General features: G+C 43.6%; 2 protein-coding genes across 3 annotated transcripts; one reads left to right on the top strand and one right to left on the bottom strand.

Moving 5' to 3' along the window:
* Positions 1-39,475: 39,475 nt before the first annotated feature.
* On the bottom strand, positions 39,476-55,989 carry MRPL46 (mitochondrial ribosomal protein L46). Of its 2 annotated transcripts, XR_004431844.1 has the most exons (5): positions 55,560-55,989; positions 54,025-54,211; positions 53,140-53,313; positions 48,145-48,473; positions 39,476-43,051 (listed from the first exon to the last, which is right to left on the bottom strand). XR_004431844.1 is itself a non-coding variant. In XM_033189100.1 (4 exons), the coding sequence occupies exons 1-4, from the start codon at positions 55,893-55,895 to the stop codon at positions 48,223-48,225; spliced, it is 948 nt and encodes a 315-aa protein (XP_033044991.1). In that variant the 5' UTR covers positions 55,896-55,989; the 3' UTR covers positions 48,092-48,222. The 2 variants fall into 2 exon arrangements, 1 of the variants encoding a protein (XP_033044991.1); XM_033189100.1 differs by lacking the exon at positions 39,476-43,051 and having other exon boundaries at positions 48,092-48,473.
* Positions 55,990-56,037: 48 nt separating this feature from the next.
* Positions 56,038-66,650, top strand: MRPS11 (mitochondrial ribosomal protein S11). Its single transcript, XM_033189101.1, has 6 exons — positions 56,038-56,188; positions 56,317-56,433; positions 61,058-61,156; positions 63,526-63,655; positions 65,378-65,443; positions 66,254-66,650. Exons 1-6 carry the CDS (start codon positions 56,124-56,126, stop codon positions 66,359-66,361), a joined length of 585 nt encoding a protein of 194 aa, XP_033044992.1. The 5' UTR covers positions 56,038-56,123; the 3' UTR covers positions 66,362-66,650.
* Positions 66,651-72,089: the final 5,439 nt, after the last annotated feature.

Raw genomic sequence — 72,089 nt, 5'->3', positions numbered from 1 at the left:
TCTATTCAGTTCATTAGGAATTCTAGATTCTTTTTTTTTTTTTTTTAGACGGAGACTTGCTCTGTTACCCAGACTGGAGTGCAGTGGCGTGATCTTGCCTCACTGCAACCTCTACCTCCTGGGTTCACGTGATTCTTCTGACTCAGCTGCCCAAGTGGCTAGGACTATAGGTGTGTGCCACCACGCCCAGCTAATTTTTGTATTTTTTTAGTAGAGATGGGGTTTCTCTGTATTTTGGCCAGGCTGGTCTTGAATTCCTGACCTCAGGTGATCGGCCTGCCTCGGCTTCCTAAAGTGCTGGGATTACAAGTGTGAGCCACCACAACCAGCCAGGAATCCTGTATTCTGATTTAGCTCTACTCCCATACATTGCTTCAACTGGGAATGCCTTCAAGAAAACGTCAGACAAATGTGGGTTTTGCCTAGGGTATTTGCCTTATTTCATGGGTAGTAGCCCCTGGTTTTTCTCACTCTACTGTGCCTTCAAATAATTATTTTCAGTATTTTGCCAAGAATTTAATATTGTCAGTGGGAAAGTTTATCTGGCATAAAGTCCTCTGCCTTTACCTGAAGACAGAATTCTCTTGAAATATTTTTATTATACAAATCGAGCATCATCCTAGTCAGTGGTCCATATATCTCACCACTCGAAACCCAGCTTTCCAGATTTCTGTCATTTATTTGCTGTACAAAGTGAAGTTAAATCCTTCCAGGTGAATCTATTTTGGTTCAAATTAACCAGAGCAAGTTCTGTTGTTTACAATCAAGGGCTATGACTAATACCTAGGGCTTATGCTGACCTAGATGCTGCTTAAATCCTGACTACATGAATAGCTTCCAAGACCTCTCCACAATCACTGGCCATCCATGGCTTTCTGGGAAAATATCCCAGGTCACTGCCACCTTTAATATATATTTTTTAAATTAGCATCTTGCCTTTAAATATTTTACTTTCATGATGATTATATTTCTGAGCATGGCTAACTATATTCCTTCTTGATACCATTAGTCATTTTACCCCTGGTTTAGATACAGCTTCACTAGCCCCTTTACTGTGCACCCTTATTGGACAGAATTCCTCTCCTTTGCATCAGTTCTGAGGGTCTATAACATCATCACCAAACCATCTGCCTCACTCTCCACCCCCATATACACCATGCACATGCCCATGCCCACACACAGACACACACGTCTTCCATAGCCAATAAAGGCAGAAGTTCCAAACTTTCACACCCTTTCCTCCCAATGACAGGCAGAGAAGAACTCCAGACAATTGATAGAGGAGAAAAAGAGATGTATATTTGGAAAATGGTTTATGACACCAGAGGCAGAAGTCAGGAAACAGGGACACTTATGAAAGCAGGGAAGCTGATCTGGGGAATTTCAACAAGTCCTCATGAGTTCATGTGGTTGTGCATAGTCCGATCATTTTCAGAATTCCAAACAAAATGCCACACTTATTAATGAGTATGTTATTGACCCTTTAGTTTACTCAGTGATGACCAAATTCATAAAACATTCATACTCTATTATGCAAGATTTCCTCTGTCTCTTTGAGGTGGATCTTTCTCTCCTGGGAGTGGCTAAGAATGGAAAATTGGCAAAGTTTCTTTCCAGCTGAGTTTCTGGATGACTCTTTCTGCTAAAAAGAAGGGATAAAAAGAAGAATGGGGCCTGGTGCAGTGGCTCATGCCTGTAATCCCAGCACTTTAGGAGGCCGAGGTGGGTGGATCACCTGAGGTCAGAAGTTCGAGACCAGCTTGACCAACATGGAGAAATCTCATCTCTACCAAAAATACAAAATTAGCTGGGCATGGTGGCAGGCGTCTATAATCCCAACTACTTGGGAGGCTCAGGCAGAAGAATCACTTGAACCCTGGAGACAGAGGTGGTGGTGAGCCGAGATCGCACCATTGCACTCCAGCCTGGACAACAAGAGCGAAACTCTGTCTCAAAAAAAGAAGAAAAAGAAGAATAATGGGTTTTGATAGTAGAAAGATGCAAAGTTAAGTCTCCACTGAGCTACCTACTAGTTTCATGGCCTTGGGAAAGTCCATCTTGAGTAATAATAACTAACACATACAGAATATCAAGAGCTGTATACTACTCGAATGCTTTAAAAGCTTTATTTTATTTCATCCTTATAACTACTTATTGATAAGTACTTATTTAGGTAAATACTATGGTTATTTTTCTTTCACAGATGAGAAAACAACATTGCAACAACATGTTCTCTGAGCCCTATTGAAATAGATAGCTTTTAGTCGTGGTGTTTGATCCCTGGTTTGATGAATGATGTGCTTCAGGTGGAAGCAGCAACAGGGTTTCAGCTATAAGTCTCATTGTATGGTTGGACATATCTCCTACCTGTGTCAATTCTGGCGTTGTGGCTTTCAAACTTGGGTCCTGGAACTTCTAGAAATTCTGTAAGTTTGTTACCATACTGTATTCATTTTCTATTGCTGTATAAAACATTGCCACAAACTTAGCAGCTTAAAACAACACACAGTTATGATCTCACACATTCCATGGATCAAGAGTTCAGCACACTTGAGCTACTTCCTCTGATTATGGTCTCATTGAAATGAAGACATCACCTACCTGTATCCTCATCAAGGACTTGGCTAGGGAAAGACCCACTTTCAAGGTCTCTCAGGTTGTTGGCAGAATTAGTTTCCTTGTGGCCTTGTGACTAAGATCCTCATTTTCTTAACTATCACCCAGGGACCCCAACCAGTTCCTAGAGACCACCTTTAGGTTTCTGCCACATAGCCCTTTCTGCAATATGACAGATTGTTCCTTTAAGGACCACAGAAGAGCATCTGCTATTTCTTCTTGTATCTTTTAAGGCATAGTGTGATTAGGTCAGACCCACCTGGAATAATCTCACTTTTGATTAATCAAAGTAAATTGATTAGGGATCTTAATTACTACAAAATTCCTATTTCCATATCATGTAACATAACCAAAGGATATTCGGTCATATTCAAAGTTCTGTCCACACTCCAAGAGAGGGATTAGACAAGGCATATATACGATGGGAGAAGAATCTGGGGAGCCATTTTAGAATTCTGACTTCCACATATACCATTTTAACTCCGTTTCTGCTTAAATTTGGCAAAATGGATTCTGTTGTCTGCAATTGAACCCTGAGCAAAAATAGCAGATGATACAAGGAACAACAGATCTTTGTGGAAATGAGACCCCAGGACTGATAGGCTGTCTAACCTGACAGGGCGAGGATCCAGTTTTCAATAAAGAAAGTGATATTGCTACTCTAAAACACCTAGTGACAAATTTGTTTCTTAAATAACCTCTGTCTACCAGAAATGAAGAACATAGAATGAAGACTTTGGTAGTAAGAGCGGCAGCTATTGTAGAACATTATCAAAGGCCTGAGGAATACAAGGACTGGGAAGTAAACTACTGATTTATAACTGCACTAGTAAGCTTAGAAGATAAAAACGAAAGGCTGGGGTTTTAAGTTTTCAGCTCAAAGTATGGTTAGAAAACCAAGGAGTTTCTACAACTACTGAGAAAGAATGAAATCTCTTATCTCCAGCAGGGCTGATATAACTAAAATCAGACTCAGAATCTGGTGGTTTGTCAAATGACATTAGTATTTGAACCCAAAGCCCTATTGTGTCTTTTGAAAGGACAGTTGTTAGGAAAACAAAGACCCAAAGAACTGGAATAATGATATTTTGGAAAATCCAGATGGCCCTTAGGACCCTAATCTCCAAAACCCACTGAGCTTCCTCTTTCTCTGTGTTATGAAGCTGGTTCTACCCTGTGTAAATACTCTGTAATTACTTTACCTGAGATAGTTACATTTTAAGGATTCTCTTTAGGACCTATGTCTATCCTCTCATTGCCTCCAGACCTATCATAAGGGTCAAATCAGAGTATTCTCTAGGAGGCCAATTACAAAGTTATGCTTGGCAGAAGATGGCCAATACATCAAAAGAAATGCAGGACTTTACCATGTACATTGTGAAAAATATGGGGAGGGAATTCTGTTTCCAGGTAAGATGATGTAAGCACACTGTATTCTGTATCTCCCAGTGAATATACATATGAAACCTGGACTGAGTGCAGGGAGGTATTTGGGGTCTCTGAAAAGTAAACAGTAGGCTGGGTGCAGTGGCTCATGCTTTGTCATCCCAGCACTTGGGGAGGCTGAGGCAGGAGGATCATGTGAGGTCAAGAGTTCAAGACCAGCCTGGGCAAAAAAGTGAGACCCCCGTCTCTACAAAAAGAATGTAAAACAATAATTAGCTGGGCATAGTGGCCCATGACTTGAGCTCTAGCTACTTAGGAAACTGAGGTTGGAGGATTGCTTGAGCCCAGGAGTTCAAGGCTGCGGTAAGCTGTGATCACACTACTGCACTTCAGCCTGGGCAACAGAGCAGGACCCTGTCTCTGAAAAAAAAATAAATAAATAAAAAATAAAAATAAAATAAAAAGTAGAAGGTGGGAAATTGGACTAGAACTCAAAGAACCACTGAACTGATGGTGAATATTCTCATTTTTCTCTGATATCCCCCAGCCTAGACTCAAGAGAGTCAGAATCCTAAAAGTAGATTCCAGGCATGGACAGAGAGCTCTCAAGGAGGAGCCCTCTGGCTCTGGCTCAAGGAGCGAGAGAGAGAACTTCTAATGCTCAGAGAAAGTAGAAAAATTCTCCAGTTTTTCTTTCCTGTATTTCCCTCTTCTAACCATTCTCTCAGGCTCCAACTTCCAGGCAATTTCATAAGGATAGAACAGGAAGTGATAGCAGGGTTTCTTCAGACCCTTAAACTTTGAGGAAGGGTATCTTCATCTCCAATTTGAGAAGTCATAAACCCAAGAGAGTGAGGCAAGCCCTGAAGGTTGTTTGTCTCTCTTTTTCCTTCCATGGCTTGGTTCCAGATGTAAGTATAGTTGCAGGAAGTACAAGACAGAGTGAGGGTGTCTGTGGCCTCAGTTTTCTGGATAGAGGACCAAAAGGAGAAATACCAGGGACCTGGAAAATCCCATAAAAATTATAGAGAGGGAAGAGCCCAGAAAAGTAATCCTATAAAGTTGTTTATAAACTATGGGCTCACCCTTGAGCTCATGTGTAGATCTGACGCTAAACAGCATACCAAAAACTGAGTCACAAGAGAGACCACTGCCCAGACCCCAGACTGGCCACTGGGTGACACACAAGTGAAACAGAATCAATGAACGCTACAAAGACTTTGAAAGCCCAACTGGCATTGAAACTACAACTCACAGAAGGTTAGTTGGAAGTTGCAGCCTGAACCCAACTAGGTCAATTTCCTGCTAAAATTATCAACGTTCTCCACAGGATTTAAATAAGACCCAGAGTCTCCCAACATAATATTTAAAATATTCAGAATAAAATTCGAAATTACTCAGCATAAGAAGAAGCAAAAAAAATCCCAATTCACATGGGAAAAGACAATCAACAGATGCCAATGTGGAGATGTCTCACGGATGTTGGAAATATCAAGGACTTTACAGCAGTTATTACAGAAATGTTTAAGAAGTAAGGATTTGCCAAAGTAAAAAGATAGGAAGCCTCAGCCAAGAAATAGAAAACATAAAAAGGAGCCAGATAAAAAAATTTAAAACTGAAAAACACAATTATACAAATTAAAACTTCACTGGATGGCTCAATAGCAGAATTGAATATAGAGGAGTTTATATATAAACTTACCTATATGGATGTTTGGAGATCCAACAAGATAAAGCTATTGACTTACACTTTAATATAATTCTGATCAAAATCTTAGCAGAAACTTTTATAGATGTAGACAAACTAATTCTAAAATTGATATGGAAGGCAAAAGAATTAGAACAATCAAAACAATTTTATAAAGAATAAAGTCGTGGGAATTACAATAATCAATTTGAAGACTTACTATAAAGCTACAGTAATCAAGACAGTATAGTATTGGTGAAGGCACAGGCTGATAGGTCAATGGGACAAAATAAAGACTAGAAGAATCAGCAGGCATATAGGGAAAGCTGATTTTTGACAAAGGTGCAGATCCAACTTTAATGCGAAAGGATTTCTTTCAACAAATTGTGTTAGAACCGGATATCCATGTGAAAATAAAATTAATTTCATTCTAAACCTCACAGCTTATGTTTTTTAACTTAAAATAGATCAGAGATTTAAATGTAAAACGTAACACTATAAAACTTTTAGAAGAAAACGTAAGAAAAAATCTTTGTGACCTAGGTTAGCAAAAAGTTTTTAGACATGACACCAAAAGCACAATCCTTAAAAAATAAAATAAAATAAAAAGTTGAGTTTATCTACATTACAACCTTTTGCTCTGTGAGAGGTATTGTTAAGAAAATGAAAAAACAAGATACAGATTGGAAGAAAATACATTCAAGTCACATATCTGACAAAGAACTTCTATCTAGAATATATTTTTCTTAACTCTGAAAAACTCAACAGTAAGAAAACAGACAACCCAACTTCAAAAATCACAAAATACTTAGACAAAGAGGATATGTAAGTGGCAAATTCACACTTGAAAAGAAAGTGGCAAATTCACACTTGAAAAGATGTACATCACTACCTATTAAGAAAGCACAAATTAAAATCAGGACATGATACCACTATATACTTATTAGAATGGCTAACATAATATAGAAAACTGACAGTATCAAATGCTGACAAGAATGGCGAGCAACTGAAACTCTCATACATCGTTAGTGGGAATGCAAAATAATAAATTCACTTTGGGAAACAGTTTGATAGTTTCTCATAAAGCTAAACATACACCTACGGTATGGCCCAGCAATCCCGCTCCAAGTATTGCAATAAATCCCACTCTCTAAAGAAACGAAAACTTACATTCACACAAAAACCTGTAGATGAATGTTTATATATGAGTTCTATTCATAATCACCTAAATTGAGAAACAACCAAATGTCCTTCAAAGAGGAACTGGGTGAACAAATTGTTGTACAACCATTCAATGGAATATTCAGCAATAAAAAGGAAAGGATTACTGATACACACCAATATATATGCATGAATCTCAAATGCACTGTGCTGAACGAAAGAAGCCGGTCTCAAAAGGCTGCATACTACACGATTCCATTAATATGATATTCTCAAAATAGAAAAGCTATAGTGATAGGGAATAGACCAATGTTTTCTGAAGGTTAGGAGTAGGACATGGGTGTAAATACAAAGAGATAGGTCAAGAGAGTATTTGGGGTGATGGAATTATTCTGTATACTGATTGCGGTGGTAATTACACAAATCTGTATGTGTGTTAAAACTCACAGAATTAAACACCCCAAAAAAGTCCATTTTTCTAGTATATTAACTTAAAAATTAAAACAATATTTATAAGGAACTTGTGTGGGAATGCAGTCTCATAGGCCTGGAACAGGGAGAAAAGAATATAATTTTAAATCAGGTTTCATTTTCAATGTGTGAACACCTACCAGAGATTCTAGGTTCAAACTACTGACTCAAGCAACTGTGAAGTGTTCTATTTATTTACTTGGTTGGTGGATTGAAAACTAGAGTCAACAGTAACCTATATGAAGTTAAAATGCCAGAAAGAAGTTGGTACAATATAGAGGAAAGAATTAAGCTGAAGAGAGAATTTAAGAGCAGATTTATCATGTGTTCACAACCCCACCCCAAAAACAACCCCTGAGAAGTTCAGAAGACAGTCTCTTCACCATAAGATTGAGAAATACACAGATAACAGAAGCACCAGCATACTTTAAAATCACATTCATAGCTAAATACTATAAGCAGAGTACAAGGGTAGAAGATGCTGCCATTGTAATGAGCTCCTAGATTTAAGTGACTGATGGAAACTCAGAATGACAAAGGTCTAGTGGATGTACTCAACTACCAGAGAAGATGTGGTTACCATAACAGGTAGCAGGGCCAGAATAACAAACAGAATGATCTTACCTATATGGATCTTTGGAGATAATGAAGCTTCTATGACTGAATAAATGTGCTACCCACTAAGGTTCTACATGATGTGCCTGTCAAAAAAAAAGTGCTAGACTTGGTAAGCAGAAGGTTGATCTGAACCACCATTATAGAGACTCACTACCTGTCACTCAATTCCCAGACAAGAATCAGTTTAAAAAGTCAGAGCTTTTTCATTGGAGATGGGGTACTCTTGAAAAATAATTATGTAACAACATCACAAGCATGTACTATAAATCTTTCACCTGACTGTTACCAAAGGCACATGCAAATACTTTTCAGAATAATTGTACCTGGGGAAAAAAAGGAATACCTAGAATTTGGGGGGATTACTTGACCCTGACTCTGAGCTAACACTAATCCCTGGCAACATAGAACATCACTACGCTCTACTGCTAAGATAGAGGCATTTTGAAGCAAGGGTTAAATGAAGTTACCTATGAGTCTCACCATGTTTATTTCACCAGTTCCTGACTGTGTAGGTGAAGTGAGTAACACACAACCACGAAATCCCCATGCTTACTCACTCTATGACCCATTGAGTAAAAGCTATTTTGGAATAAAGATCAAGTGAAAGTCCTTAGAACTCTCTTTACTTAAAAAAAAAAAAAATGGCAAACATTCATTACTGCATTCGTGATGCCTTTGCAAGGATTAATGCCATTATCAAATATTTGAAAGGTGGAAGTCCCATTTAATTCTCTTATTTGCCCTTTGTAGAAAATAGATAAATCTTAAACAGTAGGTTGTTATAAGTTTAATGACCCCCAAGTGAAGTTGCCATTCCAGATGTGTTATATTTACTGGGTAGCAATTAAGCATGACCCTGGCAAATAGTATTTGAGTCACTGATCTCAAATACATACTTTTCTCTATCTCAATAAACAAAGAATTCCAGAAGTCCTTTGCTTTTACCTGGCAGAGCAATATATCTTTACCTTCACTTTCTTATATCAGTGTTCTGCTGTGGACAGACCTATGCAGACTGATCCTCAAAGTCCAAGGAAGCTGAGAGGCTGAAGAAAGAGGCTGACAAATCTAGTTTCTTAGAAACAAACATTTAACAGGGACTTATTAACAGAAGCCATGTCTATGTCTCAGGCAGTAGGAAGACAAGATGGTGGATCCCTGCACCGTTATTCCCCAGACCCAGGGCTTATATACCACAGGGAAAGTGTGACTCTGAAGGGATGTGTAAGACAATTGAAGTGTCAAGGTTGTTTCGACCTAAGGGCAGGATTTATGGTAAGTAGGTGCTCTTGCACAAGGAACAATAGATAAACCAGAAATCTTAGAGGCTTTCCTGGAACTGGAGTTAATCAGATGCCAACATGGCAGATTAGTATCCAAGATGGAGTTGCTTTGGCCTCCACAATCAGGAATACATCAACTTCAGACTCTGCGCAACATTTAGTCCGCAGGGACTTTGATAATCACATCTTTCCATAGAATATCACATGGAACCACTACATTAATGACATCATACTGATAGCAGCTGGTGAACAGTACATACCAAGTTGTCTGGTTGGATTGGAGAAACACATGTTTACCAGGTTATAAGAGATAAATTTCATAAAAATTCAGGAATGTGCTACTTCATGAAGTGTCTGGGGTCCAAAGTTTGGCTTATATCATACCAAAATGAAAGTCACATTGTTGCACCTTGCTTGACAGTTTTTTGTTTTTTGTTTTGTTTTGTTTTTGAGACAGAGTTTCACTGTTGTTACCCAGGCTGGAGTGCAATGGCATGACCTCCGCTCACCACAACCTCCGCCTCCCAGGTTCAAGCCATTCTCCTGCCTCAGCCTCTCAAGTAGCTGGGATTACAGGCATGCACCACCATGCCCGACTGATTTTGTAATTTTACTAGAGATGGGGTTTCTCCACATTGGTCAGGCTGGTCTCAAACTCTCGACCCCAGGAGATCTGCCCACTTCAGGCTCCCAAAGTGCTGGGATTATAGGCGTGAGCCACCATGCCCGGCCAACAGTTCTCTTTAGATTTGGAAGCAACATGACACATTTGACTGAACTTCCAGGCTCATTTACCAAGTAACCCATAAGGCTGCCAGCTTTGTGTGAGACACAGAGCAAGAAAAGGCTCTGCAGTAGACTGTTGATGCTGAGACTAGGCCTTCATGACTTGGTAGATCTGTGCCTAACTGAAAGCCATGTAGAGCCTATGGCCAGCCCCAGTACAAGCACCACAGTTAGGGCCTCTGGGGCTTCCAAACAAATCAGTGCCCTTTAGGTAGGCAAACATACTCTTGAGAAACAGCTCCTGGCTTGTTACTGGCCCTGGAAGAAATGGAATGTCCAACCACAGTAAAACTAGTAGCCTTGCAATTGGCCTGCCCTTAGTAAATAGGGGACTGTCAACCACCATTAAGGTGTATCTGAGAGCACTTCATCATTACATGAAAGTGGTATGTAATGAATAAATTTAGCAGATCCAATAGATTGTAAAAATCGCATGGCTCACCTCCCAGGGTGTCTATTCTTTCCACATTTCTATCTATCTCTTCTTCAATTTATGCCTATATCCTGAAGAGGAATTCCACATGACCAGTTGACTAAAAAGGTAAAAACTAGCATCTGATTTTTTTAAAAAAAATTTTCTAGAGACGGGGTCTCACTATGTTGCCCAGGCTGGTCTTGAACTCCACAGTTCAAGCGATCCTCCTGCCTTGGCCTCCCAAAGTGCTACGGTTACAGGTGTAAGCCACCATGCCCTGCCAAGCACCTGATTTTTACATGGCTTTGCACAATATGGAAGCATCAGATTCAAATGGACTATAAGTCCACATAGAAGTAGTCCAATAGAACAGAGAATAAAAGAAATATCTCCCACTGGGAAGACTTTTCAGGGGATATCTCATGCTCCAATTTGTTTGGAAAGATAAACTCCCTGCAGTGTGAATCCTCCAGGACTCATAAGCAATGGCTAATGGTTTGATCAGACTTGGAGGTACCAAGATTGGCAGACTGTTGACAAGCAGTATTGGAGAGGAGGAAATATGATAAACCTCTCAGAATAAACAGTATGAGAATACTCCGTGTTTCCTGCAGAAAAGGAAGCTCACAATATTTGGGTGAATAAAATAAGCTGTCCTATGGGTGTCAGGGAGTCTTTCCTCAATCATCTCCATGTTTGCTCTAAGGGCTCTGAAAAACATGGCCATAGTGACAAAGCTGGACCTTATGCATGGACTCAACCACATGGACTTCCCATGACCAGGGTACTGCCACTGCTGAGCACATAACTTGCCAGTAGCAATGACCACTTGGGATGCCTGTACAAGAGATATATCTCTGAGAAAACAGCCTACTACTATTGAGTAGACCAATCGCATTGGAGTCAGTCCTTCCCCAATAGACACTTATCCTAGATACAGATTTTTCTTCTGTTGTGGGCTGAACTTTGTCTCCCCAAAATTTATTTGTTGAAGCCCTAAACCCCAGTACCTAGTACCTTAGAATGTTGGTAAAATTGGAGATACAGACTTTATTTTTTAATTTTATTTTAATTATTTTATTTTACTTTTTGAGATGGAGTTTCACTTTTGTCACCCAGGCTGGAGTGCAATGGCACCATCTCGGCTCCCTGCAACCTCTGCCTCCCAGGTTCAAGCAATTCTCCTGCCTCAGCCTCCCGAGTAGCTGGATTACAGGCACCCGCCACCACGCCCAGCTAATTTTTGTATTTTTAGTAGAGATGGGTTTTCGTCATGTTAGCCAGGCTGGTCTCACACTCCTGACCTCAGGCGATCTGCCTGCCTCCGCCTCCCAAAGTGCTGAGATTGCAGGCGTGAGCCACTGCATCCAGCCAGATATAGACTTTAAACAGGTCTATATCTCCAAAGCAAGTTAAAACGAGGCCATCAGGGTGGGTCCTAATCCGATCTGACTGGCGGTCTTAGAAGAAAAGGAAACTTGGACATATGGAGACATCAGAGAGGACAGGCCACGTGAGGACACGGTGAGAAGGTAACTGTCTGCAAGCCAAGCAGAGGCCTCAGAAGAAACGTACCTGCCAACACTGTCATCTTGGACTTCCAGTCTCCACAGCCATGAGAAAATAAACGTCTGATGTTTAAGCCACCCAGTCTGTAGGATTTTATTACGGCAATCTAAGGCAAACTAATACATCTTCCTCTCCCACCATATTTCTGAAAGTCACAGAATTCATGGACTTACTGAATGCCTTATTCAAAACATTGACATCTCTCACAACATTGCTTGTGACCAGGGAACAGATGTACAGGAAAAGAAGTATGGGGGTGGGCTGATGTGCATAACCTGAATTGGTCTTCCCATGTATTCCATCATCCAAAAGTCACTGGCCTGAGAGAACAGAGGAGTGACCCCTTGTCCAGTGTGAAGACAGGACCTGAATGAGGTGGAAGTGCTGCCCTACAAAATATAGCATATATCTTAAGTGAATGACTATTGTTTCACCCCCAAAAAATAAGAGGTAAAAATGAGAATATCTGGTGGCTCACGTCTGTAATCCTACCACTTTGGGAGGCTGAGGCAGGCGGATCACCTGAGGTCAGGAGTTCAAGACCAGCCTGGCCAACATGGTGAAACACTGTCTCTACTGAAAATACAAAAATTAGCCAGACATGGTGGCGTGTGCTTGTAATGCCAGCTACGGGGGAGGCTGAGGCAGGAGACTCTCTGGAACCCAGGAGGCAGAGGCTGTAGTGAACTGAGATAGTGCCGCTGGCACTTCAGCCTGGGCAACAGAGCAAGACTCCATTCCCCCCCCCCCAAAAAAAAGGAATATCTTCTCTCATAATGATACCTAATGAACAACTTGCTAAATTTTTGCTTTTTGTGACTTTTGGGCTCTGCTGGTTCAAAGCCTTTGAACCCATGGGAGGGACACTTTTACCAGAGGACACAATAATGGGGCCACTGAATTGGAACCTGAGACTCCCACCCGGACATTTGATATTTATCATCCCCTGTTGACAAAATGATCCAGATTATCCAAGTAGAATGCTGTCACACATGGGGGCAGAAAGGACCATTTCTGTAAACCAAGAGATTCTCTGGGGCACCTCTAAAACTGCCATGTCTGGTGATAAAAGTTAATAGAAGGGGCCGGGTAGGGTGGCTCACACCTGTATGAGAATACTCTGTGTTTCTCATACAGCACTTTGGGAGACTAAGGCAGGCAGATCATTTGAGGTGAGGAGTTCAAGACCAGCCTGGCCAACATAGTGAAACCCTGTCTCTATTAAAAATCCAAAAATTAGCTAGGCATGGTGGTGGATGCCTGTAATCCCAGCTACTCAGGAGGTTGAGGCACAAGAATAACTTGAACCCAGGAGGCGGAGGTTGCAGTGAATGGGAGGTTGCAGTGAGTCAAGATCACACTCTTGCACTCCAGCCTGGGTGACAGAGCAAGACTCAGTCTCCAAAAAAATTAAAAAAAAAAAAAAGAGTTAACAGAAGGTAACTGTCGATCCCATAACAGCAGAGCAATTAAGTATTCAGATCCCCCAGGAATAAAGTTTGGGTCATCCCTCTAGATAAAGAATCATGCGGCCGGGCGCGGTGGCTCAAGCCTGTAATCCCAGCACTTTGGGAGGCCGAGACGGGCGGATCACGAGGTCAGGAGATCGAGACCATCCTGGCTAACACGGTGAAACCCCGTCTCTACTAAAAAAAAATACAAAAAATTAGCCGGGCGAGGTGGTGGGCGCCTGTAGTCCCAGCTACTCGGGAGGCTGAGGCAGGAGAATGGCGTGAACCCGGGAGGCGGAGCTTGCAGTGAGCTGAGATCCGGCCACAGCACTCCAGCCTGGGCGGCAGAGCGAGACTCCGTCTCAAAAAAAAAAAAAAAAAAAAAAAAAAAGAATCATGCCCAGCTGGCTCACTTGCTGAAGACAAAGGGAAAACGAATGGGTAGGAGAAGGATATTATAAATAACAACTGCAGCCTCATGGCGAGTTGCAGAAAAATAAATTCTGCAGCATAGACATTTGCTATCCACATTTTCTTCTTCGTTTGCTGTGTCATGTGTGTATTTATGTCTATTTAATACATTTTACTATTATATTTCTCTCTGCTTTTCTGCACTATTTTATGTAGTCTGTGTGGGTGGTACTTAATCTTACAACCTAGTCCACAGACTACAGAATACCAATGATATTATGACTGAGCTAGAGGAGAAATGAATATCACCCAAAAAACCTGAACTTGGATCTGGATGCCACAGAAAAACAATGAAACTTGGAGTCCTTCCTTTGGGGAGTGCATTTTCTTTTAAATGAGAGTGATCACTGTATTCTCTCAGGCAAGCACAGGTTACTGTTACTATTATGGCTGGTAATACAAGCATTAAAATGGGGCAGACATATGTTGACATTATGCAGCAAAGGGGTGGACTGTAGTGACATCTCAAATTTTTTTAATACTTCCACAGTGTAAATCCTACCTTTCCAAGATACTATCTTAAAAAAAACTACATTTCTCAGCCTCCCTTTTCAGTAAGGTACAGACATAAAACTAGCTTCTTTCAATCAGAGACATCAGCATAAAACTTAGAAAGCAGAAGGGAGAATAGTGAGGTGAACAGTGAGACTAGTGGAATCACGCAAGTATGCGGTCTTAGGCAGTTCTGCGGGTTCTACAACAAAAGTTCGGTGCAGTGGAGGTCCAGTTTGTGTTTTCATAGGAGTTGAGCAGTATGTCACAGCATCTGCAGAATTTCCAGATGACAGAATAGTGGCATCAGAATTTTGCTATATCCATTTCCGTTTCTAAACCTAGCTTTTCTCTGCACTGGATTCCTTCTCAAGTAGGTTCTTTCCCTTGTAGTGGCCCCTGGGAGCTCCAAATCCAGTGGAAAGAGAGTTTCTCTTTCCAATCATCAAGAAAAAAAAAGTCCCTGGGCTGAATCTCATTCACCCAGTTTGGGTCACATATCCATCACTGAATCGATTGCTGTGGTCAATGAGATTGAATATGCCAGGCCCAGGTGATACGCACCCCCTGAACAGTTAGACCAGAATGAAGTCTGAAAGGGAGACTAGATCCGTTTCAAGTAGTTTATCACCCAAAAGCAACTGGCCTTACAGAATGGAGAAACGACCTGGTGAGGCTGAGGTTCTGCCCTACAAAATGTAGCATATGCTTCAAGCTAGTGACCCCTTACTTAAGGGTAGTCCTCAAGCTAAAATCAGGATGTTACCAAAGAAAAGGAGGAGGAATGATGGGCGAGTAGAAACAACAGCGGTCCACTACACAGCAAGTTCTGGCTCCTCCCCTGGGCTCTGGTAGAATGGTGACTAAGAAAGCCTGCAGCTGAGTCCCTGACTCTTCTTGCCTTGTGACCCCAGTGGCACTTTCACTTTGCTGAACTAAAATTCGGAAGGTCTGGTTTCCAGGTCCGATGTCTGTGAACCGGAGAATCTCCCTTAACTTTTTTGAACCTCCTTTAGGCCGTTCTTTGCCAAACGAAGAACCAATAAAGCCTGCCTTGTGAAAATTCAACAAGATAAAACTCATAAAACCACTTTGAAATCTGTAAAGTACTCCACAAATGTAATGGATCATCTTTATTGCTCCAAGGAAATCAGAGATGAACTGAGCCTAGCTCATCCTGGTTAGGAGGGGGAAATTATCCCATGGATGAAGGGCAAATATGGGAAACTGAGGTTGATGGATGGCCATAAGACAAGTGGAGTGAGAGTGGGGCCACTGTCAAATGCCCTTCACCACATAGATAAGACCAATCTACCTCTTTCTGGGCTATTGAGCTCATCCCCTCTTCCCTAGGTAAGAGTAAAAATAGCTGGTGAGCTGTGACCAAAGGCTTAAACTGTAAATATGTTTGACATAGGATTCCTCACTGAGAAAATTTCTTCTAGGAAAATAAATGGTTAGGAAAGCAAAGATTCCTGTGAAAGAAAATTTATTGCAGCAATTATTGGGATAACAAAAGTTTGAAAGTAGCTGCCCTGCAATAAGAAATTGATTATATAATTACACAAATTATGGTATTATCTCTTCAGTGGCATGCTAAGAGTAAAATGAGTAAAATGATGATACAGATATTATACAGAGGAAGAGCCAGGATATAATAAATGAAAAGAGCATGTACATTATGATCCTGTTTTTGTCAGTCAAACCTGTAGATGCATTTGTGTGCATAAGGAAAGGTTGAAAAGATACATAATAGTTACATCATGCATTCCTTTAACTTCTCTGAGTTAAACTGTGCACTCCCGAAAATGTGTGGGGTGGCAGGGGGCGGCGGCAGGAAGACAGAGAAAGAGAGAGAATAATTTGAATCATGCAGGAGATCTGACCTGACACTCACTGAACACATGAGTGAGATGAGGACACAAGAATGCTGAAATTTCAGTCCCTCGCGGTTCTGATTTGCCTTTCAGAATGTGAGCATCCTCCCATGCTGAGTACGATGCTAATGTTTCAAGATGTGTGTTTTTTAATACAACCTGTCCCCTAAATGTAAGCTAACTACATTTTCTAGGGCTCAACCGATGAAGCGGTGATCAAGTTCAAGCCCAGAGGAAAATGGCTGAGTTGTACGGATGGAAAGATGCCGCGTCCTCTCCTAATGCGGCCCCTTCCTGAGAAATTGTCCACTGTGGTTTTCCTCCTGTCTTTAGATCCTGACCCCCACCTGTGGTTCCCAAGAAGCTCCTTCCCAGCAAAATGTGTACAGTGGTGACCTCTGGATGAAGCTGTTTCTTTTCTCTTTAAGACAAGCTATAATCTTCTAATTACCTAAAATGAACATGTATTAGGTAATGTATTTTTAAGGACAGCTAAGACCTCCTGCTCTAGTGGGGACGTAATGGAGTACCCTCTAGAATGTTCCATTTAGTTATCCCAGCTTTGCCAACCCATAAGAGCAGCTTCCTGTGAAGACTGTGCAGAGCCCACTGTCCTTCCTCCATGGTTGGCAAGGCTGCCCTCTCCTCTTCTCTCAACCCTCATCACAGAGAATCTCCGTGGCTGATAGCATTAGGCCGGGCCGGGAAGCCCTGGATGGCTGCAGGCCCCAGGGTGCCAGGCAGCTCGGGGCCATCTCCACCCATCGCTCCCAGGCTCCATCAACCCTTGTTAGTGCTCATTACCAGCCCGAGCCCAGACAGGCTGCCTCCACGCTGGGTCCTTGATTTTTCTATTTCGAGAGGGTTATTCGGGCCAAATCTCCAAATCAAGTTATGCCCCTGATGTCTTAGATTTGCAGTGCCCTGACAGCATCTCCTCCCCTGTGGCCCACCCTCAGTCCCCACAAGCTACAGATGGTCCCTGGCAGCGTATAAACCTATCCTGATCCCCCTGCAGAGTGTAAACTCTCTCTCTTTCTCCCTCTTTCTCTCTCTCACACACAAACACAGAGACACACACACACATAAACACACACAAATCCTTATATACACACAAACACCTCCCTACAGCCCCACAAATGCACTCTATCACCCATACTCACTCAAATAAGCATCCATGAACACCCACACCCTGGGGTCCTCAAAAGTCATGAGAGACCCAGATCACTTACCGTTTTGAGGTTTCCAGCATGTTCAAGCATGACAGATTGCTACAACCGTGTTTCAAAATTTGTAGCTCTTTTAAATGTTTACATTTAACAAATTACCATCATATGTTTTAAATGCAAGATAATTGTGTTATCCACAAAATAATTACGGGATTTATGAAGAATTAATTCTTAGCAGCGGGCTTTGGGAATGCATTGTGCTTAGGGCTGGATGATGAATGTCCTCCCCTCACCATCTTGTCAGCTTATCTCTCGGACTGCATATGTAACCTCATTTGGGGACAATATCGAGAGCCCACATCTGAATCTTTCTGTGAGTGTGAGGCCCAGCCTGTGGCTCCTGTCAATCCCTGAATGCACACTCACCATGCACGCTCACCAACAAGGCCCTGAGCCCCCACACACTAACACCACATACCCACCCTACCTGCCAGAGTCCTGGGACTCACTGGTAACCTCGGTCACCCCTTGACAGTCATTGGAATGTATGAAAGCTGGGAGGGACCCTCTGTGCCATCTGATCCAGCCACTCTCAAGGCAGAGGCTTCTCCTACAATGCCCCTGCAATGGTTGACCACCTGGTCCAGGCTCAAGCCCTTTCAGATCCTTCCTGACTCAGCAGCATGGACTGGTCCTAATAGGAAGGAATGTGAAGTCAGCCATCCTAGAACTTCCACTTATTAGCATCCTCCTCCTCTTCTATAGAGTAACCCTAGGATTCAGGAAAAGTGCCATTCAGCCTGCTCTTCTCTGGAACAAAGGGCTTCTGTTCTGTCCACCTGTATCTGGAAAAGTATTGCCTATGTGTGCGCGCACACACACACACACACACACATGCACATGATTACTTGCTCACATACACATATACACTCACATGCTCATACCCACACATGTATGCACACACTTTAAAAGACTGTGCCTTTTAAGGTAAGACCCTGACCTTTAGAGGCAAACCACAGTCTGAAGCCCTCTTTCATTCCTTATTAGTGATGGCTTGGAAAAGTCATCTATCTTCTGAAAGCCTCAGTTTTCCCTGTATTTAAAGTGAATCCAAAAGACATCTGCCTCATAAATCATTGGTAGGATCTACCTGAGATCTTTGTAAGACCACCCAGCAAAGTATGCAGCACACAGTTTCCTTCCTATCTTCCTGTGCTTTTGGGAAATCCTTGGACTGACCATGCCCAGTCCACTCCCACGATGATGACCACCAACTCAAACATCCAAGCAGAAGATGAGGGCTCTATCATCCTCAGTTGGACTAGATGCTAGAAAACACATTGCCACAGTGGGCAAAGTGGGGTCCTGGATCCTGCCCACCTCACCTGCTTTCCATTTACCTCCACTTCTTCCTTATGGCCTACTTTCATGTCTCACTGAAACCCCTGCAGCTCTCAGCGCCCTGCTGCCTTCCTAGGCTTCAGTTTTGCTCTCTCTCATTGGAATGTCTTCCCTGTCATCTCCCAATTCCTCCCACCACCAGATCAGTGAAGGCTTCCTGGAGGAGGTGAGTCCAGGACTCAGTCTGGAAGAATGAGCTGCATCACTAAATATCTGCCTAACTCCTATTCATCCCTCCAGACTAGTGCCTAACTCCTCCCCAAGAAAACCTCCCTGATCACCTCATCTCCAGCTAGTTAGGCGGTGCATCAGTTAGCACTCTTGTTTTCTGATTGTAACAAGTGTTTTTGTTTGGGGGTTGAGATACGTATCAGAAAATGAGTGAAACACTCAAACTAGATAGTTGAGAAGAATTTAACAAAGTGATTATTTTCAAAGGCAGGGTTTAGGGAAACCAAAAAGAGACAGCATTATACATAGGACTAGAAACAGAGGGCAACCTTAACCACCCATAGGCCTAACTGGGACAATGGGAGGAGCTGCTAACAGAACCAGAAGGTAATGAGATGAAATGGCAGGGCTGGTGGTGGTGAATGACAGTCAATGTCAGAATGATGTTAGGATCATAATGTTTCTTCAATGTTAACATTTTAATTAAAACTTTTAGTTGATTTTTCCACATTTGTACATATTTTGTATTTGAAAGGTATTAAGGTTTTAGTGTCACCGATTATTTTTAAATGAATTTTAAATACTTCTTTTTTAAAAACCAGTATTGCCAGCTGTGGTGGCTCATGCTTGTAATCCCAGCACTTTGGGAGGCCGAGGCAGGTGGATCATGAGGTCACAAGTTTGAGACCAGCCTGACCAACATGGTGAAATCCCATCTCTACTAAAATACAAAAATTAGCCAGGCATGGTAGCGCACGCCTGTAATCCCACCTACTCAGGAGGCTGAGGCAAGAGAATCGTTTGAACCCAGGAGGCAGAGCTTGTAGTGAGCCGAGATCACGCCACTGCACTCCAGCCTGGGCAACAGAGTAAGACTCCATCTCAAAAAAACAAACAAACAAACAAACAAACAAAAAACCAGGATTAATGCTCGCATTTCAGCACACATGAATAAATATTCAAATATAGTATTATCATTCTGTTCTGACGTTGAAAATCAGTACTCTTTTGGTTGTAAGGGATAGGAAACCCAGCCCCAAACTGGCTTGAGCAAAAAGGGAATCCGTTACTTCCCATGTATGAAGATTCCAGCGCATTGGCTAGCCTCAGGCCTAGCTTGGTGCAAGGGCATGAACAATATCACCAGGATCTGGGTGGCTCAGTCTTTCAGCCAGACTCAGTTCTCCTCCATGGGTCCCCTTTATTCTTGGATAGGCCATCCCTCAGGGTCACCCAGGGACCGCAGCAGCTCCAGACCTCATGCCCATTCAACTTCATATCGAGCTGGAAGGAGCTGCTTTCCCAGAAATCCGCAGAAGTCCTGCTGCCTCCCATCGGCTCCAGTCGGCTGCCGTGGCTATCGCTACAGCAACCCCTGAGTCCTGCATCATGAGCCGCATCACCGGAGAGCCTGGGGTAAGCTCAGCTTTCTCTGAAACATAGATTGAGGTGGGAAAGAGGTAATTTCCCCAAAGCATAAGAAACTACCCCAAGAAGAGAGAGCTGATACTGTGTGATGAAAAAACACGTACTCACCTCAGATGCACCCCTCTGTGCTTCCATGGAATTCCAGACTTCTCTCTTAAATGACTCCCTTCACGCTATTTAAAAAAAAAAAAAAAAAAATCTGGTCGGGGTGGTGGCTCACCCCTGTAATCCCAGCACATTGGGAGGCCAAGGCGAGTGGATCACTTAGGGTGAGGAGTTCAAGAACAGGCTGGCCAACATGGTGAAACCCTATCTCTACTAAAAATACAAAAATTATCTGGGTGTAGTGGTGCATGCCTGTAATCCCAGCTACTCAGGAGCTGACGCAGTAGAATCGCTTGAGCGCGGGAAGCGGAGGTTGCAGTGAGCTGAGATCATGCCACTGCACTCTAGCCTGGGCAACAGAATGAGAGTCCGTCTCAAAAAAAAAATTCTTAGGCTAAACTCCTAGAGGACAGGGACTATCAGGTATTCCCAGTCCCAGGAAATGCCTGGCATTCCATAGTTGCTCCATAACTGTTTGTAGAGTGAACATCTGATTGGCAGTTCCAGGTGACGATGGCTTGCCTCGGACCCTCTATCTGACGGTCTGATGGGACAAAGTATTGTAGATGCCCTCTGGGTTCTGAATGCAGACCTTAGTGTGCCTAGGATTGCCTGTAGAGCTTAAAACATAGATTTTTAAAACATAGATTTCCTGGTCCCACCCCCAGAGATTCTGATTCAAGAGGTCTGGGATGGGGCCTGAGACTCTGCATTTCCAGCGAGCTCCTAACCGCTGCTGATGTTACAGGCCCTTGACCACGCTTTGTGTAGCAGTGCTTGAGAGAACCCACAAAGGAAGCCCAGAGCATTGGGGAAGAGTCTTTTGCTGGCCAAGACTTGGGCTACCCTGCATGATCAAACAACCCTATTCAAAACCATGCTTCAGTGACTGCTCTATTAACCGAACATGTTCAAACGGCCTTGCTGGACGGGGCTCGTAATGAAAGAAGTAGACTTTTCAGAACTATCCAGTAAAAGATTTATTCAATTAAAGTGATTCCGTTTTAAAAGATATTTGGCCTTTTGTGAAGGCAAAGCCATGCTTTTCTAATTAAAGGCTAATTGTGGGCTAATACGCAGATCTCACTGCTTTCAGCACAGTGAGGCAGAGGCAGAGGCAGAGGCAGAGGCAGAGGCAGAGGGAGAGTCTGACAGCTGTGCTGGAAACCTAAAGAGTAAAGAAAACATGCACACTTCTTCCACATCCTTCAGAGGCCCTGCAGGATGAAGCTTACAGCTAGTGTCTTCATACATTCAACAAGCATCTTAAGCATTTTAAAAGAGGTGTATAAAAACACATATATAAACCTGATCGTGTCCCCTGCCTAAGACCCTTCAAAGTCTCCTGATTGCATAGGATGAAGAACACAATCTTTCATTAACATGGCCCATAAGTCTTGATCAGGCCCCTTCCTCACCTCTTCAGCCTCATCTCCTACGACCTGCTCCCTGACTTGGAGGCCAGCCACACCGGACTTGTCCCTGTCAGTTCCTCTGATGCACCTAGTCTGACACAGACTGATCTATGCCCACCCCCTGCCAAATTCCTAACTGTCAATGTGACAGTATCTGGAGAAACAGTCTTTAGGAAGTGATTAAGGTTAAATGAAGGGCCTTAAGCCAATAGGACTGGTGCCCTTAGAAGAAAAGAAAAAGGCACCAGGGTACCCACTTAAGAGAAGAGGCCACGTGAGGACATAGTGAGAAGGTGGCCATCTGCAAGCCCAGGAGAGAAGGCTTCACAAGAAAGCAATGCTAGCATTTCAGCACTGCATGAATAAATGTTCACAGTGTTACCATTTTGTTCTGATACTGAAAATTAGTACTCTTTTGCTTGTAAGCGATAGGAAACCCAGCCCAAAACTGGCTTAGGATGCCATCCTATGGCACCTCGATCTTGGAGTCCCAGCCTCAAGAACTGTGAAAAATCAACGTCTGTTGCTTAAGCCACCTCGGCTGTGGTATTTGGTTATGTCAGCCCTTAAAGCAAAGCCCTCACACATGCTGTTCCCTCCTCCTGAAAGACCTTGCCACCCTGCCGCGCTCAGCCAGATTAATTCCTCTGCTCATCCTTCAGATCTCAGCTGAAAGATCACCTCCTCACAGAGACCTTCCCTGATCACTCCCCACTCAGTCTGTTTATCTCCTTTAGAGAACCCACCAATGAAACAGATTTTAGATTCCAGAAACATACTCAAATACAAGTGAAAAATAAAGCTCATGATCAACACAACCTTTCAAATCAGTAGAACAAAGGATACAGGATTCACTAAATGATGTTAGGATAAACTGAGTCTCTAGTTAGAAAAAAACAAAAAGCTTCATCACAACTTTATTCTTTACCCCAAAATAAATTCCTGATGGAAGCAAGGTTAATGAACCTTGGAAGTTCATGAACTGAAAGAAGGTTTTACATTCTTGGAGTTGAAATAGGAAACCACACACCCACCCCCCACTGCCTTTTTTTTTTTTTTTAGACAAGGTCTCACTCTATCACCCAGGCTGGAGTACAGTGGTACAATCTTGGCTCACTGCAGCCTCAACTGTCTATGCTCAAGTGATTCTCCCACGTCAGCCTCCTGAGTAGCTGGGACCACAGGCATGCGCCACCATGCCCGGCTTATTTATTTATTTATTTGTTTGTTTGTTTATTTATTTATTTATTTTGTAGAGACAAGGTCTCGGTCGCTATGTTGCCCAGGCTGGTCTTGAACTCTTGGACTCAAGCCATCCTCCCATGTAAGCCTCCCAAAGTGCTGGAATTACAGGCATGAGCCACCGAGCCCAGCCAGAAAGGCCTTTTAAAACATACAATACAAACCCAGAAACTCTAATAGAAAACATTGATTACACTGCTAATTTCACAAAAAGTTTTCTTTATGAAAAAAATGATAGTTATAAGAACAGTAACAAATGGAGGGAAATATTTGCAAAACATATTAAAGACAAAAGGCTAACTTCTATTATATATAAAGAGTGTCTACAAATCCATAAGATCAAGAGTCCAATAGGAAAATGTGGAAAAGATAATGTAACTAAGATAAAAATGAATTTTTAAACACATAAAAGATTCACAAATTAAAATGAGATACCACTTTTACTTATTATGTTAGCCAAGTTGACAAAGCTTAATAACAGATTGTGAGCAAGAATGTGAAGAAACTGACACTCTCACTCATATGCACTCTCAATGCATGTGACCTTTATGGAGGCAATAAACCATAATATTTAAAACGTGCAGAGTCTTTAATCTAGCAATTGCAATTCCAGAAAATTATCCTATGGATAGGCTTGCACATACATGAAATGACATATGTATAAGAATATTCATTGTGGCATCGTTAAGAATCTAAAAGACTGGAAACAAACTATCCTTCAATATCAGGCTGGTTAAATAGATTGTGATACAGTCCATACAATTGAATAGTACACAGCCTTTAAAATGAATGAGGCAGTTCTCCTGAACCGATAAGAGTGTACTCTAAGATATATTGTTATGTGGAAAGGCAAGTTATTGAAGAGGGTGTATATCATGCTAGAATGTTTTTAAAAATTTAAAAATATGCATGCATATACTTATATGTGCATTGATTAACTTTGGAAAGGAATGTAAGGGACTGGTAACCAAGGCCGCCTTCCAGGAAGGGAGCTGCAAGGGGAGGCACACTTCTTTTTCACTGCATAACCCTCTGTAACTTGAATTTTGTATGTACTATGTATCAAAATGAATTTCTGATTAAGAACAAATGAATTAAAAGCCATTTCACAGGAGGAAAATACCAAAAGGGGAAAAAAGCAAAAGCAAAATGTTACCAATGACTGCGTGGTGGTTCTAGGAATGCCTTTACTTTTTCTTTGTATTTTTCTATATTTAACTCTATTTCTTTAGTGAACATGTACTGATTTCAAACGGGGAAAAGAATCATTTTTTAAAAGCACTGTGAGTCACTAATCAGCATCTTTCCTGTTGAGCCGCATGTGTTCCCAGCTGGAGATGGCATGAAATCCCCCGACCACATCTGTTAATCCTGAGCCATCCCTGTAAAGACCCTCCGAGCCCCTGCATGTGGCTTTAGGGAATCAAGTCATTGCAGCTGCTTCATTGGTCCTACTCCAAGCGGGCTGGAGGCGGGACCTGTGCTTAAATGACAGCAGAGCTCCAACTCCAAGAGGAAGGGAAGAAGCACAGCGACCCCTGCAAACTTGGAAAAATCACACACACACACACACACACACACACACAAACACACACACCAGCTAACATTTGAGCAGCCCTCTAGAGTTTGCCAGGAGCATTTTATACATTTTATTTGATTCTCACAACTGCCATGAGATGTAGCTCTGAGGATTCTCCCCCTTTTGAAAGCTAAGGGAACTGATTTGCTGAGAGGAAGAGTGACTCATCCAAGCCTCCACAGCTACATGTTCTGGGGTCAGGAGTTACATACAGATATTCTAGCTCCAGATGTTCAGCTCTTTCTTCTTCATTAAGTTGTTGTGGTGGACACTAAATAAGCTCAACAGAACTGAGTGTCTCCTTTTTCCTGGGCACACAACTAGATTATATTTCCCTCCCCCTCTTGCAATTCAGTGTGGTTATTGAATTAGTCATGGTTTTTTAGTATGATGTTTTGACATCCAAGACCTGGGGAAACTGCGCCTCCCAGAGTTGGCACATTTCTAGAGATAGTGACCCTCCCAAAAGTACAACTTCCACACAAATTACCCAATCCAAAGCCCACACCCTCAACGCCTGCCCTCATACTGTGGTACACTATTTCCCAGGGCCAGCCATCAGACAACTAGGGGCAGCCCCTACCCCCTACTCCACTACCCCAAGTCTCAAACTAGCCAATTCTCAATCTACTTACCCTGTCTTGGCCATTCCTTCCCCAGACAACCTCAGTGAAGGTTTTCCCACAGTTTCCCTCACTCCCTCTGCCTCCTCCCACATGTGGCCCTGCATGGCATGGCATGGCATGCCCCCTTCTTATTGGGAACTGTCAGTTAACAATTTCTCTTTTCAGTGGTAATTGCCTCCTGATCTGTTGGCCTCACTGTACATGAACAATCATAAAGCTTACATTTTAAAATAGTTATGAGGCTAAATTTCTAGCTAATGGAAGGTGAGCAGAATTTCAAGATGTCACCTTCAGGGCTGGCCCTTGAAAGCCTCCTATGCAGGTTTCTCTCTCTCTCTCTCTCTCTCTCTCTCTCTCTCTCTCTCTCTCTCTCTCTCTCCTCTCCCTCTCTCTCTCTCTCCTTCTCTGTCTCTCATACACACACACACAAACACACACGCACACACACAACTGGCTGGATGTACAGCATCCAGAAAAATATTTGCAGGTCCTAGGGATGATGGAACTACAAGGGAAAGGAACCTGAGTGCCCAAATTACCACATGGAAACCACCTGCCAAACACCCATATCACACTCATACCTGAACAAAAGGTAAATTTCTATTGTTTTAAGATATTGCAATCTTCAGTTTCTCTGCTACACCAATGGCACTACCCTGACTAATTCAGTTGCCAAAACATGTCTTTGGTGACTTCCCCCTCTTCCCATAGCCCTCTTTGTCTCTCAGACTTCTTTTCTTCCTTCTCCACTCCCCCAGGGCCTTGGGGCTCTACAGTTCTCCTAGATTGCCGAAGGCCCTCTAGAAGAGCATCCTATTCTATCAAGTATATTCCCCCAAATTCAATTCCACAAATGTCTCCGAAGTGCCTACTTTGTTGCAGGGCACTAAACAGGATATGAGATAAAAGTTCCAGGCCTGTGGGTGAGCTGGGTACCCGCTACTGGAGGTGAGAAGCTAGGCCGGTTCCAGGGACACAGGGATGAATCAGAGTATTTGCCACTTGTATTATAGACTCTCCCATTGCTAGGTATACAGGTTTCAACATCAAAGAAAAGAAGGGGAAGGAGGAGAGACAGAATGAGATTGCAGTTAACTGAGACTCAAAGAACCAGGACAAGACTGATTAGGGGCCCCAAGGGGAACCAGGGAGTATCCTGAGAACCTGGGGTCAGGCAAAGAGGAGGCATAGGGACTCAAAAAGGGTAGGTAAGAATGCTGGAGACAGCAGTCATGTTCCACAGGGTTTTGAAGAAGACTCTAGAGCCACTGGCCTTCTGTTTCTGAAACTAAGCCTCCATTGTAAACACCCCAGAAACACCCACCAGTGGCTCACCCCTTCCCAGTGTTCCTCATCAGGTGAGACAGCATTTGTGTCTACAGCTCTGGGCCTGGGCCCTGGGCTCACTGGACTGCTGAATGTACCTCCATCACAGTCACACAGCCCCAAGGGACACAGGTACACATTCAACAAACATGCAGGGCTTGCTGCAAGGACCTGGGGAGGCAGCACGTGTGAGACACTGTCTTAGTCAAGCATCACTCGGCTGCAAGAAACAGGGACACTGCTCCCCCTCACCCCTTCAAACTAGCTCAACTAATAAAGAGTTTTATTAAAGGGCTACCAGATAAACTCGAGGAGATACTGAGCACGAAGTGAAAGTAATTCTCACAGGAGCCGGAAAGGCATCTGTGCTTTCCTCTCCCTCTCTCCCGCCTCTTTCTGGGTAACACCATCATGTTTCCAGTTCTCTCTGTAGAAGGGCATCATCTAGGTGCTGTGGTTCTGTTCATCCATAACTTAGGCTTTCCGTGGCTTCCATGAGCCAGGCTCACTTGGCCTCAACTCCACAGGGCCCCCCAGCGCAGCCTTCCAGCTCACCAACTCATTCTCTCTCAGAGTCTTAATTTTGAATTCTTAAAAGAATTGATCTGATTAAGGAACTGATCAAACTAGATCATATGTCCACTCCCAGTCTCATCAGCGTGGAAGAGAGAGCTGCCCTTCCAGCTGCTGGGAGCCTTGTCAGATGAATAAGCAGAGTGTGTAGGCAGAGATACAAACTCACAGAGCCACTGCAGAGCAGCTCTGGCTCTCTAAAACCTCATGGTCCAAACTCTGCGAGAGTGTGTCTTCCAGCAAACTCTAACAGGGAATGAAAATGAGACATCAATCCTATTTCCCAGGGAGGAACCATGAATCCAAGGGAGAATGACCTATGGTAGGTCAGGATTTCAACTGGGTTGCAATGGGAGCAATTGTCCTGATTTCACACAGATCCATCCTGTGCCTCCCACTGACCCAGACCATATACCAGCATTCTTGCTCCCTAGGCGCTTATACGCCAACATAGACCATGTGGGTCTAACAGGATCTGACGTATTGCAATGCAAAAATACAGAATGTAAACAAAACGTGTCCCATGGGTGCAAAAGAAACGCAGAGACCTGGTTGCTTATCCTGACCCTGAAACTAGCTTGCCAAGTGAAGGTGGACAAGCCACTTCCTCCTCCTGCACTAGATGACCTCAATTGTCTGCCCTTCAGCTCTGACCTTCCTTGCCTGAGGGACATCTCAGGCAGGGCCAGTGGGGTAGTATGTGAAAAGGAAGATGGTTCGTGCTTTTTTCTACTTAGTTAGAAAAGATTCTCTGGATAAGGCCAGAATTGCATAAAAGAGGGAAGGGAGAGGGCAGTAGACTACAATGGAAAGAGTTTTCAGGCCTGGTGCCACTTGGGAGAAAGGGCTGGGTCATTGTCATAAGACAGATACATCTGGCTGGGCAGAAGATTGGTGTCCTGTTAAAAGATGTTGGTCCTGATGTTGCTTCATGGTCTTCAGCAGGTATGAGTATGCATATGGAGGAGCTGGAGCAGTGTGGGGGCAGCCAGAAGGTAAAATACTTGCTTTCTGTGGTCTTCTCTACAGGGTCTCCAAGGAGCCTCTTGGGGGATTCTTCAGGGCATGCTGGTGTGAGTTATAAGTTCTTCTGTCATAAGGCACAGAAACCCCAGCAAATCATCACAAGTCAAATGATAATTCAGTGCCACAGGCAGCTGAAAAGTTCAGAGGTAGGTCTGGCTTCAGGAATGGCTGGATACAGGTGCTCAAAGAGAATCACCAAAACCTGGTTCTTTATCTCTAAGGTCCACTTTCTCTGGATAGCATTCATTCTCAGGAAGACTCTCCTGGTATAACCACAAGATGACTGCAGCAGCTCCACCACATACCTCCAGGTGTAACTCCTATGAGGAAGTGTGAGTCCGCTTTCCTAGCACTTAAACAAACAAAAAACCTAGAATTGAATTTCATTGGCTCTGACTGGTCTCCCTTGAATTATGTCCTAGTTCCTGAACCAATCACTGTCAGCAGGAGAATAGAATGCTCTGGTTTTGTAAGTCTGAACCTTACTGTATAACCCACGGCCCAGGGGTGGATCCTATTCAACCACCTGGGCTGAGAGAGAGAGAGAGAGAGGTGGATTCTGTGGATTCTCAGATGCTATTACCAGGAAAATCAGGAATGGATGTTTGGAAAGCAAATCACCCACAATCACTATAGTAGGTTATCCTAAACTGGGACTATCGCTAAGAGGACATTCTCACTGCAGATGTCAATTCAGGTGGAAAAGACCTCCATTTCACTATATGCTGACATATCTTATCCTCCTAGGAGGGGAGAATTTGTTTTTTAAGTTCCGGGGTACATGTACAGAATGTGCAGGTTTGTTACATAGGTAAGTGTGTGCTATGGTAGTTTGCTGCACATATCAACCCATCACCTAGATATTAAGCCCAGCATGCATTAGCTATTTTTCCTGATCCCCTCTCTCCCCTACCACCCCTCGACAGGCCCCAGTGCATGTTGTTCCCCTCCCTATGTCCATGTGCTCTCATTGTTCATCATTCTACCCCATGAAATGCCTAATACAGGCCCTCCCTGGTACACAGTAAGTGCTTAGTACCTGCTTCTTGAATTGAGTATCTGCAATGGAAAAAATCACAATGAGCACTACATGCAGCATTTTATGTAACTTACCAAGCACTTTTGTACGCATTTTCTAATTTCATCCTCCCAAAGCCCTATCAGAAAGGCATCATTAGCCCTTTTTTTACAGGTATGAAGATGGAAGATCAGTGAAGCTAAGTAGCTTGTCAACTGGTAAGTGACTTGTCCAGCTGGTGAGTGTTGGAGCAGGGTCTCAAACCCAGGACTTCTCAACCTAAACTATGGGCTCTTTCCTCTCCACTGTGCCGCCAAGCAGTCAAGAAAGGAGAGGACACCAGCACCAGGGTTTGGGACCCTGCTACCCTAGCCCAGAGAGATTCAGCCACAATAAACTATTTCCCATCCACTAAGATGGACAACAGGGTCTCTTTTCCTATGGATCTGGAGATAGTCCTGTTCCCATATCATGTGTCCTGGGGACACAGAGGCTTAGGGGCAGGAATAAATGCTGAGATGAGCACTGTGGTGCCAGGCAACCTGACTGATCCTCTGCCAGAGCCCCCAGCCCCTGACACAGTCTGGTCCTCTACTAAGGCCGGGGCCAGGGCTGAGCTGAGTTCTGAACATCATTTATTGACACATAAAATCCAAAGGTTTGTGTCTCCAAGGTTCCGCTGAGCCTGCATTTTTAAAATAACTACTCCAACCACTGAAAACATGCCTGTCCTTTCAGTTACTGCCTTTGAAAGAATTGATATCTTTTGGAGCATTTGTTTACTTAATATTTTTAAATTGAATTTAGAATTTTTACAGCATTGCTATTAAATGTGTCAACCTATTTTGAACTGTATATAAAAGTGTTTATAAGAGCTGTGTGCATTTCCCAATATTTATTTAATCCTCTAAATTAACCTTCGAATGTCTGCAAAGTGCCTCATTAAGCATGTCACTTTTTTCTCTTAACACAGTGCATAAAAATATTCATAAGAATTGCATCGTTTTTGAGCATTAATCCACTTAATCAGAAATAGGTATGTGGTTGTGTTCATTTATTTAATTAATTGAGGATTTTAAATTTTCAAGAAGGGTAAAAATGGCCAATCAAATGTAAGGTATCTGAGAAGCCACAAAGGAACTGCTTATCCAATCTTAGAGAAACAATCAAATAAACTCTAAAGCTGACATGAAACAGACACACTAAACATGGGCAGAGGCTCGAGGGTGGAGAAAAAAGACTAGGAGTTGGAGGAAAGAAAATGCTGCAACTAACTGGACAAAGAGAAGTTCCAGATATGCAGCACCAACGAGCTATAATGAGCATGATCTGGCCCAACGTAGGACGTCTGTAACCAAGACAAGCGTCCCAGTGAACTGGAATACTATTCACCTCTCACTCCCCACGTTGCCCTCTGTACTCAGAGGAACAAGTTATTGTTTTTTTCAGTGATCAGCTACAAGCCCCAGGGGAAATCTTTTGACAGAACTTCAAATCCTAGAGAATGATACACTCTCTCAAGAGTTTGATTATTGGGCTCATTATAGGTTTTATTTGAGAAGAATAAGATTAACTGTTCACAACAAAATGGATGAGAAAATACAATTTTATTAATAGTAGGTAAGATCGGTTGAAATCAAGTGTGTTGCACTATGTGTACCTCATTTCCCATCAGGTCCTGCTGATTTGCTGCCTTTTAGGTACTTTTTCGAGCTGTTTACTACCTGTTGGGTTATCTGACATCATGATTGACACCTCAGGCTCTCACTGGACTTGGAGAAAGGGCAGCTTGGCATAACATCTAGAGCACTGGGGTTATGTACTATGTTGACCTTGGTAATTTAGACTCCTGGAATGATTAGTTTCTTTAAGTTCATGTACACACACACACACACACACACACACACACAGCCCTGGCAGCCTCAGGGTTCATTCTTTCTCTTTTCCCCACCAGAAGATCCCATTCTCTTTGCACTCAAGGTAAGACTTGCTATGATCCAAGAACTGGACTTAAGTAGTTAGAGGGCTGTCAACTATGAGCACCAACGGCCTTAGCAAGCTGCTTGTTTGTTTGATTGTTTGGTTGTTTGTAGAGATGGAGTCCACTATGTTGCCCAGGCTGCCTTGAACTGGGCTCAAGCAATCCGTCCGCCTCAGCCTTCCAAGTAGCTGGGACTCGCACCCGACTTATCCAGCAGATTCTTAACATTTTCCCCTATCACAACACTTGTGAAAGATGTGAAAAACTCAAGCATGGCATGCTCTCTTCATACAGGCAGATCTTAAAACTTCTAATCATTTTTCAAGGAAGAAAAATATTATAATTATCATCAATAATCGTAAGTTATATTTTACTAAGGGCCACAAACTTATGGCCAATGGGCTGAAAGCAGCCTATCCCACAGAAGCATTTCCTTTGGTCTGCATAATATTTCTTAAATATTTGACTCCTTTTGCTATCTTGAAAATGGGATTATTTTACACTAAAAGAACAGTGATCTGGGCTTCTAGTTAGTATACACAAGGTCATGAAAGACAGTTACTCCCACTATAACACTGAGAAAACATCAGATAAACTGTAAAATCATGTTTGTGTACACCCACCGGAGAGCTGAGGATTCAGAGAAATCTAAATAAACTAAATCTTAGAGAGAAAGAACCCTTTCATAATGGAATAGAGATCTATGGCTGCTTTTATTCTTGGGATATGGGCAGACAGAGACACACACCTGCAATAGATTGGAGTGCTCTGCTGAATTAAAGAGAGCTAAGAATGACAGACTGGAGTTTGATTGAGCCCTCAAAGTAGATGGTACTCACTAGCCACCAGTTCTCCCCCATGGGACTTCTATTGAGTATGCAGTAACTTATGGACCTGGGCTGGAAACCAGAGCAAGAGCTCTCCCACAGAATAGAAATCTGGGGGCAGGCAGGAAATCAAAGAGGGAGAAAGAGAGAGGTCATATAATCAGTTACTATTTAGATCCCAAGGGTAAGACCTGATCCCATCCACAAAACATTTTTGAAACCAATGAAACCATTATTTTTGCTGCTAAAAGAAGAAAAGACGTGACTTTTCTGTAAGTAAATATTACCTACTTCAGTTTCTACCCTGCTTTTGTATATAATGTCTAGCTTGTGATCCAAAGTTCTAATAAATGCAAAGAATTACAACTGTAATCAAGAGAAAAAGTCAGTAGTAGCATACCTACAGATGACCCAGATAATGAAATTAACAGGCAAGAAATTTAAAACAACAATTACAAATATTTTAAGTTATTGGGAAGTATGAATATAATGAGTAAAAAGATAATTTCATCAGAGAAGCAGAAACTTTAAAGAAGAATCAAATGGAAATTTCAGACCTAAAAACGTAAATATCTGAAATGAAGAAGTGACTTAATAATGAGCTGGACAAAGCAAGGATCAGTAAGCTCAAAACCAGACCAATAAAAAAAAAAAAAGCAAAACTGAAGCACAAACAGAAAAAAATAATTCTTAAAAACCCAGAACATGCCATCAGAGTACTGTGGGGGAAAAAATCAAACGGTATAATATAAACACGACTGAAGTCCAAAAAGAAGAGAAAGATAATTAAAGCAAGATAAACATTTGAAAGGATAATGACCCAGAATTTTCTAAATTTTGTGAAACATATCAACCCACAGATTCAAGAAGCTCAGTGAATCTCAAGTCAGATAAATACATCTAAGCATATTTTAGCTAAATCACTAAAAACCAAAGATGACAAAAAAAATCTTCAAAGCAGAGAAAAAAGAGACATTAAATCTAGAGGAATAACCATGAGATTTACAGATTTATAGCAAACGTCTCAACAGAATCAATGGAATTCAGAAAATAATAGAGTTATATTGTTGAGATCCTAAAAGGGAAAAAACTGTCACTCTATAATTCTATATAGTGTGAAAACATAATTCAAACATAAAGCAAAATAAAGACATTTTCAGAAAAACAAAAGAAGAGAATCATCACCACCAGCAGACTAAACTAAAAGAAACACTGAAGGAAGCTCCTCAAGCTGATGAACATTATGGAGGCCAAAACTTTCAGGAAGGAATAAAGAGCACAGGAAAGGGGTATTGCAAATACATATACATATACCTACTATTTAAAGCACAAAAATAACATTGAAGTGTTAAGCTAATATCATGTCTAGAAGTAAAATGTATGAAAAATAGTACAAATGGTTGGAGAGGAAATAAAAGGAATCATATTTTGTCAGATTTACAAATTGTTGAGTTGTATTATGGTAATTAATACTAATTATATGATTTATTAAATGTGAAAAGTTAAGATGCATATTATAATTTCTATAATATACTTTTAAAATAACATACAGAAGTGCAGCTTCAAAGCCGACAAAGGAATAAAGTATCATAATAAAAAATGCCTGGTTAATTCAAAAGAAGGCCAGAAACAAGGAACAAATATATAAAAAGAGACGGGACACACAGTAAGAGCGCAAACTTAAACCCAACCATATCCTTAATTATACTAACTGTGAATACACCAGACACTTAAATTTTTTAAAAAAGAGGTTTTCTGTTTGGATAAAGAAACAAGCTCAAATTATGCTGTTTGCAAGAGACACACTTGAACTATAAGGACACAGTTTGAAAGTAAACAGATTGAGAAAAAATGTACCATATAAACGTTAATCAGAAGAAAGTTGATGTGGCTATATTTATTTATATAAGAGACAAATAGACTTTGAGATAAGGAGTGTTACCAGAAACAACAGGGACATGTTATAATGATAAAAGGATCAATTCATCAGGAAGACCTAACACTCATAAATGCGTATGCACATAACAACAGAGCTTCCAAGTACATGAAGCAAAAACTAACATAAGGGAGAACCTAACAAATCCACAGCCACGGCTGAGGATTTTAACACAGCCCCTCAGTAATGAATAGAACAAGTAATCAAAAAACAAGTATGCAGAAGATTTGAACACTATCAACTACCTTGACCTAATTGATATTCATAGAAAACAATATTCAACAACTTCAAAGCATACTTGTTAAATTCACATGGAACAGTCACCAACATAGTCTATATGCTGGGACATAAAGCAAGTCTTCATAAATCTCAAAAGAGTGTGTTCTCTGGCTACAATGGATTATAACAGAAATCATCAGCAAAACATAACCCAAATAAAACATATCTATAATACACAGATATAAAATACAACAGAATAAAAGACACTTCAATTAAAAAGGAAAAAGAAGGGCAAGGAATTTAAAAGGAACTTTATAAAAGAAGATACCAAATGGCCAATAAATATATGGAAAGATGCTCAATCTTAGTATTCATCAGTGAAATGCAAATTAAAACCACAGTGAGGTACCACTACATACCCACTAGAATGGCCAAAAGTGCTCATGAGGATGTAGAGGCACTAGAACTCTCATATATTGCTAGTGAGAATATAAACTGATATAACCTTTATGAAAAATTGTCAGTTTCTAATCAAGTTTCATATACGTATCCTATAGCCCAGCAATACTAGTCATATATATGTATCCAAGAGGAGTGAGTGCATGTATCCACAAAAAAGGCTCATACATGACGGTTTGTAACAGCTTTTTTTCCAGTAGCCCAAAAGTGAAAACAATCCAAATATTCTTCAATTAGAGCATAGGTAAACAAATTGTGATATTTGCTATTACTCAGCAATAAAAGGGAATAAACTGCGAATACATGCAACACGGAAAACTCTCAAAAGTATACTGAACAAGGGAAACCAGACACAAAAGAATATAGACTGTAAGATTTTATTAATAGGAAGTTGAAGATCAGAAAAAGCTAATTTATGGCTATAGAAATCTGTGGTTACATGTCCAGGTGGCTCATGCCTGTAATCCCAGCACTTTGGAGGGCCAAGATGGCTGGGTCACTTGAGGTCAGGAGTTCGAGACCAGCTTGGCAAACATGGTGAAACACTGTCTCTACTAAAAATACAAAAAATAGCCAGGCATCATGGTGCATGCCTGTAATCCCAGTGACTCGGGAGGCTGAGGCAGGAGAATCGCTTGAACCCAGCAGGCACAAGCTGCAGTGAGCTGAGATCACGCCACTGCACTCCAGCCTGGGTGACAGAGTGAGACTCTATCTCAAAAAAAGAAAAAAGAAATCAGTGGTTACCTTTGTGTGAGGGGGCTAACTGTTGACTGGGAAAGAAACACAAAGGAACTTTGTGGGTGGTGGAATGTTCCATCTCTTTATTACGGATGGTGGTTACACATATAAAATGTATACTTGTGTAAAAATGCATTAAGATTTGGGCCGCGCGCGGTGGCTCAAGCCTGTAATCCCAGCACTTTGGGAGGCCGAGACGGGTGGATCACGAGGTCAGGAGATCGAGACCATCCTGGCTAACACCGTGAAACCCCGTCTCTACTAAAAAAAAAAAAAAATACAAAAAACTAGCCGGGCGAGTTAGCGGGCGCCTATAGTCCCAGCTACTCGGGAGGCTGAGGCAGGAGAATGGCGTAAACCCGGGAGGCGGAGCTTGCAGTGAGCTGAGATCCGGCCACTGCACTCCAGCCTGGGCGATAGAGCGAGACTCCATCTCAAAAAAAAAAAAAAAAAAGATTTGTATGCTTTTTGTATGTAAATTATGCCTCAAAAATAAAACCCTATACATATCTGGTTTCTCTGGAAAACATGAGAAAATCAGCCAACAGAGGGCTCACACTCCCACATGGCCACAGTCGGCTGGAGGAAGGTACATGTCACTTCAACACAGACCCCACCATTCTCTATTGCCCACTCCCAGCCCATCACACTCATTTCTACTCCCTGCCTGGCTCCATACTGCCCAGGTCCAACCACCCTGGCACATTGGTCAGGCTGGGAGTCCTGAATGAGAGTACCACAGGAGCCACCCAACTCAGACTGCCAGCTAATGGACTAATCAGACTCTTGTTTTCTGGCTCACATTTGGAAACTGTTCTTCCTTTATACTAAGCCAACAATAATTCAGTGGGGCAGAAGCCTTAAAAGAGAGAGCTTGAACTTCTGAATCATAAAGACTACTCAAGCAATTAATTGGAAAAACTAAAAGAAACGTGATGGTATTTACATTCCAAGCTGGTGAAGTAGGTCATATTGATTACATTTTTTTAATCATTTGAGTAAATCATGTGCAAACTCTATTTTAACAGTGGTAGACACCTTTTTGCCTCAGTTTAGAGTCCAGTTACAGGGCTTTACCTTTGTCTCGTGGCTGGGCTGGGTGACAATACAGGGAGGGAATCTCACAGAGTAGCTGACAGTGGTATGCCAGGCATCACACCCACAAGCCAGGGCCACTCAGCTTCCTGACCTGGAACATTTGGGGCTGCAGACTTGTGATATTCATACAACTTATCTGCTGGTCTGGCACAGCCTGGACCTATCAGAACTGATACTGGCCAAATCATGGAGCAGATTCCTCATAACTCTCTCAGTTAATGGACCAGTGGGAAGTCTGGGAAGATCATTAGGGGAGAAGCCATGACTAGCAAAGCAGTAGGAGGACTCTTAAGGCATTGACCAGCCAGAATGAACATTTTCAACATTGATTATGCAACCTCATCACACCAGTGGGTGCTGGGCCAGAGCTCTGTTGGAATCAGCTCACCCCAACTCTTGAGAGCCAATTGTGCACACTTCTTCCGAATTCTGCATTTAGTGACACCATAATGGCGGCTCAAAACTCAGCCATGGTGGGAATATTTGCACCACGGAGATGGACAAGTAAGTGCTACAAAAACAACACCCCACCCCACCCCCCACACTTCTAAGAGCCTGTTTACCTGTACACAGCTAGTAATGACTCAATTATCAGCTGCACCCACTCACACTCAGGACAGTCTCTACACTCAGGAACCCTGGTGACAGGCAATCCTCTAAGGGCTTTAAATATAAACACTCATTTAACCTTTACAGCAACCCCACAAGGTACATCCTATTAGTATTCTCATTTTACTGATGAGGAATTGAGGTACAGAAAGATCAACTGACTCGCCCAAAGTCACACAGCTACTAAGCGGCAGAGCTGAATCCAAACTTGACCCTGGAGCCCGAATCCACATGCTTCACCCCACACAGCGCTGCCTTTCTTCTCTTCTTCCCCTTTCAAAAGCTTCAGTGGGTCATGAATGCAGAGCCCAAATTACCAGCTACAGAAAACCTGATTTCCCTTTTCTCAGAACCAGGGAAGGCCCAGGGCTTCAGAAACACACTCCATTGCTCAAGCCTCACTTCTTCAAGAGAATGGGCGATGTGTGCATTTAATCTTGAGAAAAATTCCCCTCCCAACACCCTCACCGCAGAAATGTGCCTAATGATGCCTTTTAAAACGCAAGGTTATGTTTTCATTAACATGTGGACTGTCCACATGTAGAATTATTGGTAACTGATGGTTTCCTGCCTCCTGGCTCTAGCTGCCTGGCCCTGCCCTGCCGTCTGCTCCCTGATACTGGGGATATAAACCCTCTCAGCCTTCGAGGCCCCTTGGAAAATGCTCGCCTGGCTCCGGGTATCAAAAGCACATCCGGCCCTTGCCCCAACCCTGCACGGGGGCCTGAGCAGGCCTCTGGGAGATCCTGGCTAGAGGCATCAAGACCAGATGGCCAGGGAGATTACTACAATTTGATTTCCACATAATCCATGAACTTGGATGAGCAAATGTCTCTTCATATGCATTATCTTGTAATCCCAGGGAGGGCTGTGCAAAGCAAAGAGCCTGGTTCTTCCGCCTCCACAGGCCCAGCATGCTGGGTAATCCCTGCTCTACTGGACAGGGCTTCTGAAAGCCAAGTAGCTCTGCCAGGAGGCTAAGGAGATGCTGACCCCAGGGTAGTGCTGACTCCTCGGAAGCCTGGTATTTGAGCGCAGGGAGGAGACCCTGGGCTCCCGGGGGCTCCCGGTGGCTCCCAGAAAACATCGGGGATTTGAAACGCTGGGGCCAGGCAGACCCCACATGGCATGTGGGCAAAAGCCCAGGCTGGGAATCAGGACTCCTGGAGTCTCCTGCCTTTGCCTCCACTCTGTGTGAGGTCTAAGACAGGTGACTCCCTGTCTCTAGGCCTGGTTATCCCCAAATGTAAAGCAAGAAGGTAGAGGCAGGTGATTTAAAGAGTCCACCTTGCTTTGCATGTAGCCATGTGTGAGCACAAGCCCTGGATTGCCTCCCTGTCACACGTCAGGAGCTGCTGACCCAAGACCCTCCTGAGGCAGGTGCCCCACCCTACTGGCTGTCTCCAGTACCCAGAAGTGCCCTTCATGAGCCTGGTCCCTGGCTCACGAGGACTAGATTTAAGTCCCAGCTCTCACACTCACGAGAGTGAGGCGAGGCCATGCACATCCCTTCCGCAGCTCCACACCACCCTTACTCCTAGCGAGGTTTATACAACCCTGCTTTCCTCCAGCATCTTTTGAGGGTCACAAAAATTACGATGCCAGACTACAGAGAGAATCTACCCTCTCAGTCTACTCAAAGCAAAAGTACGTTAAACCGAAAACATGGGAAAACGATAGGATGTTGCTATTACTACCTTTTTTCCTGGCTCTGTCTACCCTTTCACATTTCACCTCTCCTGAATTCCCACACCCTCTTCATGACTCTGCTTAATCCCATTAGCTCACCCTAATGTGTTAATGACTTGGTTGGTGACTTCTGCCTCCCAATATAGCAGCATGTTTGCAGTGGCCTTCAACGCCTTCACTCAATTTGTAATAGGCAGATGGCCACTCAGTGGTGCTCACATGCCAGGAGGTGAGGGAAGGGGGAACATGGGCTTCAGGACCCGCAGCACAGCTTTCGGCTTGGATGGTCTGGGACGTGTATACATTTGTGTGTGGTGCCTCCCTGTGGACACCACAGGTATTGCCTGGGACCGACCCTGATTGCCAACATCTATCAGCCCCTGGCAGTCCCCACCAGGATTGTGGATGCAACTTTCTTATGTTGTCAATGAAAAACCCGAGGCCCACATGGGGGTGGATAACTTGTTCAAGATCAAACAGTTCCTTAGGCATTTTGCAAACAGGGATAAGTGATCTGTAATAGCACCTCATAATTCTATAAGCATAAATGCTGAGGCAGAGAGCAGCTTGCCCAAGTCAGTTTCAAAGACAGAAATTTAGATTTGAGGACCAATCCTCAGACCATACATGCACCTAATCTTTTGGGGAGAGAGACGACCTCATTCTTTCCTGTTTATCCCAGGCAGTGATAGTCCCCTTGCTTCTGAGACCACATGTGGTCTACTATTGCAAAATCTGCTTATGCCTGATGCCCCTTGAAGTCTCCACAAGGACCTGACTCAGCTGAGGGTTCACCCTCCACTCTCCAAATGGGCTCTACCCAAGACGGCCAGTGTCATCACTGTTGTCATTTGTAATCCATCTGGAGAGGGATGAAGATGTCCCGGAGCCACTCAGTTCATGGACTCAGGGATGCAACAAGCTCTATCTAGAACAATCCTGGAACAGTGGGAACTGGTGGTGGGTGGGGGGGAGTTGCCACTGTACCCATTCATTCAACAAATACTGAAAACTCTGTACCAGGATTTGGTCCAATAACAATCTGATCACAGTTGGAGGAAAGGCTGTAGGTCAGAGTTGAGAAAATTATAAGGTGAGCTGTGGGCGTTGGCTGAGCATCAGTCAGGGTCCAATTAGGAAAAATTCGGCCATGCCAGGTAGTTCAGAAGACAGAGTTTAATATAAGGAACTAGTTACAAAGGTGTTGGAAAGACTGAAAAATAAAAACGGAGGATGGTGGGACACCCCAGAGATTAGGAAGTTAGAAGTCACTGCCATTCCCAGGGCTGGGGAAAGACGTGGTGCTCCCAGGAGCCTCGACTACCTGCAGAAATTTGAATCATGAAGGCAGCTGCCAGCAGAGCTGGGCCCGGAGTAGATGAGGAGAAATACCTGGATGCTCCTCCTTTCAGTCTCTTGTTGGTACCTCTTATGGCCAAATCCAGCTGGAATTCAATTGGCAAAAAAGTTTAAGAAATGTAATTTGCAGTGGTTAGCACCCCCCCCAACACGCACACACACACATATGCACTGCAAAACACAGCAGGGAAAGGCTAGGGAATGGATCTGAGAGCAACAGGCAAACGCCCCAGTGTGTGAGGTGCATGTTCAAGCCTACATGTGATGTGAATGCTCAAGAATAAGCATGTGTATTAGCCTCAAAGGTATGTCTGCAGAGTGTGCTTGTGTGTGTTTTAGTGTGACCGTTCAAGGGTATGTATGTATCAGATGGATAACAAGCTTTATACCTGCGTGTGACAGGAACGAACACCCAAGTGTTTGTGTGTGATGCGAACATTCAAGGCTATGTGTGCATGTGATGAGAATATTTAAAGCTCTTGGGGGACATGTGTGTGAATGTTCAGGAGGTGTGTGTGTGATGTGAATGTTCAGAGCCGTGTGATGTGATATTCATCCAAGGGGTGTGTGTGTGTGACAGAGTGTGTGTGTGTGTGTATGAGAGACAGAGACAGAGACAGAGAGACAGAGACAGAGAGAGAGAGAGAGAGAGAGTCTGGTGAGAAGACACAGGGATGGAAGAACAGAGTGCACAGAAATGTTCCCTATATCCATGGAAGGAAATGTGGCCATTTGTCTTTGTTGGGGACAGAAATGTATACTAAACTTACCCCTAATAAACAGACTTTTTCATCCAAATGAGTTTCAAAGTAGCCACCTTAAAAAGTTAAATTATTACTGTATTGATGCAGCCATGGCCCAGCAAAATTTTGGGGTCTGGTTTCATAGTCCATCTATGTGCCCAACAAAAAGTCTACAATCATTACTCATAATCACATATTCTTATTCGCTGAGGCTAGAATGACCCAACTTAATCACTTAATCATTCATCATTCCCATTGTTGGCTTAACAACTTCTCCAAAACCCAAATCTCTCTCCTTTAAAAAAAAAAGGGGGGGGGGGGAATTTGTCCACCCTTGAGGCTAAGCTTCCCTTGCATGCATGCGTTAAAATACAAGCTTCATTGCTGGATAATTAGCTGTTGTGGATGGCAGTGTGCAGGGTGCTACAGAAACTACTAGGAACCAAAGGAATACTATGGAGTCTACAGAATTCCATCATATACACGTTTGATTTTTATAAATTCAAACTATTACAGCAGGAATTTTAAAGGTGAGACAAACAATACTGTAAACAGTGCAGGCATTTTTATCCACTATTTTCTTTCATGGGCTCCTGCTCTGGAGTTAGCCTGGGATGGATGAAGCGACTCCATCTAGGACTTTGAATGTCTGTCTTTGTGCGAACATCTCGCATTTGGTGAAATTCAGAATCCTTTTCATATTCCCCCAAACTGCTCCATTCAAGCCTCTGAGGGATGGGGCACAGACCTGCAGTCAACTGCCCTTCAGGGACAGGGATAGGAATCTTAGTATTTTCTACACCATGGCCCCTAAACACAAGCCAACTGGTTAATCTTGTGCTCATCCAAATAAATCATGATTGGTTCCACCTCTAGAAGAAACACTGGCCATGCTGGATTCCCAGAGAGGCCTGGCCAGTCACCAATGTGTTACATTTCTAAAGGATATTTCCGTGGTAACTTTAGTCATAGATGATTTGTGACCTATACAGTGACTTTAGAATCCACCCCTCAGGTAAGATGTGATTCTGCACAAGACATCATGGAACTCATTCTCTTGCCTTCAGACAAAACTACTCTTGAGCTGTCTTGGACAGTTAAGAACTTACAACACTGTAAAGTAATTCCCATGTGCACTGCACTCCAGCCCCACAGAGCTTCTTCTAGGCTTCTCTGGGCTTTGTGCATGTGATTCCTACTCTCCTCTATTCCCTGACTCCCTCCCCTCTCTTCTGAGGCCTGCTCTGAGGCCCTCACAGGGCTGGAGCACAGCACAGCTCCCTTTGGCTTGTTGACAGGCGTGGTCCCACCCCCACCCTCAGCACTAAACTGAAGATGTTGGCCAAGAGTATTTTGATCTCCATTTTATTCCGAGTGCTTGGCTGTAAAGCAACCTCCTCCACAAATATTTGTTGAAGGGTTAACCAGGATGTTTCAAGAATTCTCTTTGAGATTTTTCTTTGTCATCAAGATTTACTATCTTGTAGAAAATGTGGTAAGGTGATTGACAAACGGAAAACGACGAATCTATTGGACTATTTAGAACTGACCTTATTTTTAATGGCATTTGTTCTTTATTTTTAATACTCATGGAGATTCTCACCGACTGTTACCAATTAGCTTTCCCAAATTGAGCTTTAACTGTTGATTTTTGTACTAAGAAGTAGCATCTTCAAAAAAAATTCAGTTTAATATTTAATAATCCTAAATGTCAAGGAACTCTTCCCATGTGTAACTTCTCAAAATTCCTACTGTTGCATTTTAAAGCTTGCTTACTTCCTCTAATTCAGACCAAGATGACTAATCGACATCCTCTGTGTAAGTCATATACACACTCAAAAACCATGACTCTCATCATTCTCTTCTCCAAGTTCAAATAATTTCAATCCCTTCAGCCTCACTGTTCTCCACGTCAATCCTCTTCATGTTCTCACAAATCACCCCAGTTCAGGCTTTCCAAGGGGTCCATGAGCCTGCAGATTGCTCCTCCATGACCAGTTCAGGAATTCCATGATCCAAAGGCAGGGTCCAGGAAACATGGGACAATGGGTGGCTTTAGAATCACATAGCTCTGGGTTCAAATCCTGGCTCTGCCAAGCATTGACTGAGATCTTCACAGGGTCTCCTCCCCTCTCCAAGTTTGTCTGCAGATCTAAAAATGCCACACAGGACCAACATAATTCTTAGGTGAGTCAGATTATGTTGTGGACATGCAGGCCTAGCACAAGGCTACATGAAGTGGTCCTAACACATGGCAGTCTGGGTCCCCTCCCCTTCCAAGGGCACAGCGTCTATCTGTGGCATTCCCTGGAGCTGATGCACGGAGGTGGATGGCCATGAGTGCCCCACATCTATCCTGGTTGGCTGCAAGCCAGCTCCAAGGACTCTGCTCAGCCTGAGATAAGAAGCTTCTCCAAGGGCAGCAGCCTAAGGCCAGGCGCCGTGAAGGTTTCCAGAGACAGCCTACTTCCGGAAGAGCAGATGCCAGGCAAACCCTGCCACCTTGTGGTGCTCATGTGTATAAGCCTACTCCAGCTGTCCAGCTGCCTTCCACTCTGGGCCCCCATCTGGTTTCTCGGTCTGGGGATATCCTCTCTCTCCTTTTCTCAGCCTGATCTACCCCAAGGCTTTCTGACCTGGAGGTGTGTCCCAAACCCCTTAGACCCAGGGCGTTCTCAACTTTGTCTATTAGCCCTGTCATCCCCAAAGGCCCTAGCCTCAGTGCCCTCATCTGACTATATTAGGAAAGTTTTACCCTAATGGGCCAAAGGAGAACCTGGGAGTCTCTCTCCCCTACCCACCTTAGCCACTTAGCAGCTACCTGGGGCCTGGTACCTGACACTTGGGCAATCACTGCTGTGTTTGTACTGCCAAAGCCTCTGAATAAAACCTGGGGCCAGCTTCTCAGGCCCACTTCAGAGTGGCTTAGGTTAGGGTGGCTGGGATGTATGTGTGCACATGTGCACCTATGCCTTGCTCTAGGCTAGTAAGACCCTCCCTGGCGGTACCTACCTCCTGACTTGCAGGGGACCTCCCAGCCCCAGCCCCTCAGCTACAGCAGTAATTCAGCTATCTGGACCTATCCCTGAGCCTTTAACAGCACCTATTCTGGCCACAGAGAGAACACTTTCCTCCTTCACTCCCTGTTTTAAGCACCGAATTGCCAAGGCAGGTGAAAGGTAAATGATAGCCTCAAGTGACTGGCCATAATCCAGGCTCTATGGGCTTCTAGAAAATAAAGCGGAGAAGGGCAGAGGCTGAGGCTACCCTGAGATTTCAGGCAAACAGGCTTTATCTTGCTATGTGTGTTTGAAGCTTAGTGATCTGTGAGCTTTCAATAATTGGGCTGCTGACCTTTCAGCTGCACTCCTTTTCCCCTGTTGGGGTAATAGAATGGGTCAGCAAATCCATTGTTTTTAGTGCCCATAAGCCTGTGCCTAACAGTGGCTCTGGATTTCCTGGCCCAGGGTGGGACAGAGCTAATATGCCCAACCCGCTGGCTGTGGCTGGCTATGGGACTGACCTGCCACACACCCATTTTGAGATCAGCTGATGGAATCCATTAATGTCCAAATTACTCACATCCCTTTCCAAATAGGTCAGAAATGCTTGGTTGCCACAATGTATAACCTAGAAAAGGTGAGAATGGGAGCTGTAAAAGCTAAAGATGTTACAGCTAAATGAAGGAGAATTCAGGAGCCTACGTATGTTGGAATGAGGGAAACATTTACTGAGTGTTTATAACAAGCCACACATGGTGCTAAGTACTCTCACATAACTTATCACATTACCTGAGTAGTATCATCTTCATTTTATAGATGAGAAAGGTAAGATTAAGAACTACCTTTGGGCTGGGCGTGGTGGCTCAAGCCTGTAATCCCAGCACTTTGGGAGGCCGAGACGGGTGGATCACGAGGTCAGGAAATCGAGACCATCCTGGCTAACCCGGTGAAATCCCGTCTCTACTAAAAAATACAAAAAACTAGCCGGGCAAGGTGGCAGGTGGTGCCTGTAGTCCCAGCTACTCGGGAGGCTGAGGCAGGTGAATGGCGTAAACCCGGGAGGCGGAGCTTGCAGTGAGCTGAGATCCGGCCACTGCACTCTAGCCTGGGCGACAGAGCGAGACTCCATCTCGGGGGGGGGTAAGAACCACCTTTGTATACAGGTGTAGGTTTGCATTCTGGCCATACTTCTTACTAGGAAGTAACTCTAAGTAAGCTAACTAACTTGAGTTTATTTCTCATGTAGAAAATAGGGATAAAGATGCCTGCCCTGCTGGTTTAAATAACAACATAGGTTGGAAGTAAGGGTGCTCACACGGCTCTTGGCACTCAGGAGTCACTACACTGTCATCAACAGTAGCAGTAACTTAACTAAGGTCATAAAAATTCAAATCCAGGTTTTCTGACCCCAAGTCTAGTGCTCAAGGGGAAAGGAGCTAATTAGTACACAATTTCTGAAGTCCAATAGGTACAGATGAACATTCCTAACCCCAAAACCCAAAATGCTCCAAACTCCAAAACTTTTTGAGGGCCTCAAAGACACCACAGGTGGAAAACTCCACACATCAAGTACTTAACACAAATCTGGTTTCATGCACAAAATTATTTAAAATATTGTATAAAATTACCTTCAGCCTGTGTGTATACAATGCATATAAAACATACATGAATTTCATGTTTAGATTTGAGTCCCATTCCCAAGATATCTCATTACGTATCCCAAAATCCAAAAAAACTTGAAACCTGAAACACTTCTGCTCCCAAGCATTTCAGATAAGGGATATCTTTATATCCTTTATAAAGATATAAACCTTTATAGGAGCCAGATTAACAACTAATTATCCTATAAAGTGTTAAGTGTAGAAGGACATACAAGGCATGGAACTGGCCCAGCAGGAAGTAATCCTTAAAAATAAGTTACCATGAAAACAAGTTTGTAAGCAGGGCAGTATTTTCTCTGTAGAACCAGCAAAGGTGAAAACCAGGAGACTGGAAATCATTTGGGAAAACAAGGACCAAGAGGTGGAGGCTAAACCTTAACAACTGAAGGATCCTTACAGTGAACTGGGTGGTCTGTTGTACATGTTATACACACACACACACACACACACAGAGTGGCATTTCTCCTCTTAGGTTGTACAAACACACTTCAAACTGGAACTCCTAATCCCCACAGCACCACACACATTACGCTCTCCTCCCACACTGAGAACATCGCCTCTTATTTTGTTCTCTGGCAATCTTCCGCCAAAGGATACACTAGAAACAATTTTTTGGTCATGTTTGGCAGCCGGTAGAAGATTCAAGCTGGCACTCGGCAAATATAGTTATTTATACTATAATGCTAAAAATCTTGCATTCTGCAATATCACACTCCAAAAATAACAGCAAAGGGGGTTGGGGCAGACCACTCAAAACCTATGGAATTCTGTAACCAGAGCAATAACAAAAGAGAATGAAACCTAATGATGATGCTAATGCAGTACCCCCACCACCTGTACACCAGTCCCCAGCAGCCTTAAATCCTGGGGCTTATACTGCTTCCTGAGATGTAGGTCCTTTGAGATGTAATCTTAGCAGAGATGCATTCCATCAAAATTAAAACTGTGATCCAGGACAGGGCCTTCTTCATCAATTTTTTAAAACAAGGTGGGTGAGGTGTCTTCACAGCTTCTTCCATTCCACTCACAGTTTCCCCTGAGAGCTGAACATCATGGAAAGGCTAGCAGTGCTTCTAGAAGCTACTAAACCAGTCCCTACTTGCAATAAAGGAAGGTGCTTCTAGAAAATTTTCAACTTTTTTTTCAAGCTATTCAATTTTGTCCCTGATCATTTAAAAATATTAATGTTTGGCAGAAAATCTAACATAATTGTGGGTCATTCTGACACCATTTCCCAACTGCATATATGCTACTTCCCACCAAAAAAAACAATGTTGTTACAGACATGCATGGTCATGAAAATAGTCACCACTTCACTCTGGTGATTCCTTCCCTTCTAGGTCAGAGGTGCCCGTGGCCCTAAGAATATGCAATACATTTCACACACACGTCACTCCAAAACCCAGTAAGTGCATCCCGGCCCTATGGTTGCACCCAGGCTTCACTCCAAAGGTGCCACTGCAGCTCACCACCAGTGCCTATGCCCAGGGCACATCTCCCCTCAGTCATGTGGGGAGAGAAAACATGCAGGAGGAAAAAGATTAGGAGAGGAATATCAGAACTAGGCTCCTCAATTTTGATCACAGAAAGCAATTTCCCCGATCCTGGGCAAGAACATAAGGCTGCAGCTGATACAGAGAAATCCCATTTCACATGCTCACAGCCTGTTTAACCCAGGCTATCTGAAAGGAAACCAGGAAGCATCTCATGGGAATCCAGGACTGCAGACTAAAACCACTATTCTGGGCAGACAAAGGTACGCCTGAGGTCCCCATGCTCCTCCACTCACTTAACAAATGTTTACTGAGTGCCTTGTATGTGCCAGGCACTGGGGACCAGTGAGGACCCAAGCAACACACTGAAGAGCCAAGAGCCCCAAAGAGGCAAGGGGCATGGGGTCAGCGTTCTCCTCTAGCACCAACAGGTACATGCAGTATGACTCTGGGCTAAGTCACAGCCTGGCCATGATTCCTCCATCTGTAGAACGGAGATAAACTAACCTTGCACATTTTACATGACTGTTTCCAAAAAGGTAAGACATGACTAAATTCTTTTTAAAATAAAATGTTTTTAGGAAAGGAGGGAAAGAAGGAAGGATTATTTCCCAGGCTAGATTAAAACACCTTCATATCAAGCACAGAGGGAAGGAAAAACAAACTGGAAATGGCTAAGAAACTACATAGAACTAGTGTTTTCACAAGGGCTTAGAGAAGCTTTCATAGAACTCAAGGCTTTGGGGAAGTCAATTCATTTCCTTCTGTTCTTTCTTCCTGGGCCCAGTTAGTCAGAGAGGCACTGTAATATAATCCAGTATTCAATCATCACCTTGGGGAAAAAAATGGAAAGACACCCTAAGACATAGCTCTCTTCACTGGACCATCAAAGGGCAAATCAGCTGAGACAAACACAGTAATAGACTCATTTATTTCTCAGAATTTAGTTTGCTGCTTGATATTACCTGCAAATGTGAGGCAATCACACAACGTTCTTGAGGCTTCAGACTTGTCTGAGCACCGTCCACGGGCAGCTCAGCCCATCAGAGGTCCGAAAGAAACCTCCTAACTTGGGCCAGGTATTTTGGTTTCAAATAGTCACCCAGCTCGTCCTTAGTGACCCACACATGATGGCCCTTATTCCCAGCCTGGGAAAAGTCTCCAGTTAACAGCAGTGCTTTGAAGAAGAACACCTTGGCCCCGAGGTTACTCTCTGTCTGCACTGCCTGGGGGAACTTGAATTTGTAGTGCCCACAGGGTGCATTTCCTAGGAACTTGGCTTCCATGTTGTTTTCTGAAGAGGGAGGAAAAGAAAAATCACAATTGGAAGGTAAGGATACAGACATCTGTTTACTCTGGCTCCCAAAATTATAGGGGGTCTCTGCAAGATCTGGCCCTGAGGTAAAATCAATCCCTAGGAATAGGACTAGAGCCATTCCTGAAAAGAGCCTCCTCCCCTCTCAATCCAAATGCTTCCTGGCCCATGGGGCCCAGATTCACTGGGTTCATTCCCATGTGCCAAGCTACTGTGTTTAGACTGAAAGTCAACAGTGCAGTTACAATCACACCTGGGAGTCAGAGCACCTAGTTTCTACGTTCAGCCCAGCCACTATCTGTTGGTGAAGGACCAGGACATTTGGTCTGTAGAACAAAGTTCATCCACCTTTAAAAAGGGTGTCACACGGAAAGCATTAAAAAGGACTCCAGTTTTAACTCCTACCAGATGAAAAAAGTCATAAACAAAGTTAAAGACAAAAACAGATGAGTAGAAAATATCTGTAATCTATAACTAAGGGTTAAAAACCCCAGCATTTCAAAGGATGGGAAAATGATGGACTAATTACTAAATGGCATCTGAAGAACTGACTAGCCAGACAGGAAAAACCAAGCTGGATCCCATGCTCAGTCCTCACATTAAAATTGATATCATATAGATCAAAGATTTAACAATAGACATTTTCACTTTTCATAAAAAATTTGTTCATTCTGGATGTTTATTTCACGGACATTTAATATTTTCCAATCTTTTCTGTATTTTTTTTTTTTCCGAGACAGAGTCTCGCTTTGTCACCCAGGCTGGAGTGCAGTGGTGCAATCTTGGCTCACAACAACCTCTGCCTCCTGGGTTCAAAGAATTCTCATGCCTTAGCCTCCTGAGTAGCTGGGATTACAGGCATGTACCACCACGCTCAGCTAATTTTTTTGTGTATATTTTTAGTACGGACGGGGTTTTGCCATGTTGGTCAGGCTGGTCTTGAACTTGTGGCCTCAAGTGATCCGCCTGCCTCGGCCTCCCAAAGTGCTGGGCGTATTTTCTAACTACAATAAAAACATATGAGCATTAAAAGAAAATGTAGGATGCTTTCTTAAACCTTAACATATTATTTGAGAGGGCAAGGCCTTTCTAAGAAAGAAACAAAATTTTTAAGCCCAAAAAACAAAAGATTTATATTTGTCTACATAAAAATTAAATCTTTCTGCAAGGAAAAACGAAGCACAAAAAAAGTCAAAGATAAAATGACAACCTAGGAAAAATATTTTCAACACATTCAACAAAGGAATATCTTAAGGTATAAGAAGCACTTAAAAATCAATGCAGATACTCAGAAAGCTGAGGTAGGAGTTTAAGGCCGGCCTGGGCAACACAGCAAGATTCTATCTCTAAAAGAAAAAAAAACCAATGAGGAAAAAAAAACAACAAATTAAAAAGAAAAATGAACCAAGCACATGAATAGCAAGCTTACATGAAAATAAATATCACTGGCCCATAAATACATTAAAAGGTGTTGAATCTTATTAATAATTTAAAGAAATAAACAATAGCATACATCATTATTAGTAGAAAGTTCAAAAACTGAGCTGTACACTGCTTGTGAAGGATAAGGAAAAAACCTGTACTTTCACACATATTTTGGAGGGGTTATAAATTAGTATAACTGCTATTAATTGGCTAGAGGTGTCAATTTAATTGCACATGTCCTTTGATCTAGCAACTCCACTTCTAGACTTTTATCCTACCAGATATATACTAATTTGCCCATATGAGCAAAGATGAGTGTACAAGGATATTCACTGCAGCTTTGTTTGTAAAAACAGACTGGCTAAACAAACTGCAGTACATACATATTATAAAACAGTATGCTGGTGTTAAAAAAGCTTCAGATAGGTCTTAATAGGCTGATCTGAAAAGATGTTTAAAAGCGTATATGAGAAAAAAGGAAGGCACATAACAGTGTACATACATGCTCCGTTATATGGAAAGAAATAAAACAAAACATTTATGCATTTGTATATGCATAGAGAATTTCTGAAGAGATACAGAAAAACACTATTAATAGAGGTTGCCTCTGAAAAAGGAAAATTACATCTTACACTACATTTACTAGACACTGGTAATTTTTTTACCACATACGTGAATTGCTTTTCTCATATTAAAAAGTTAAAAAAAACACTACTAGCATTAGACGAAAAATGTATAGATAGTGTGAGATCACATAAAATAAAAAATGTTAGCAGTGGGTATCTGTGAGTGGTAGAATTGTACTGGCATATTTCTTTACACTTCCCTGAATTTTCTAAACTTAATTCCATAAATGCATGTTACTTTTCTATAATCTGGAAGAGATGGATTAAAAATATAAACAAACTAAAAAGAAAAAAACAGCTTATTACAAAGATGAGCAAAAGATCTAAATAGGCACTTCACAAAAGAAGAAGTACAAACAACCAATAAACATATGAAAAGATAGCGAATCTCACTAGCAAACAGGAAAATGCTAATCTTAAAGAGAACATTTTGACTCACTAGATGAGCAAAATTTTAAAAGCAACTATTTCATATGTTGGTGAGGTTTACACAAAGAGGCACTCTCAGACACCACTCCTGGAAAACATCAATTGTTATATACATTCTGGAGGGCAACTAGGCTGCACTTATCAAAAACTGTGTGCACACCTTTGAACCATTAATTCTACCTCTAGAAATTCCATCTCGCAGAAATACTGGAAGTGTGGAGCCAGTGGGGAGGAAAGGAGTGCACTTTCACTTTTTCAATATACAGTATATGCTCTTAAAGTGCTTGAGCTTTTCTTTGCCATTTTATATTGTCAGATTAGTAAACGTGTAATAAGTCAATACACTATTTTATATGCATCTATTAAACATAAATATGTCTTTTAATATATTTGATATATTTCTTTTACTTTTTTTATTACAATGGCAATGTTTAAAGGAAAGCATAGTGCTCAGGTGGAACCCCTTTCCACACTGCAAACAGAAGGGGGCGCTGAGCAAAGATCAGTTGTGAATGTTCCACGGTAAGAGAGGCTGAGCACCTGAACACAATGATCCTTGCAAGAAACTCAGCTGCTGACTCCTATGTGATGGCTGAGGAGATGGAGAAAGCAGCAACCTCTCCTCCTACCATATTCCATTCTGTCTTGATGTTTCTCCTGCAGGCCACACAGGCCCCTTGGCAGTCAAGGGAACACACACTGGCTGCTGACATTTCGTTAGCAGGTACTTGTGCTGATGGGAGGGCAGGTAAAGTGGCTGTGCACCACAAAATCCATTTAGTCAACATTCAACAAATGCCTATGTGCCAGGTACTTTGCTGAAAGCTACGATCAGAGCAAGGAACAGATACTGCCCATATGTTCAAGGAAGTCAAAATTATGACTAGGGAGAAAAATGTGTTAGTAAACAATTACAGTGCAATGGCATAAGTGAAAGAATGTGTTCTCCACTAGAACACAAGCTCCTAGGGAGTAGGGTCGTGTCCCGTTCATCACCGACACCCTATATGTCTGTTGTATAAATGGAATAAGGACACACACCAGTGCTATGGGAGCTTAGAGAGGAGTAGCTCTGTCTTTCCTGAAGGCTCAGGAAAGGTTTCAACATGTAACATATAATTTATAAGCTGTTTTAAAAACTGAGCAGTCAGGCCAGGAAGGAGTAAAGTATTTCATAAGGGACCAGCAGGCCCCAAAGCAGAGACACATGAAAAACCATATTATTCAAGGAATGCAAAAGGTTTGTTAAGTTTGAACTTGAATTTTACATTAATGAACAGCAAGACAGAAGACTGATGAGACTGGGATCAGGGCAAATAAGATGTGCAGGCCATGCTTGACACTTAGAATTTTTATGGGAAACCTTTTAAGAATTCTATGCAGAGAAGTGACAAGGGATTTGTGTTTCAGAAAGCTCATTTTGGCAGAATTGAAGGGCACTCCACAAAACCAAGGTTAAACTTACTTGGCATCTAATTCAATCGCTCAGCATAGTGCTTCTCAACCACTGTAATTTACTCCCGGGTAATATCTGGCCATGTCTAGAGATATTTTTGGTTGTTGCACTGGGGGTGGGGTCGGGGGATGAGGTAGTGCTACTGGCATCTAGTATGCAGAGGCCAGAGATACTGCTAAACATCCTGTAACGCCAAGAATAGCTCCCCAAACTTATCCGACCCCAAACACCAATAATGCCAAAGATGGGAAACCCTAGTCTAGTGAGAAGTGAAGAAGGTCACAGCTAAAGCTGTTAAAACAAAGAGAGGACTATTTAGAACAGATCACGAGGGACTCAAGGACTTATGGATGTAGGAATGAGGTCAAGGATAATTCTGAGGTTTCAAATTGAGTGAATAGACAAGCAGTGATGCCAATAAGCAGTGCTGCAAAGATAAGACAAGCAGGCTGAGAAAATGGTAGAAATATCAATTTTGAATGTACTAAATTTTAAAAATCTCAGTGGAACAAAGGATTCTCACCTGGTCTTCAAAAAAAAAAAAAAAAAATCCTTACCTGGGTTTTTCTGCCTGAAATTTTTATAAACTTCAAAATTTCCATTAACCTTCCCACCCCCACCCTGAATCCAATTCCCCAGTCAGCCTGTAAATCCTCTGGCTGAGTCTGAAGTGAATTTTGCGGAATTTAGAGGAAGGCAGAAAACCCACCTGAGAGTGTTGCCAGGGCTCGTTCAGCTGTTCCTCGAAGGGTCTCCCCAGGCTGCCACTCTGCCTGGGGCAGTATCCAAACATCCTTGTCTCCAAGCTTCTCTCTGACTAACAGGACAAGGTTCCTGTCTAGCTTCCGGTTCAGGGATGTTCGGTCATTCGTTTCATCAGCTTCTACAGCAAAGGGGGTCAGAGGAGGTAAGAAGACTGTGATCTGCCAGAACCAAGAAGCCTGGAGTTTTACAATCTTCCTTTAAGATCCACAATCCTTGCCCTCAAAGAGCTTAGAACCAAATTACACCTCTGACCCATCTCTCTAGCTCTGACCTCTTCCAGGGAAGAGTCTCACAATCCTGAGGAAAATAAAAGGTAAGAAATCAATACATAAACTTCTTTGAATAGCAAACTATATTTTGAGTCTTCAAAAAAGAAACAATGATCATACTAATTCAAACACAACTACTTCATTGGTTTTTATACTATTACTGACTTAACTAGCCCCTACTCTCTCTGTTCTTCAGTCTTCATCTGTGAAACAAGGAAAACGGAACTCAATCTCCCGCTTTAAGAGGGATTTCACATAAAACACAGGAATTAGTGGAAAAAGGCTTCAATTGCCCCATTCTCAGTCTCAAACTTGGAGTTAAACACAGATAACATTCACAAAGTTTAACTGAGAGAAAAGTCTATTCCAATACCCTTACCTCTCACTCGAAAACAAGACAGACTTTTAAAGTCATATTATGGTAGATATGAGCAACAGAGAAAAGAATATGAAATTATTTGTTACTTAAAACACAAAGCAGGGGCTAAGCAACTGCCTTTTATTTGGGAACCCTAATACCCCTTTTCCCTTCCTTCTTGCTGGCCTAAAAGGATCACAACCTGTTATGCGAGCTCCAGGTTTGAACTGTAGAAATGTCTGCTCCCACATGTCTTCCAAATCTTGCACCAGCAATATATCCTGTTCATCTTCTTCATCGTAAAGGTCGGCTTTCTTCTTTGCCAATCGCTGGTTTTCATCAAGACCACGAAGCTCATGGTCTGAATACACGCTTCTCTCTATCTCAATCTGGGAAAATTAAAAGGGCAAAAAACTACCTTAATCTGGCAAAACTAAAAGAAAAAAAAAACAGGAAGAATAAAATAGAGGTATGCCACACTTGGCAGGCTGAGAAGTTTATCACCCAACATAACCAGATATACAATCAAAACACCATGCAGAAAGGAAACAGAGGGAAAAAAAAGGTCCTCTGAACTTTGGGCTTGAGTTACATTTGCCAAAAATGTTAGAATATCACTGGGGGTCAAGACTGCTACAAAAACAGACAGCTGGGTTGGGCAATGCCTGCTCACTTACCACAATCCAGTCATGTCAGTCTTTGATCAGAATCTCACTCACCAAGGACTTTCCTGTTCAGGGACCTTCAAGAGGCTGTTCCTTCTTCCTAGAATGTTTTTCCTCACATTCTTTCTTCTGGGAAAGTCCTACTCATCCTTCTGACTTCAATTTAAATAGGACTGTCTCAGAGAGATATTTCTCATATAGAGAAAAACCTGTATTCAGAAAGCCTGAAACATTCCTTGACACTCACCATAAAATCAAAATGTGATGTATTTGTTAAACACTCTTACAGTGCCCTGTATTTTCCTTAACAACACTTATCAGGGTCTGCATTTCGTTGTATGACTATTTGCTTACTGACTGATCCTCTCACCCAACTAGACTGAAGTACTCTGAGAACCAGAGCTACTTCTGCCTTATTCATTACAGCATCTCTAACACTTAGCATACTCTCTGATGCATATTATGGGCACACTGAATATCTGTAGGGTGAGTAACGAATATTTGTCAAGCGAGCGAATAAATGAATAAATCAAGCAAAAAGCACAGAAGTTTATCGTTCTCAATAGACCAAGACAAAAACATCTCACCCTTCAATCACTTTCTGTAGCGACTTCACACCCTCACAGCCACTATACTGTTTTTGCCCATGCTTCCTCACTTGCCCCTCACACAGATAGCCCCATGAGGTAAAACAGAGCAGGCTTATCATAGGCATCTTACAGATGTGCCCACCGCCTCTTGTATTTCCTTCTTAACATTCATCACATCATAAACACTTTCTCCCTCCAGACTTGTAAACTCCTAGTGACAGGGACCGATTCTTGTTCACCACAGGATCCCTAGTGTGTTGCATGAACAAGAAGTAACTCTCCAAAGAGTTGCCTAAGGTGACAATAAAGACGGCCAATGAAAAGAAACCACTTTTTGTTGAACATCTATGTATCAAACCAAGTCAGTAAGGTAGGTACTATTCTGCGGATAAGTACCGTATACTTAAGTTCAGAGAGGTGAAATTACTCGCTCAAAGTCACGCAGAATAAACGTCACTCTGAACCCTGCATCTCAGTCCCACCTGCTGCAGTAGAGACGCCATCTCTTCCTGCAATGGGGTCAACGGCTTGGAGACTAGAGGTGGCCGCTGCAGGCACAACGCGCCCAACAGGCGCCATGGGGATCCGTTGCTTGAGGATGCGGCTGCAAGAGCCAGGCTGCGAAAGTTTAGACTACCGGCCCAGAGCCTCTCGAACCGCCGCCAGTTCCCCGCCACCCCTAACAGCGTCCGCCTTACGGGCGCCGCCATCTTTCGATTTCCCACAATGCACCGCGGCTCCCAGGCAGCCCTCAGCCGCGGGAGCGGCAAACTAGGGGAGAGATCAGTCCCGGAACTGCTAGAACGAACCATTCGCATATGGAGGGGTGAGCCCACATCTCAGAACATTAAAAAAGGGAAAGAATCCCCTAGTGAACCACAATGAAAGTCTTATTGAGCATTTAAATGGAAATAAAAACATTCAGTGGACCTGATGAAGAGTATGATGACTTTCCCTTCTGTCTCCTCCCCGACACTCATGGTACCGGCGCCGGCGCAGCTATGACTGACGCTGCCGACGGAAGCTGACTGGGGTCAATTCAAGTCATGCAGGCTGTAAGAAACGTGGGGTCGTGGTTCTTGCGGTCCTGGACTTGGCCCCAGACAACCCGGTAACAAATGACTGTCCTCTCGAGCCCACCGCCACCTCCAGGGCTATGCTCCTACTCGTGTCCCTTGAGCCACCCGGGCCCCAGTGACCGTTAGGTCGTGGTCCTCACCGAGCTTTTCTTCCCGGCAGGGTCGTGGCCAGGACGCCAGCCCGGACAATCCACACAGACGCCCGGCAGCTCCAAGACGCTGCAGCCAAGCAGAAAGTTGAAGAGAAGGCGGCGGCTCCCAGCCACACCAGGTTCAGGTGAGCCCCACTTGGACCAGCCCTCTGGAGACCCGCAACCCCTGCCTCTTGCCCGACACCCTCCAGAGTCAGAACCAGTGAATTTTCAGCTCTGTCACTTGCTATCCGTGGGACCTTCTGCAAATAAATCTGAGCCTCAGCCTTCTCATCTAAAAATGCGGATAATGCTGAGAGAGGTGGTGAGAATCAGATGAGCCGTGGTACAGAGTAAACGTTCAGTGAACATTCGTTAAATCGATGAGTGAATGTGAGATGTCCATAACATGTATCAGCGTTCTTTCCTTCTGAGATGGAGATCTTTTCAGACTAACAACCTTCCCTGCCTCCAACACAAAATGGGGAGGTGGAGGGCGCTAGCGATGGAACAGATGCTCCTGCACATCTTACAGATGGTCCAGGGTGTGTTTTGTGCTTAGCCCTAGGAACTGGCATCTTGCTTCCCACCAGTGCCACCACCTCTGTGTGCTCTGTACACATCCACTTAACTTCACATCCATTTAGCAAACATTTACCAAGAATCTACTATGAGTGAGACACCATGCTAGGTGCCGTGAATACAGATACAAAAGATCATTCCTCCCCACAGGTAGTTCATAGTCTTTGAGGGAAGACATACATGCAAATATTTTCACCATAATTTGCTCAATAGTATAACAGAGGTAAGCATTCTTTGGAAGTATGAAAACGTAAGTGCCTAACTCCTGGCCGGGTGCAGTAGCTCATGCCTTTAATCCCAGCACTTTAGGAGACCAAGGTGGGCGAATCACTTGAGGTTGGGAGATCGAGATTAGCCTGGCCAACATGGCAAAACCCCATCTCCACTAAAAATACAAAAACTAGCCAGGCGTGATGGCTGGCACCTGTAATCCCAGCCACTCAGGAGGCTGAGGCAGGAGAATCGCATGAACCCGGGGGGCGGAGGTTGCAGTGAGTCAAGTACACACCACTGTACTCCAGCCTGGGTGACAGATTGAGACTCTGTCTCAAAAGAAAAAAACAAAAAAAAACAGAATAAGTGTCTCATTCCTGAGGAAATCAGGCAAGACCACGGAGAAAAGAACATGGAGCTCAGAAGCGAATGGGAGTTCATCTGGACAAGTTGAAGTGGGTCACTGGAGACAAAGGTAACCATCTGTGTAAAGGCATGTGGTATGAAAATCATGGTGTGTTCAGGTGTGTATGTGATGGCAGATGAGGCCAACAAGATAAGAAGGAATCAGAATGTCAAGGGTCTTGTCTGTCACACTGGAGCTTTTACACTGTCTCCACTGAAGGCAGTGAGGAGCTGCTGAAAGGATCTAAACCAAGATTCTGTTGTAGTCATTTCTTAATGCCAGGCACTGTTCAGAGTATTGGGGATATATCCCTGACCAAACAGACAAAAAGCCCTGCCCTCATAAAACTTAAATTCCAGTGGGTAGAAGACAGTAAATAGAAAACAAGTAAAATGTAGGAGTATAACGGTTGGAAAGGGGAGATGGGGGTCCAGCAGGCCTGCATAGCCACATTCTGTAGGACCTTGTCGGCCACTGTGAGGACTTCAGCTTTTACTCTGAATGAGATGGGAAGCCAATGGAAATTGCTGAATAAAGGGTTGACATGATCTTGCTGACAAGATCTTGTAAGCCCTTTGGCTGCTGTGTTGATATTAAACCATAGGAGAGCAAGAATGGAAGCTGGGAAGAGTCCTCTAAGCAGTTAGAAGACTATTGAAATAATCTAGACAAGAAATGATGGTGGCTTGAATCATGGTTATTGCCATGGAGGTATTATAAATGGTCTGACATATTTTGAAGGTAGAACAAGCAGGATTTGTTAATAATATACAGTGTGAGAAAAAGAGAGGAGCGAAGGAAGACTCCAAAATTTTTTGGGCTAAACAACTGGAAAGATGGAGTTGTCATTAAGATGGGGAAGACTGCATCTTGGATGGGGGTTGTTGAGATGCTTAATAAACATTCAAGTGGAGATACAATGTAGACCATTAGAAATGGAGCTCCAGGGCCGGGTGTGGTGGCTCACATCTATAATCCCAGCACTTTGGGAGACCGAAGCAGGCAGATCACCAGGTCAGGAGTTTGAGACCAGCCTGACCAACATGGTGAAACCCCATCTCTACTAAAAATACAAAAATTAGCCAGGTGTGGTGGCGCGAGTCTGTAATCCCAACTACCCAGGACACTGAGGCAGGAGAATCGCTTGAACCTGGGAGGTGGAGGTTGTAGTGAGCCAAGATCGTGCCACTGCACTCCAACCTCGGCGAGACTCCATCTCAAAAAAAAAAAAAAAGAAAAGAAAAGAAATGGAGTTCAAGGGACAGATTTTAGCTAGAGAGATACAGTTGGGAGACATCATAGAGATATTTAAACCATGAGATGACAAAATCATTAATAGCGTAAATGTAGATGAAGAGAAGAGGTTCAAGGATTGAACCCTGGAGCACTCTCACATTTAGAGATTTGGGAGACTAGGAAGAACCATCAGAAGAGACAAGGAACTTCCAGAGGGATAATAGGAAAACCAAGAGAGATCATTTGTTTTTTAATTTGGCTCAAAGTGGGGAGATCACTGTGTCAAATGCTGCTGATGTGATAGGTTGCTAGATCAATAACAGAATTGTGTATTGTATTTAGCAATGTGGAGTTAGTCAGATTAAAGCATTTTTGGTGGAATGGTAGGGGCTCATATCTGATTGAAATGGGTTCAGGGAGAAGAGAGGCAGAGGACAGGAAGAAACAGCAAGTATAGTCAGTACCTTAAAGTTCCTTAAGAGGGCTCTGCTCTAAGGGAATAGAGAAATGGACAGTAGCTCCCAGGAGGTGGGTTCAAGAGGTTTTGGAGGGTTGTTTTGTTATTTTTTCAGTTTGGAACATAACAATATGTTTTGCCATTGGGAGTAGTGCAGTATACAGGGGAAAAAACAAGTGATACTGGAGTGGGGACATTGTGGGAACAGTGTCCTTCAGGGGCTAATACACAAGTGGAGCACTGTAACAGGAGAGAGCACAAAGGCTGTGGGCACAGATGTTCGGTAGCGGGAGCTGGAAGAAAGTCTGATTGCTTCTATTCACCCGTGGAGGTCATCCACTCAGCAATGAGGAAGCAGGGAGTTGGAGGTTAGGGGAGACAAAAGAAGGTATAAAAGAGTCATCTAGGAGAATGGAAGGATAATTGAACTGGGGATGTGCTGTACTATTGCCAGGCAGTTCTAATCACTTATAAGGTCAAACCCACAGGAAAGAATATACTTGTAACCTTGAATACCAGTGTGTTTTTGTTTTGCCTTTTAAAATACCTCTAGAAAAGCAGGTAGGGCTGGGGTGAGAGTAACCCTCAGATTATAATATAATTTCTAAAATGGAATCTATTGTATTTCAAGTGGCTGTGGTGGGTACAAACATGAATCTGATTTATGTGTGTAGGCCTAGTGGAACAGCAAGTTTATTTCCAGCTCCATTGCTGAAGGACGGTTGTGTGTGTTCAAATTTTTAAAATCACAGCTTCGGGAGGCTGAGGCAGGAGAATGACGTAAACCCGGGAGGCGGAGCTTGCAGTGAGCTGAGATCCAGCCCAGGCGACAGAGCGAGACTCCGTCTCAAAAAAAAAAAAAAAAAAAAAAATCACAGCTTGGTGAGGAAAGCTCTAGACTGAGACAGATCTCCTAGGTCCAAGACTTGGCTTCTCTTACTAACCCTATTTCCCTATTGGTACCTAATTTTTGCCATCTGAAAATAAAGAGTACTTTAGCTAGAAATAGCCAGAAAACAGCTTGGACTAAGACAGTGGAAGATCTTGAACGCAAGACAATGTGTTCACATCTGATTCTATTGGGACATTTGAAACATAGATTTCCAGACCCCAATCAGAAGTCCAGGGTGAAGCTTAAACATCTGTATGCTTCACAGCTGACTGATGTTCAGCCTGCATTGAAAACCACTGGTCTAGGGTAGAGATTGGCAAACTGGTTCACTGGGCAAATCTGGCCAGTTGCCTGTTTTTCTAAGTAAAGTTTTATTGGAACACAGCCTATTAATTTACTGTTGTCTATACCTGTTTTTGGGATATAGTGGAAGAGTTCAGTAATTGGGACAGAGACCTGTTGGCCCGCAAAGCCTAATATATTTACTATCTGGCCCTTTACAGAAAAAGTTTGCTGTCCTTTATCCCAGGGGATTCTGGATTTTTTTTAATGGTAATGATATGAGTATTATTTTTGTCTCATTTTTTATAAAGTAGAGTCCAGATATTGTCTATGGTTGATGAAACAAGAAACAGGTTTGACTGTATTTTTTAAATTGTGAGAAGAGGAACCTACAAAAGATCTGAAAATAACGATATGGGTATACTAGCAGGGACAAGGAAGATGGGGAGTATGAATTAAAATATCTTCTCATAGCAGAAAGTCCCTAGATGTGTCTGAAGTCAACAAGTCAAGAAACAGCCTCACAAGCACAGTAGTCACAGATGAAGTGGTGGCACCAGAAGGACTGAAAAGGAATGGTGGGGGCAGCCACTTCAGAAGCAGCAGAGGGCAGAGAGCTGTTGTTTTTTAACCATGTGTTGTATTTCTTTGACTTTTAAAAAGTTGAGACAATTTTAAATAAAATCTTTCTTCTAATTGCAGCATTTACCCTCCCATTCCAGGAGAGGAGAGCTCTCTGAGGTGGGCGGGAAAGAAATTTGAGGAGATCCCAATCGCACACATTAAAGCATCCTACAACAAGTAAGTGGGAAGGGAAACACTGGGCCATTCTAGCATGAGATTCTTTCTGCTTCAAAGGGAAAGTCAAGCTTGGCCCTGAATACCCTGGGGTAGAAGTGAGGGTGCTAAGTGCTGCATGAGGGCACCAGTGTACAGCAGCATCTTCCTCCTCATTTGAGGAACCACCTGCTGTCTTTACAAAGCTTATTCAGTTTCGTCAAAATGTGAAATAGGGTGGGCATTTCCTAGTTACAAGATTTCTTTGCTTTCCTTGAGAATAGTTTTGCTCAATAGTTGGAAGAAGTGTATTAGGGGCATATGGTCCCACCATGAAGGTGTTTATTAAGTGTTGCTGATAGGGAATGGATGATATATAAATTAAAAGAAATATGATTCAAGATATTAATATGATTTATTAATACACTAACCAGAATCTAAACGTGTAAATAGATATTGTCCTTACTGTGGGCCACTGTGCACTGGCCTCCGCCTTGTAGAGCTAAATGTGGATGGTGAGTTTAAAGTGACAAGACTAGTGTTCTTGTGTGGCTTACGGACGGGGACAGTGCCAAGGGAATTCCTAAACATATGCTGGCAACAGAAGCATTTCTGGTATTAGTGACAACTTTGCAGGTTGGCCCCCACTTGGAAATGAGATCAGTATTTGGTCACAGCCAACCCACCCAGCAATTTAGAGACCAGCACAAGAGACTAGAGTCATGGGCTAAATTGTGTGGCACAGATGAAATGCTCTAGGATTCATTTCAGCATTTGTCAGATAAACGTAAAGTGACAGCAACTGGATTTCCTTTTTTTCCCCCTTTCAGGCTAATAAGGACATAGGCTAACTCTGCATTTAAGTGTCTATGGTCTACTCTGTACAGCACTGTTTAGGCTGTCACAGAGACAAGCAATTATGCATCTATTCAGTATGGAAAACTCTAGAAACTCTGGTAGGGGGAATGGCAGAGCCATAGCCAGGATAACAAGCGGATGACCCAAGCTCAGGGCTGACTCCAGCGGGCCTCCCCTTTAGTCACTTCTCCTGCCTCCTTCTGTGAGCTCTCAGAGCTCTCCAGACCAGAAATAGGATGATGATGACTAAAGGGGAAATCGAAAGCATATCTGAGGATTTCTTAAGGCATAATCTTAATTGTATTAATAAGTTAACTTATTAGAGACGATTAGGAAAAAGGTGTGGGTGGATGCAGTGGCTCACACCTATAATCCCAGCTTTGGGAGGATCACTTGAGGCCAGGAATTTAAGACCAGCCTGGGGAACATAGTGAGACCCAGTCTCTACAAAAATACAAAAATTAGCTGGGCGTGGTGACATGCACCTGTAGTCCCAGCTACTCGGGAGGCTGAGGTGGGAGGATGGCTTGAGCCCAGGAGTTGGAGGCTGCAGTGACCTGTGATCATGCCACTACACTTCCAGCCTGGGCAACAGAGTGAGACCCTGTCTCACAAAAAAAATTTAAAAAAAGAGAAAAGTTTTACTTGTTTAAAATAATTTTTGATCATGAAATACAGTGTCATAAGCATCAAAAGTATCCAATATGAGGCCGGGCACAGTGGCTCATGCCTGTAATCCCAGCACTTTGGGAGGCCAAGGCGGGGAGATCACCTAAGGTCGGGAGTTCAAGACCGGTCTGACCAACATGGAGAAACCCTGTCTCTACTAAAAATACAAAATTAGCCGGGTGTGGTGGCGCATGCCTGTAATCCCAGCTACTCTGGAGGCTGAGGCAGAAGAATCGCTTGAACCCGGGAGGCAGAGGTTGCTGTGAGCCAAGATCATGCCATTGCACTCCAGCCTGGGCAACAAGAGCAAAATTCCGTCTCAAAAAAAAAAAAAAAGCATCCAATATGGTAATGTTGCTAATATTTTTTTAAGAGTCCTTTTAGAGCTATACACTGAAATATTTACAGACGAAACGATAGGTCTGGGATTTGCTTCAAAATAATCCATTGGTGAGGGGAGTGGGGTGGGAACAAGGTTTATAAATGAAACTGAATTGGATATGAGTTGACAATTGAAGCTGGTTGATGGGTCCATCAGATTTCATATGTTTTTCTCTTCACTTTTGTGTATATTTAAAACTTTCCCCAATAAAGTCATTTTCTGGGTGATGCTTATAACTACTCTCAGATTATGGAGCGCCCTTTAGATTATGTGACTTACCAGTTTTCAGTCAGGTTTAGGGGAGAATTCTGACCTTTCCTGATACTTCTTGTAGGAGTTCAAAACATGTTCATCTGATAAGCTCAAAGTAGAAGCAACTGAATTCCTTTTTCTTTCTCACCCAGGCTTCTAGGGGCATAGATTAGCTCTCTCTTATTTCCCTAAAGAAGAGTTGTATCCTGTGTGTTTCTTCTGCTTTTCTCAGCACACAGATCCAGGTAGTCTCTGCCAGTAATGAGCCCCTTGCCCGTGCTTCCTGTGGCACAGAGGGATTTAAGAATGCCAAGAAGGGCACAGGCATCGCAGCACAGACAGCAGGCATAGCCGCAGCGGCGGTAAGTGTGTGTTCCTTCGGCTTCCCTCTGTAGTGTGTGTTTGCTTTCTGCATAGCTCATCACTGAGTGGAGAATCCTCATTATACTACCCATTCAGAAGCAAGGGTTTGTCATGGCAGCTTAGATGCCCTGACATTGGGGCACTGGTTTGAAAAGGTTTATGTGAAAGACTCCTCTTTTTTCTTTCTCTCAGCTTCATTAGAGGTGAAGCCCCTATTCGTTCATTCTAGGATGTAAGAGCCAAGATACCAAAGGCTTGAGAACCAAAGACCCCTCAATTTAAAAACCATTAGCCAGGTGGGGTGGCACCTGCCTGTAGTTCCAGCTACTTGGGAGGCTGAGGCTGGGTGGCTTGAGCCCAAGAGCTTGAGGCTGCAGTGAGCTATGATCTCACCCTGGGCAACAGAGAGACCCTATCTCCAAAAAAAAATTAAAAATAGGCCGGGCGCGGTGGCTCACAGTTGTAATCCCAGCACTTTGGGAGGCCAAGGCAGGCGAAGAGATCGAGACCATCCTGGCCAACATGGTGAAACCCCGTCTCTACTAAAAATAGAAAAATTAGCTGGATATGGTGGTGCGCGCCTGTAGTCGCAGGTACTCAGGAGGCTGAGAATCACTTGAACCCGGGAAGCGGAGGTTGCAGTGAGTCGAGATCACGCCACTATACTCCAGCCTGGTGACAGCCAGACTCCATCTCAAGAAAAAAAATAAAAATAAAGACCCATGGTTTGGGGTTGGGGGAGATACGATAGTCTATTTGGAGAGGATATAGTATCGTGAGGACTCATACGATACCAGTTCCAGTATGAACTGTTGTAGACCTTTTTTAGAAGCAAATTGGCAAGGTGCTGCTATTGGTATAGTTATTGAGCATCTACATGTGCCAGACACTTTACATTTATTATCTTGAATCTTCAAAGACCCTCAGAATTACCCACATTTTCATAAGCCATTTGAGATTCAGAGTGTGTGACTTGCCCAGAGCCATGCACCGATTCAGTTCACTCATCGGAACCCAGATTGGTCTGGGACCAAAGCCTGCACAATTTCTACTATAGCACAGGCCTTACAAATGTTCAGACTGCCAAACCAGATGTATTTCCTGAAGGAAAACCTTGACCTTCAAACAAGGCAAGGCACCCCAAAATATTGATTGCATGTACTATCATCAGAAATCAAAATGCTGTAAATGCCCAACCATGGACGGATCATATACTATGAAAAGAAGTACGTCAGTGTTCACAGTGGCTTCTGCATGGTGGGTCATGAGTGAGTTCTGTGTATTTTCCCATTTTTTTAATGAACTTCCTTTATTATCAAGAAAGAAAATTTCAACTATAACTACTTAGAGATTTTAAACAATACTTTTGAAGTGGGTATTTAGGTTCAGCCTTGAAGCCTAGGGTGGTGCCTCATGGTCTGAAATTCTGCATGTGCCCACCTGAGAAAAACCTGAGCAATATTTAGAAATCTCCATTAGGTGGCAGTGCTGTCCTAGGCTAAACAGATCACAGTCACGTGAATTCTGCAACCTGCCAAATTCTGTATTCTCTGCTGGCGCTCGTCCTCCACTATAGCCATCTTTCCTTTGCCTCCCTGTTTACTTCTCTGGGTGCCCTTTCCCTGAGCTCATACCCCCCCTTGCTCTAGGAGGCAGTAACAAGAGATTTGGATGCAGTAGTTCTCTCTCCGGGGCACTAACCACTCATTGCTTCTCTGCAGAAAGCTACACAAAAGGGTGTGACCCATATCCGAGTTGTGGTGAAAGGCCTGGGGCCAGGACGCTTGGTAAGCTACAGTGATTTCCGTAGTGTGTGTGCCTCCTAGTAAGTGAGAATCTGGGGCTTGAGAGCAGAGTACAGAGAGATTAGAAAACACCCTTTAGTGGATTTCCATGTTTGCTTGAAGTTCCCGTCTGTTGTTTCTATAATCGACTAAGCCCCTCAGAGCAAGCCTAGATCACTTAGTATAATTCATCAGACACTCACTGAGTGCCTGCTGTGTGCCACGCACTGGGAATTTGAAGGTGGTTCCTGGGGGAACTGTCACAAATGCCTCAGGACAGACTGGCGAGTGCAGTGGTAAAGCATGTGCCAGAGTGCTGGGAGCCCATCAGGGGATCCTGTACCTAGCAAGGATAATCTTTCCTGATGATCGTTAGCACAGATAATCTTTAGCTTCCTCAAAGAGGTGACATCTCTCTGACTTTGCAGGAATAATGAGGTATTAGGGAGGTGGAGGCACAGCGGGTGGTGGGGGACATTGCAGGCAGAGAAAACTGCCTAAGTAAGCTACAGAAGTATGATACCCAAGGTGTGCCAAGATCTACAGGAAGTCTTTGTTCAGACTGTAAAGCACAACGTGGAAAGTGGTGGGTATGATTTGAGAGGGGGACAGTGAAAACCTGGCTAAAGGGTTTGGGTGGAGACGTTTGTGAGAGTAGAATAGGATTGGGATTATAGGTATCAAAGCCAGTGGGCATCTCACCCCTCCCTTCCCTTCTCTACCTGACCCTGTCCCTCTCCGAACCCTGCCTGGAAACACTGGATCATCATTTCTGGGACCATGCCATTCTACTTTTCTTTCTGCTCCTTCCAGTCTGCCATCCACGGACTGACCATGGGGGGCCTGGAAGTGATCTCAATCACAGACAACACCCCAATCCCGCACAACGGCTGCCGCCCCAGGAAGGCTCGGAGGCTGTAATGGGAAGGAAGCCTGCACTTGGACCTGACCTCAAGACTCAGCTCCAGTGGGACCTTGTAAAATGCTCCCTGTCAGAGCTCTCTCCAGAATATGCTTGTTAGAGATCCTTCAAACAGTAAGGGAGAGCTTTGCCTCCTTACACAGTGGCCTTTGCTTGCATCTCCAGCTGGAGATGGGTGTGCCCAGAAGTAAGCTTTGCATCTCTTACAAGAGGGGAGCTACAGGGGCAGCCGTGGCCTAGGCCCAGCCTCTGCTCAGAGAAAATAAATATCTGTACCATCTGTCGTAATTTTGAGATTTTTGTTTCAGAGTTACATAATTCCTACTTCCTCCTGAAAAAGAGAGTGTGATTAGAGGTGAGACCTTGGATGAAAGGGTTAAAATGTAAATGTGAGTTGCTATTTACCAGACACCTTTGGTTTCAGATATTTCTTTTCTAGCCCCTTACCCAAGATTTCCAGAGCTAATCCTAGTAACTTTTCTTATTAATGACTTGTAATTTGGCCCAGATTGAGAGCTTTTTGCCACCTACCTCTGGATTCTGATAGATTTCACCATTATGGGCATGTTTAAAGTTAGCCCTAAACACAGGATTTTCTACAAGTGGACAGTCAGACTCCCCACACTAAAATGGCAGTCATCGTTTACACTCCATGGGCTTCAGCAGTCCCAGCACTAACAAGAGAGTGCCCTAAAAGCGGGGAGGGTAGAGTTGTGTAAAACATGATTCTTGGCCAGGAGCGGTGGCTCACACCTGTAACCCCAGCACTTTGGGAGGCCAAGGCGGGTGAATCACTTGAGTCCAGTTTGAGACCAGCCTGGGCAACATAGTGAAGCCCCATCTCTACCAAAAAATACAAAAATTAACCAGGCATGGTGGCGTGTGCCTGTAATCCCAGCTACTCTGGAGGCTGAGGCATGAAAATCGCTTGAACCCAGTAGGAGGAGGCTGCAGTGAGCTGACATCGTGCCACTGCACTCAAGCCCAGGTGACAGCGAGACTCTGTCTCAAAAAAAAAAAAAAAAAACCTGATGATTCTCTAGAAAATAGGGTGGATGGCAGGATGGGCTTGAGTAGAGCCTAAATCTAGAAGTGCAGAAAGCAAGTTGATAAGGAACCTGGGTAGTGCTGGCAGTGGGGCGCAACTCAGGACCCCCAGGCAGGACTGACTGCTCCTCTGCTGGGGCGCTAGGGTTCCTGGATACGGCACAGAAGCCAAAGGAGGGGGCTCTAGAGACACGACCAGAGAGGCCCCTCTTCCACAGGCAGGGAAGACCAAAGGTAAGAGTATCACCAGAAGCTGAGAAGGAGTGGTCAAGTACGCAAAAGCACTGTTCCTCCCAGATGAGTGCAGGAAGGGCCTGCTGACCAGAAGGGGAAGGCACTGTGGGGTTTTACTTCTGTGTCCAGCCAGCTAAGCACTGTGATCTGCCTGAACTCAGTATAGGAAAAGACACAGATGCCCCTTAAATAGGCAAGAGGCTGTGTTAGGGCAAAGAAAGGAGGAAGATCATGAACCAAGACCTGAATTTAGAAGGAAAAATGCCTCCCTACTGCCTTCTCTTTAATCTTTAGCAGGACCTATGAAGGTCATCTTGTGACCAGTGACCAAAGAAGCCCAACCGGAGGCTTCTTGGATCAAAGCCACTGTTGGAAGGAATTAGACCGTTTCACCACAAAACTACGTATAAACACAATGCATAAAAACATGGTGCGTTTGAAAATTGCACTTTGTGCCGGGCGCGGTGGCTCACGCCTGTAATCCCAGCACTTTGGGAGGCCAAGGCGGGTGGATCATGAGGTCAGGAGTTCAAGACCAGCCTGGCCAACATGGTGAAACCCCATCTCTACTAAAAATACAAAAATTAGCTGGGCATGGTGCCTATAATCCCAGTTACTTGGGAGGCTGAGGCAGGAGAATCGCTTAAACCCAGAAGGCGGAGGTTGCAGTGAGCCAAGACTGCGCCACTGCACTCCAGCCTGGCAACAGAGCAAGACTCCATCTCAAAAAAATTAAAAAATAAAAATTACACTTTGTGATTTGATACGGTTTGGTGGACAGAGGGCCCATAGCAATCAGACAGTTCATCAGTCAGGGCCTGAGCAGGAAAAGCTCACAAGATTTAAGAGAAAAGCTCAATGAAAGCTCTTTGCAGAGGCGTGGGCAAGGTTAAGGAAATAAGGTGGAGTACAAAGCAGCTGCCACCCTAGGCTAGAAGAGGCAGGGGAAGAACAGTTCCTAGAACCTGGCAGGAGCTGCCACAGCAGCAGAGTACAGCTCTGCCAAAACCATGGCCTGAGGGAGAGGGAAGAAATGCCTGACTGTTCCCACCCTATAGTCCCTTGCTGGGGTCCCCCTTGGCTGATCCCAAAAGGAAGGGAACTCAGTGTTGTGGTACTTGGAGGCTCAGCCTCCCAGGCTGCAGAGTGATCTGGAGGGGCACCTGGAGGATAGCAAGCACAGGAGGCTTCTGTGGCTCCTAAAAGTTCTCCATACACCATAGGTTTTTATTTTGGTTTTGGTTTTTGAGTCTCGCTCTGTCACCCAGGCTGGATTGCAGTGGTACAACCATGGCTCACTGCAGTCTCAAACTTCTGGGCTCAAGCGATCCTCCAGCTTCAGCCTCCTGAGTATCTGGGACTACAGGCACATGCTACCACACCCAGATAATTTTTGTATTTTTTGTAGAGACAGTGTCTTGCCATGTCGCCCAGGCTGGTCTTGAACTCCTGGTCTCAAGCAATCCTCCCACCTCGGTCTCCCAAAGTGCTGGGATAACAGGCGTGAGCCACTGCACCTGATCCACACACCATTGTTTCAAAAATGTCATTTTACTCACACGAGGGCTTTGGAAAGGAAGATCCTGCCCAGCAGAGCCTACATGCGCAGACAGGACAGAGGACCCTTAAGGATCAATGGTTCTTGGGCCCGGAGGAAATGGATGTCTGGCGCGACCCCAGGACCAACAAGGGAGGCCACCTTGTTGACTGTGCACTAGAAAATGCACGTTCCTTTATTGTGAGCTCTCAGTGCACAGTGTTGTTTCCAGGCTCTGATAGGCCAATAAAGCTGGTGCTGTCTTAAACTGTACTGTCTCTTAATCACTTGTCTTGGCCTCTAAAAGACTGACCCTCCCACCCCTGTGAGAGAAAAAGACACCTTCACCGAACGCTGACCAATCTAGGCGGTGATTATTTACCTAAAATGCCGGACTGCCCTGTCCCTGCTGCCGCAGCCCCTCTCAGCAGCAGGTCTCTCCTTCCTGAGGAAACAGGTGGAATGTGTGCTTGCACTTCCCACAGGTGGAAAGATGCAAAGCCCACCATGTGGGTCCCAAGTATTTGTACAAGCAGGGTGTTGGTATCAGCTTGTGTGACACACTTTGTTGTCTTCTGGCAGCACAGCCTCAGATTATTGCTATGGGTGCATCTGCAGTTTTGCTTCTAAAGCTGGCTGCACAGGACTGGCTACATAAGGAAAGCCTATCCTCCTACACCAGCAAAAAAAATGCAATTTCTTTCCTTTCAGCATAGACGTGATGTTTTCACATCTTTCTGCCAAGGCTATCACCTGACAACGAGATGTACGGTCACTGCCAAAATAAGCCTGTTTACCACTAGAGTCCCTGAATGCTAGCAGAATTTCACTGGCACCTTGGGAGAAAGCATTTCCCAACTGTATTTGCCTGCAACCTGGCTCTGACATGTCTCTTTAAAAAAAAAAAAAATGCATATATACCTTACTGCTGGGCTTTACTCTTTTTCTCTACTCATTTTCTTCTGTTCTGGAAAGACACATTGCTTTTTAAATCTGAGTACTATCAGCCCAAGGTGATGAAGCTATCTCTTGCCAAAGCAGAAATTATCCAATCACCAAATTAAGCCAACATGAGCTAGCCACAAACATGGAGGCCGGGCACTGGGAGAACGGAGCTGGAGCTGTCCATACTCTGGAGCTCACACTCTGAGGAGGCAGGACAGGTATGTGGCTGAGTTAGAATGGAGTTCCATAAAAGAGGCACAAATGGTATTGGCGTTGGAGTGAAAGACCCATCCCCTCAGCTTCAGGGCCAGAAGGGAAGTCTTTGTGGAGGAGAAGGCGTGCAAGAAGAACCATGGGCGAATGAGCATCCTCAGGAGCTCAGAACACATGCAAGGCTGAGGGGTGAGAGGTCATCAGGTTCCCGGTTCCCACTGAGTTGGCATGGTGGGTCACGCAGTTTGAACTGGATAGGGAGACTGGATGGAGAGAATAGCTTACCAGAGGATTACAGGGAAAGGAAGGGGTCATTAAAACTTGCAGTCAGGCCAGGCACAGTGGCTCACGTCTGTGATCCCAACACTTTGGGAGGCCGAGGCAGGCAGATCACCTGAGGTCGAGAGTTCGAGACCAATATGACCAACATGGAGAAAACCCATCTCTGCTAAAAATACAAAAAATTAGCCGGTCATGGTGGCAGGTGCCTGTAATCCCAGCTACTCGGGAGGCTGAGGCAGGAGAATCGCTTGAACCGAGAAGGCAGAGGTTGCAGTAAGCTGAGATCGTACCATTGCACTCCAGCCTGGGCAACAAGAGTGAAACTGGGTCTCAAAAAAGAAAAAAAACTTGCAGTCACACCAAGGATAAAGAGCAGGCTCCACAGATGGGATGGACAAAGGGAGGTGGGTGTGTAGACAGCTGCGGTCAACAGGAACTTCAGAGTTAGAGATTCAAGAGAGAGCTCATTCACAGGAGAGGAAGTGAGGCACATGGGTGTCTAAAATAGTCGAACTATAAGTCACTGAGGTTTAAGTCAAGTAGTTATGTGGACAAAGAAACTTACCTTGATGCTGAAGCCTAGAAGAGCATGTCAGGGAAAAGGATAGAGAAGTCTATGAGGTTCAAAGTCCCTAAACAAGGTGGAGTGGCCCATAGTGTAGGAAGCAGACCAGGAGTTCAGGAAGGCGGAAGTAATAGATTGTACGCACTTCAAAAGAGCAGGGCTGTCAAATGGGGGTGGTGGAACAATATCCCTGGAGGCGCTGAGGAGGTGGGAGCATGCTGACACCTATCCCTGTCCACTGGGTGGGAGGTAGGGAGGGAGTGCCCAGTGCTGGGGAAATGAAGGTGATGAGATGCTGTGTTTCCTCAGTAGACTGAAGGTGTAGGGACCATGGTGGGAAGGGAGGGGCGATGAAAGTGCAGCAGCAGTGGACACAGGTGCCCAGAGCGTGGAGAATCAGAAGAGCCTCTGGGGGCCAGAGCCCCACAGGAGCCAGAAAGTGGATTCGAATCTGTCTAATACCCATTATCTACTCTGCTTCCACCCTGACTTTATAACAGAAGAATTTCAAAAGCTCAAAAACTGAAATGATATTTAATCTTACTAGTAATCAAGGACATAGAAGCTAAATGCCTTAGCATCATTCCCCAAATGTAGAGATGCCAATCAATGCCATAGCGGGATGAGACAACCCAGGAAAACTGTAGAGTAAGGAAAAGAAGATGGCCAAGATCATAAATGCAAGTAGGAGAGACTGTGAAGGAGGCAGGACAAAGGGCTTAGTCGGAGTGCAGGTTGCTGTCCAGAAGTCTGATAGGAACTCTACCAGATGAGGTGCCCCTTAGGTTTAGCCACGTGGAGGTCATGATTCACCAAAGGGAGGAGGGTCAGAGACAGTGGGAGGTGAAGAAACAGAGATTGGGCCAAGGGTGCTGAATTTTCTGGTAAAGGCTGTCTCGTGGTG

The sequence above is a fragment of the Trachypithecus francoisi genome, unplaced genomic scaffold, assembly GCF_009764315.1.
Source record: "Trachypithecus francoisi isolate TF-2019V2 unplaced genomic scaffold, Tfra_2.0 Lachesis_group3, whole genome shotgun sequence".
In the NCBI taxonomy this organism is placed as follows: Eukaryota; Metazoa; Chordata; class Mammalia; order Primates; family Cercopithecidae; genus Trachypithecus; species Trachypithecus francoisi.
This window is presented reverse-complemented; position numbering and strand designations above follow the sequence as displayed.

Excerpts from the sequence above, each read along its gene's own strand:
- MRPL46 (XM_033189100.1), bottom strand. The coding sequence starts at position 55,895 with ATGCGAATGGTTCGTTCTAGCAGTTCCGGGACTGATCTCTCCCCTAGT. Across the intron at positions 53,314-54,024 it reads ACCTGGAGCTCGCATAACAG|AAGCTGATGAAACGAATGAC; the intron begins GTTGTGATCCTT and ends CCTTTGCTGTAG. Across the intron at positions 48,474-53,139 it reads AGCCCTGGCAACACTCTCAG|AAAACAACATGGAAGCCAAG; the intron begins GTGGGTTTTCTG and ends CTCCCTCTTCAG.
- MRPS11 (XM_033189101.1), top strand. The coding sequence starts at position 56,124 with ATGCAGGCTGTAAGAAACGTGGGGTCGTGGTTCTTGCGGTCCTGGACT. Across the intron at positions 61,157-63,525 it reads ATTAAAGCATCCTACAACAA|CACACAGATCCAGGTAGTCT; the intron begins GTAAGTGGGAAG and ends TGCTTTTCTCAG. Across the intron at positions 63,656-65,377 it reads CAGGCATAGCCGCAGCGGCG|AAAGCTACACAAAAGGGTGT; the intron begins GTAAGTGTGTGT and ends GCTTCTCTGCAG.